The 72,089-nt window shown below is 41.5% G+C and overlaps 1 long non-coding RNA gene across 1 annotated transcript; it reads right to left on the bottom strand.

Annotated features, from left to right (window-relative positions):
- Positions 1–19,372: 19,372 nt before the first annotated feature.
- Positions 19,373–60,328, bottom strand: LOC119567250. Its single transcript, XR_005227187.1, has 3 exons — positions 60,217–60,328; positions 33,133–33,211; positions 19,373–24,921 (listed from the first exon to the last, which is right to left on the bottom strand). It is a non-coding gene; the product is annotated as an uncharacterized LOC119567250 (long non-coding RNA).
- Between the last annotated feature and the right edge of the window lie 11,761 nt (positions 60,329–72,089).

Here is a 72,089-nt window from a genome sequence, read left to right as displayed (position 1 = left end):
AATGCTCTTTGAGTATGTATCTTTGTGGGTCCCACTGAAGGTGTGCACATGTCTTATGTGCATTAGATCAGACTCTTCTTTTGAACAGCAGCGTCTCTCTGCGCTGTGCATGCACCCTGTGCTGCCTCATGCTCCCATACAAGGACTTAACAGGCAGGGGGGCCAGGACCCTCACTCCGTTCTCTTGCCAACTGTGACAGTGAGATAGAACTTGTCAAGTGTCCAACCCAATAGTTCTTAGCTACGGTTAAATCTCTCAGAACTCAAGTCTTCAGAATTCTTTTGATCTACACTTGCTGTGAGCATCCTTTACCTGTCTGAACTGAATGTTACACAGTCAGACCTCCCTGTATGTGGCTTCTCAACATGGTGGATTCAAAACCAGCAGGCTTCAAGCTGTGCTCATCCTGTGATGGGCTCTTTCTGTTCCCTCTAAGATGTGCATGTGTGCGTGCGCACACAGATCCTAAACCCTTCACACACGGCAAAACACTGCACGCACAAAATTTGCACAGAAGCAATTTTTTGCGCACACGGCCTGTCAAAAATTAGGGGAACATTGCATAGCAGGTGCCTCTTCTGCTTAGAAGAGGCCTGTATACAGAGTAGATGTTGGGTATGCATATATTTCTCTGCAAGAACAAGTCAGTCATGTGACACCTGGTTGAAGAGTCTTCTTTTGGAGCAATCTATGAATGTTCCTTCAAATCCTGAGGAGACAAGCACCAGACAGACAGACGGACTTCATCCAAAGCCCTGTCTAGCAGGCAAGCAACCCCAAAGACCATCCTGGAGAAGACGGCACCAAGAAAGGACCTGGCATTAACACCATTGCCGAAGCCGAAGCCAAATCCATTCGCATTACAAACGCTGATCCTTCCAGTACCAAAATAGGACACTGAGGGGCCACTCCGGACAGACGCAGAAACTCCAGGCAAAGTTTAGGCCCAAATTTTAAATCCCATAGACTGTTGATGGGGCTTTAATGCTTAAATCCATTTTGAAAATGAGACTTAGGCATTGTGATGCTGAGCACAGCAAAGCCTAATTACCTTTAAAAATCAGTCCTTAGTGTCTTCCCACAAGGACAAACTATGTAAAGCTTCTGGAGGCAAATGTACCAAGTCCTGCACATTGCCAAGGGCTGGAGATAAGGAGAAACATAATACACTTGGGTGGACTTTTCCAACACTGAGCCTAGATCTGGCAGTGCCCCCTTCAATATCAGGGCCTATTGCAGATGATTCACCTCAGAAAACTGAGACAGCCATTGGCACCAAAGCACCTGCTGGTACCAATACAGATCCTGGTACTGAGAGCTGTAGTCCTTAGCTCTGCCCATACAAGTGGTTTATCCCTCCTCTCCATTATCGGGTATATGTTCTTGCTGTCCTTGAACAGAAAACCCTCTCCTCTATGATTGATGTCATGAAGAGGCCTCCTTACTCTTCCTACAGGACCCAACCATCATCTCAATAGGAATGGCATTGGACTTACTATATCAGACAAGCCAGACATGGCCTTACTGCATCCACCATCTCAGACCTCTTGGAGCCGGTCTCTACATTCAAGACCACTTTCCCCTTAGGTTTTCTGGCCAGATCAACTGTGCCAGGCAGAGGGCCACCAAGAAAACCGGATTTGGGGGCTGAACAACACCAGCATCCGGCTTCACCACCAAAAGACCTCTCATCATCACCATCTGATGAAATGGTGTTGGTACCAGATGATTTCAATTCATTCCAGGAGCTCCTTATCAGAATTGCAGAAATGCTAGAGATAGAAATATTGGAAAATTCTCAAAGTGTTGGATATTTTGACAACTGCCAGCCAGAATCACCCCTTCCTATAAATGAGGGACAACAAGAACTCACTGACCACAACATTGCAAAGAACCAGAGTTACTATTGGGTAAGTATTTGTAATTTCACTGAATACAAATATTTATGCAAACCCTACATTTAATTTAGTGTGAATGATTCTAGTACAAATTTTGGATAAACAAAGTGTGCTATTCATTATTTTCCATCTTTCAGTTTTAAAAATATTTCTATCAATTAATAGTGGAATCAGTACTATGTGATTTAAGTAACCAATCAGACACCAGGAATTATGAACAAAGATAAAGTTCATGAGCAAGCTGTAGGCTGAAATTTGTGTGCAAGAACTATTCAGAAGACACTTATGAATAACCAATATATTAGTAGAAATCAGGATTGGTATGGAAATGCTTTATGAAAAGAAGCCAAAGCTATATTAATTGTAAAATTTATTTGCAATGAATAATTAGAGCAGGCCTAATTGAGATCATGGCTGAAAAGTGAAGCCCTGAGTTTTTATGCGAGTTAAATATGTGAAAGGGAGCTGGCCCCCCATTAAGGTATTTTAAATCTGTGTATTATATTGCACATATTATATAGAATATATAATATATTGCAATTTATTGACATAATCTGTATGTCTATGGCTTGATCCTGCATGATTTTTGCTGCAGTCTAAAATTGACTAACCTAATTATACTGCTCCCATAGGGTTCTTCCTCCTCTCACACATTTAAAAGATATGATTTCATACTGTAAACTTTGAAGCTAATGACTGGGAGAAGTCTATATATTGGCATAAACAGGCAGTGGATCAACACTTTTTGGTAGGTTTTTAGGAGTTAGACTGCAGCTAGGACTAAGGATTCTCTCTGGGAATGCAAAACCTCTTTACTGCTGCTGAGTTGTTCAGATGTTAGGCAACAGTAAAGTTACAAAACATATATTGCAGGTTTACAGATATGAATCTCACAGCAGGACCATAATGCTCCCAGCTAGCAATGGCCCAAGAATGAAAAGCATTACATCAAAATCCTTCTGAAGAACTGGGCTGCCTGACTCCCCTCCTGCAACAATCCTTCCTCCTATTCTCTTGCCCAGAAAAGCACGCAGGTTAGACATTGAACAGCCAAGGAACTTACCCAGAAACCACTTAGGAGTGAACCAAGTAAGCATCATCAATAGAACATGAAGGAGGAAAAATATTTAAAAAAAAAACATGAATAGCAAAGAAGGGGAGATAAAGGGAGAGTGCAGAACAATATGTCCTTTTTAACTGAGTCTGTGAAGGAAGAACAGAAAGCTTCACAGCTTTGGGTTCAAGGAATGTTTCAGGCATGTCATCCAGTCTCATATGGAATATTCTTGCTAATAATCAGGAAATCATGTAAGCAGTGCTAGAAGGCACCCTTTTTATTGTACCATTCCTAGCTCTGTTATGTGCGTTCTCTCTAATAGCTTTCCTTTGTGTTATACACTGAGTAACTACCATGTGCCACATACTGCAGATAGAGCAGGAGTAGTTTACATATTGATGCCAGCTTTCAATTGTTTACCAGAATGTCAGCCAGCATATTGCAGGGTGCATGCAAATGGTCATCAGCACATTTTCATGGATTCATAGATTCCAAAGCCAGAAGGGACTATTGTGGTCATCTTGTCTGACCTCCTCTATAACAGGCCAGAGAACATCCCCAAAATAATTCTTAGAGTGAATCTTTTAGAAAAAGGATCCAGTCTTGACTTAAAAATGGCCAGTGGTGGAGAATCCACCAAGCTTTTTGGTAACTTGTTCCAGTGGTTAATCACCCTCCCTGTTAAAAAAAATAAATAAAAATAAAAAATTAAGCCTTATTTCTGGTCTGAATTTGTCTGGCTTCAGCTTCCAGCCATTGGATCACGTCATATGGTTCACTGCTAGATTGGAGAGCCCATTATCAAATATTTGTTCCCCATGTAGGTATTTATGGACTGTAATCAAGTTGCCTCTTAACCTTCTTTGTTAAGCTAAATAGATTGAACTCCTTGAGTCTGAAATTGTAAGACTAGTTTTGTTTAATGATTCTCATGGGTCTTCTCCGAATCCTCTCCAAATTACCAACATCCTTCTTGAATTGTTGATGTTAGAACTGTACAAGGTATTCAAACAGCAGTCGTACCAGTGCCAAATACAGAGATAAAATAACTTCCATGAGATTCCCCTGTTTATGCATCGAAGGATTGCAATAGCCCCTTTGACCACAGCCTTGTCTGGAGAGCTCATGTTTGTCTGATTATCCACCACAACCCCCAAATCCTCCATCCGTAAGTAGGGCCTATGTTCTTTGTTCATAGATGTATATACTTACATTTAGCCATAATAAAACACATATTGTTTGCTTGTGCCCACCTTACCAAGTGATCCACATCACTCTATCTGTATCTACCCTCTTCATTGTTTACCCTTTCCCCAATTTTTGTGTCATTGTCAAACTTTATCAGTGATGATTATATTTTTTCTTCCAGGTGATGGATTAAAAATGTTAAATATAGCAGATCCAAAAACTGATCGCTGTGGGACCCTAATTGGAACACACCTGCTTAATGACGACTCCACATTTACAGTTACATTTGGAGACTTATCAGCTAGCCAGCTTTTAATCCATTTAATATGCACCATATTAATGTTATATCATTCTAGTTTTTTTTAATCAAAATATCATCTGGTGCCAAGTCAAATGCCTTACAGAAGTCCAAATATGTTACATCAACACTATTCTATTTATCATCCAAACTTCTGATCTCATCAAGAAAAAAAGATAAGTTAGTTTGACAGGATCTATTTCCCATAAGCCCATTTTGAGTGGCATTAATTGTATTGCTCTCCTTTAATTCTTTATTGGGTCCTGTATTACCTGCTCCATTATCTTGCCCAGAACTGATGTTGGACTGACAGATATATAATTACCTGGGTCATTACATGTACTCTTTTTAAATCCTGGTACAACATTAGCTTTCTCCCAGTCTTCTGGAGCTTCCCTGGTGTCCCATGGCTTATTGAAAATCAACATTAATGGTCCAGTGAACTCCTTAGCCTCCTGTTTTAAAACTCTTGGATGCAGGTTAGCTGGACCTGCTGATTTAAATAGGCTAACTTTACTAGTTCCTGCTTAACATCCTCTTGAAATACTAGTGGAATGGAAAGTGTGTTATTAGTATATTATATGACTACATCTGTTTATTTACCAAATGCAGAATAGAAATATGTATTGAACAGGTCTACCTTTTCTGCATTCTTGAAAAGTCTGCCATTTGCATCTAATAATGGACCAATACTACAGTGAGGATTATTTTTGTTCTTAATATACCTAAAAAACTTTATTGTCCTTAACTCACTGGACATTTCTGTGTCTCATTACTTCCCTTATCAATTGTTTACAATTCCTAGCTTCTGTTTTATATTAATTGCTATCAGCTTCCCCTTTCTTCCTTTTGTTATATATAAATTTTATAGCTGCTTTCACTTCCCCTCTAAACCAGGGCTTTTTCTTTAACCAGTATGGCCTTCTTCCTTGATTGTGCATCTAGTAAGGTGTTCTTAAACAGTTTCCAATTATCATTCACATTTTTGTGATAAATTTCTCCCAGCTAATTGGGCTCAATTGTCTTCAGCTTTGTGATTTCCCCCCACCCTGATTCTTCCAGTTTTAGATTCAGGTACTGGGATATCACCTAAAGTTTCAGAGGCAGGATTTTTCCACTACATGCATCCGATGAAGTGGGTATTCACCAACGAAAGCTTATGCTCCGATACGTCTGTTAGTCTATAAGGTGCCACAGGACTCTTTGCTGCTTTTACAGATCCAGACTAACATGGCTACCCTTCTGATACTTGACAATTAATCTGGATAGTTGTGTTTTTTAGTTGACATCCATAACATGCATCTTTCTCTGTTCTCAAAGAGCCTAAACTTTCAAATCAACAAAAACAAAGCAAATCTCTCTACAGTTTTTTATATTGAGACTTCCGTCTTTGTGGAATTACTCCATCAAGTTGTGAATGATTAATAGAATAAAAAAATCCCTTCCCAGTGCACAGAGAATGCAAACAGTGCTGTGTCTAATTGCTTTTGGGCCACAAGGTTTGCCTTTTCTGTCAAATATTGGCCATTCAATATTCAGCTCAGAGAGTCAGGAAAACTCTGAAGTCTTAACACTTAATGACAGGTCAACATATTGGGCCAAATTACTTGGACAAATTAGATGTCTTTAAGTCACTAGGGCCTGATGAAATGCATCCTAGACTACTCAAGGCGCTGACTGAGGAGATATCTGAGCCATTAGCAATTATCTTTGAAAAGTCATGGAAGACGGGAGAGATTCCAGAAGACTAGAAAAGGGCAAATATAATGCCAATCTATAAAATAAGGACAACCCGGGGAATTACAGACCAGTCAGCTTAACTTCTGTACCTGGAAAGATAATGGAGCAAATAATTAAGCAATTTGCACATATCTAGATGATAATAAGGTGATAAGTAACAGTCAGCATGGATTTGTCAAAAACAAAATTGTGTCAAACCAACCTGATAGCTTTCTTTGACAGGGTAACAAGCCTTGCTGATGGGGAAAGCGGTAGACATGGTATATCTTGACTTTAGTAAAGCCTTTGATATGGTCTTGCATGACCTTCTTATAAACTAGGGAAATGCAACCTAGGTGAAGCTACTATAAGGTGGGTGCAAAACTGGTTGGAACACTGTTTGCAGAGTAGTTATCAGTGGTTCACAGTCATGCTGGCAGGACATAACGAGTGGGGTCCCACAGGGATCAGTTCTGGGTCTGGTTCTGTTCAATATCTTCATCAATGATTTAGATAACGGCATAGAGAGTACACAAAATTATAAAGTTTGCAGACGATACCAAGCTCAGAGGGGTTGCAAGTGCTTTGGAGGATAGGATTAAAATTCAAAATGATCTGGACAAACTGGAGAAATGGTCTGAAGTAAATAGGATGGAATTCAATAAGGACAAATGCAAAGTATTCAACTTAGGAAGGAACAATCAGTTGCACACATACAAATGGGAAATGACTGCCTAGGAAGGAGTACTGCGGAAAGGGATCTGGGAGTCATAGTGGACCACAAGCTAAATATGAGTCAGTGTAATACTGTTGTAAAAGAAGCTAACACCCTTCTGGGATGTATTAGCAGGAGAGTTGTAAGCAAGACATAAATAATTCATTCTACTCTGCGCAGATTAGGCCTCAACTGGAGTATTGTGTCCAATTCTGGGTGCCACATTTCAGGAAGGATGTGAACAAATTGGAGAGAGTCCAGAGAAGAGCAACAAAAATGATTAAAGGTTTAGAAAACATGACCTATGAGGGAAGATTGAAAAAAATTGGGTTTGTTTAGTCTGGAAAAGAGAAGAATGAGAAGGGACATAAGTTTTCAAGTATGTAAAAGGTTGTTACAAGGAGGAGGAAGAAAAATAGTTTTTCTTAACCTCAGAGGATAAGACAAGAAGCCATGGACTTAAATTGCAGCAAGGGAGGTTTAGATTGGACATTAGGGAAAACTTCCTAACTGTCAGGGTGGTTAAGCACTGATAAATTGCCTAGGGAGGTTGTGGAATCTCCATCATTGGAGATTTTTAAGAACAGTTTAGACAAACACCTGTCAGGAATGGTCTAGATAATACTTAGTCCTGCAATGAGTGCAGGGGACTGGACTAGATGATCTCTTGAGGTTCCTTCCAGTTCTATGAAATTCATCGTTTGTATAACTCCACTGAAGTAAAATATTCTGCAAAACAGATGAATTTTGCTATTTTTGTTAGCCTTTGTACATTTATTTTTCTTTAACCCCATGGCTGATACTTGGACTTACTTTAGGGCAATGTGTACTGGTTCATCAAGCTGTGCCTGAGAATGGAGACTAGAGATGGGTGAACCATAGAAGCGTCCTTGTCCCAGTCTTCCTCCCTGGCTCCTCATCTAATCTCAGTCTCCTCCTACTCTGTTTCCTAGTCTCCTGTACTGTTTCCCTGTTCCTGGATCCTTGTCCCAAGCAACTCCCTCCAGTTCAGCTCTTGTTCTGTCTTTGTTTGAGTCAGGCATCTTTCTTCTCTATGCTACCTGGGTCCTCCTGAGTGAAAGCAAAGGGGAGGTGGATTTCCTGCTCTTAGTTTTGATGCCCAGCCCACAGCAGCCGACAGCTCCAGTTGTAGGGAAGGTTGTGCTCAGCCCTGGGTTAGAGGATGGCCAATACAGATGGACTCGGGGGAATTAAACTGCAGAGTTCTAGCAAATTTCTACTGGGCATATGTGAATTGTGATTTTTCAGAACCTTTATAACTTGGCCAAATTGGTGAGGACTTTTACAGGAACAGCAACAGGCATATCCTTGACCCTGATGCAAAGGCCACACCCTGCCAAATTGCAAGTCCCTGTACCAAAGCATGGGAGCATCTCAAAAGGCTATATTTTTCTCTAGCCTTGTTCTTGGGAACAGCTGTACTGTTGTAGCTTGGGAAAAAGATCAGTTTGAGGCAAACACATGACATGGAAAATATTAACACAAATGGTTAAAGTTTGGCAAAGTTATAAGCAACTGAGAACAGGATCTTGTAATGGGAAGTATCAAGCAACCTTAATAGGCAGGGCTGGTAGCACCTATAACAAGCTTTGATCAATCCAAATGTTGAAATATAGATCATAGAGAAGTAGTGGGGGCATGGTAGAGAGAGGAGATAAGTCAAAGAGCATTTGGGGGGTAGTTATGGGGGGGAACAGGACTCTTCTGGGTATAACTAATTGACTTGTGTATCAAATGCTATGCAAAAATGATACATACATATTAATTATGACACTTAAAAATACACTTTACCAATTTCTCCTGCTACTTTATGCCTTTGTTTTAAAAAACAAGCTCCATGTCTTTTTCTTCTTGCCTTTTGTAATCATTTTATGACTTTTCCTGAAGCATCAAAATAGTCTGCAAATTCACAGCCACTCCAATTTTTAGTGTGAAGGTGTACAGAAAACCAGCAGAGTCTTTATGATTAGCATTCTAGAGTCTGCCATTTTAATATCCAGCTATAAATTAAAGGAAATAGAAAATAAATAATACAGGTTGAAAATATGTCACACATTTACAATTTTATAAGGATGCTCTGTATCCTAATCCAGATGGCATAAACCCATCCAACATATCCTGTCTAGGGAAATGGTAATTGGATTGGTTAAAATAATGGCTGCTCCTTCCACTCAGAACCTTTACCCTCTAGATTTGAGCTGAATCCCAACTTTTCTTCTGGTTTGGGAAACTCCAGGTGAGGATCCCACCTCTTCCTCTCCCCACTGGGAGGTTCTAACTTGGCACCTTGTGACAGTGCAAGACTCACCCCTGCAGCGCCTCCTGCTGGTCATCTAGGGATTTAGTTTTTCCAGCCTCCAGAGCACCCACTGCAGGCCAGTGTCCCGCTTGCTGCTGGCCCCTGTTTCCCTCCTAGACTCCAGCATCCCTCTCCCTGGCGTGCTGCCCCCTAGCAGTGCCCCCACAGTCTCTGGATCTTCCCCCTCCCAGGGGAACCCCCAACCCCCTATCTTCACCTTGCCTCAGTATATGGTTACTGTCCAGTCACTATCTAGTCCCCATTCACTGGGGCAGACTACAGTATATAAGCCACTCATCACAGGCAAGGGGGGTTTGGACCTGCTGCCTCTGCCTACCCATGGGCTGCCCCCTGCAATCCCAGTACCCTTTTTGGCCTTACACTAGGCCTGCAGCCTGGGGGGTTTCCAGGCCAGAGCTCCCCAAGCCTTCCCCCAGCCCTGCTCCACTTTAAGTACCCAGGCACACACCCCAGCAACCAAGCCCTTCTCCCTCTCAAGGCAGAGAGAGAGTGTCTTCCTGGCTTCTGGCCCACTGCCCTCTTATAAGGGCCAGCTGGGCCTTTATTAAGCTGGCCACAGCTGTGGTCAGCTACTCACTCAGCTTCCCCAGCTGTTCTTAATCCCCTTATTTCCAGCCACAGCCTTCTCCAGGGCTGCTTTAACCCCTTCAGGGCCAGAGTGGGGTGACCACCCCGCTATACTCCTACGCTCACTCACCTTTGTTATCTCCAGGAGTGCAAGTAGGGTGCTACGCTCCAGTATGCAGTACTGGCAAGAGATTTTTAGCGAGTACTGGATACTGGAAAGACTTGAGGAGGCTAGCACCCTCCCCCGCCTCTCCCCAGAGGAGGGGTGGAGCTGCACTCTGCTCATTCTTTATATGGGTTTAACAGGCTTTGTTTAAGTTTGTTAGCATATGTATTGTGCTGTTAAGTTGGTCAGGAGCCCTGAAGAGGGGAGGGTGGAGGGGACAGAAGGTGTTGAAGCAGTCTTTTTGATTCATGCTCCAGCCTCTGGACTATGAACATATACTGATGGGAACATTCTAACCAAGGGACTGAGGACTGTAATGTAATCTGGAGTCTTCATATTTCCTGGATCCTTTGCAGATGGATTTATGAGTTGGATATGGTACAAAGACTATTCTAGCCTCATTGATCGCTGGTTTCTCCCTTGTAATGGACAAAGATCAGATGTCTGCTGACTTTTCAGGAGTCAGCAGCCTTTGATACCCATGGTATAAACCCTTGCTTGAGTGGTTTTGTACTTTCCTCTCCAGATGTCAAAGCCTGTTCCCATTGAACACAATAGCAAAACTTCTTTTGATTTCAATGGGAATAGGATTTGACCCCAAGAGATCAGAGAATATGATTTTGATCAGTTGCTTCTCTGTCCAGAGACAGTTCTCATGCGTGTTCTGCAAACTTAAACAAAGCCTGTTAAACCCATATAAAGAATGAGCAGAGTACAGCTCCGCATCCGCCCCCCGGGGGGGGGTTGGGGAGGCTAGCTTCCCCATGTCTTTCCGGTACCCTGTACCCACTAAAAATCTTTTGCCGGTACTACGTACTGGAGAGTACCACCCTACTTGCACTCCTGGTCTTATACTATACCTCAAAGCTATGTAAAAATTTGTGGAAGCATGATGATGATTCTTCAGTGTGCTTATGACTGGATTGTAACTTTTAGCAATTTCTGCCATCTGTTTGGATGGGTTTATGCTTTCTCAGGTTTGATCACTGCTGGGTTCCCCAAATGAACTTCGTTTAGAGTCAGTGTATGAGCCATTGTCCTATTTTTAAAAATAGCACATATATTTTCACAGATTTTTTTTGTAATTAAAAGCTGTGCCAATCTTACATTGGTCATCTATTGAATACATCTACTTATGTCTCTCTTGGGCTGCTACGGTAACAAGAAGTTTTTGTAGCATCAAAATAATGGATTTGAAGTTGCTGTAAAATGCTTTCAAGATATACCTGCTGTGAGGTTCCACATTCGGAAAGAAATTGACTCATGAAGTAGATCCCACTTTTGTGCTGGGTTTTCTTGATATTTTTTAAATCAAGGGTGCCATGTGGAAGCTGATAGCCTCTATACATCTCTTACTAAAACTGACCATTTCCTGGGGTCTGGTTGTATTAACAAAAAGGGTTGTTCCAAAATATCATGTAAAACCCTGCCTAAGCTTTCACCACAGGCTTGGCTGCTGCTGGGATTCCCTTCCCCAGCCTAAACATTTGCTCTTTCCCTCAGGACCTGTCTGTTTCTTCCCTGAGGACCTGTCTGTCCTGCGCTCTAGCTTCCTCTGCCAGAGGTCTATTCCCATCTTCTGAATAATAAGTGTGCAGTGTAATGAGCCACACATGTCCCAACAAGTCAGAAGTTAACTTGCAGTTCTCTGCAGCATTCCAACATTTCTGCCATCTGGGCAGTTTATACCTACTTGGAACCATGCATTGCTTTGGGAGATGAGTTAATGAAAGGGATATCTGACTATGTCCAACTTTAGCCATAGTAGACAGAGGCAGATCACTAATATTTGGCTGGAGTACTCTAAAGCAGAAAAACCTGTGCAGCTGTTGTAAACCTCTGCTGGATTCTAAACTGAAAAGCTGATAAAATCGTGATAAAACTTGCTCCCAAATCATGAAAATTATGACCTTCAAAATCTCAGTACTTATTTTCATCCATCATTCTTGCTTCTGTAGCTTATATGAGCTGCTAACTCAGTGCAAAGACTGCACAGATGTACTCAGTCTCTTTTATCCCTTTAACAAAAAATTGACATTTATGGTAAACTACATTTGACCTCTGTCTGCATTTAAAGTGAAATGCAGCAGTAACAGAAAGTACAGTGTCCATCACAGTTATGGATGGACTCCTGTCTTCCCATTAGTGCCAGGGGAATGAAGAGAAGTGATGGTTCATGAGATACTTTATTTCAAAAATTGCCATTTTTGTGGAGAGAAACACACGTAAAGCTGTTTTGCAGGCTGTGGCAGGACTAGGACAGAATTTTAGGCAGGGCACTGTAGCTTGCTTTATGTGCTCATTATGGAGCTACTCCTATCTTCTACTCCATGGTTGTGCTCCCTTAGCAGTAAAACTAACACATTCCATTACACAAGTAGAGGATGGGTTTTGGGGAGTTTGGCATGGAAACTGCCACAGAACGGCATTCTTTCATGCCAGCGTGCAGGAGGTGGTTGGTAGCAGGGCAACGACAGGCTAGGGCAGAGGGAGAAGTGAGGCTGTGGGATCTGTTGCTCTGTGAATCCTCCTTTCCTTGTCCCCTGGGTAGGAGATGGCGGCTATGGCAGTTTCAGAGAGAGAGAGTGACGGACAGAAAGCATCTCCACAGAAGAAGAATTCCTTTCCCACTTCTCTAATTTCCTGTTCAGGCTGGGTGCAGGCGCTAATCCTCAGGTGAAAGTCCTGTGTTACGGTTGATGGGCTGCTCAATGAAGTCCTGTTGCTTTGGAATTTGCTACAGGAATGTATGCTGTCCCATCTGAGGCCCCAGAGTTGCTCTTCCCTGTCAGATCTTTCATCTGTGAAAAGCTATTCCTTTAAATTAATACCCACGAATGGTCTGTAAAGTTGAGGTGGCAGTAAGTTTGTGACTCTGATATTTTGTTTGTATATTGTTTTGAATGGAGCAGTGTTACATGTGCGCCCCAGTGGTAGGACTTTCTTAGGAGCCGTTTCTGGGGCTCTTCTGCCAAATATATTTTTGATTAGTGAATCCATCTTCCTGCTAACTTTGAGCCATACCCCTGGGTTAAACTTGTGCAGGGGGCCAGCACAAGGCCCATGCACCTCTTAAGCCTTCAAAATAGGCTTTGTGCTGGCTCTCTGCACAGGGGAAAATTTATCCATGGGGAACATCTTCAGACAAACCTTTAAAGCACTCACAAGTAATTTTATAGGGAGCTACTTTTACAGTCTTTATTTAAATAAAATAAAATTGTTTTCCACTTCTCTCTGCCAGGAAATTTTCATGCCAAGAAAATGACTAAGCAACATTATTTTTTTTAATGTCTACTTCATTTTAATCATTATATCATTATTTATGAGATCACTTAGCCACTTCATCATTTTAGCCATTAAGACCCAATAATGGACAACAAGAGTGATGTAGAACATGTATTAATTTTTAAGAAAAGATATTTCATTTCAATTCAGTTTGGTGCCTTCATCAATTCTCAATTAATAGAAGAATGTATTGTGTTACGTCACTGTAAATCTTTTACAAATATCTTTTAGTCACAAACTGTGTTGTATGAAAATTGTTACCAATGTATTATATTTAAAAGGACACTGCCTGTGTTTTCTGTAGGTTTTTTACTTACCATTTCTTATAAGTAAAATCTTCACTAGTTTCTTTTCCATATGAATTTCCAGTTAACATTTTTTTTAAATGTTTGTAATGGATTTGAAACTGCCATGTCCTCTCCAGAAGTCATAGACCTTGAGCTGTTTTGCTGTCAGCTCTCAAAACCTTAGCAAGTCCTGCATAGTTCAGTGCTTGGATGGGAGAATATTCAGGTAGTACCAAACGTGATTCAGTAGGTGGCATTTTTCCTTTGAATTGGTACCAGACCAATGCCCAGCACAACTTTAATGGGTGTGGCACTCTTGCTAGAGTTGCTATCTTCCAAGTAAAATCTAAAATTGAAGTTCTGGCTATTTATGACTATAATGCATTCTAGCTTTCTTCTGCAATAATAGAACTGTTATGGCCAAACCCTTGGCCATATCCTTAATTACTTCCTGCCTACCTAAGTTCCAACAGGTTCAGTTGAAAATGATATTTTCATTTTCTTTCCGCCAGTAAAATTGTGGTGTGCAGTGTTGCTATCCTCCATTGAACAGCTGATGTGTTCTGCCCCAGAAATGGCTCCATGTTAGTGCTGTGTGAATTGATTCCTATATAATAAAATTAAATAATAATATTCACTATATAGCATTTTTACAAAAAAAATAGTGAATGCTAACATCATTTTGCATTTGGAGAAGCGGAGGAAGAGAGAGGTTAATTTACTTGCCCCATGTAATGCACTGGAAAGTCCAATCTCTGTTCATGTTGTAAGGGAGGACTTTTCCTCATCACATTTTTTTTCCTGAGAGAGGGAATCTTTGCAAGAAATTACTGCAGAACCATCAGGGGGCGCTCAAAGTTATATACTGCTCTATACATTGACATTTCTCCTGCAAATATTAAGCACATTTTTAATTTCACTTCTGTTTAATTGTTTGCAGGATTGGGACATCTGTGTGCTGGAGGAATTAATAATGGTTAGACTATGGTTGACATCTCCTGCCACTTTAAAAAAGTTTCATGGTAAATCACATATGGGACCTAAACTACTGTGCAGTAGTCATTTTAAGGTTCATATAAAATATTGAAGATATTCCAAACACTTTATGCATCTGGTTGAGAATAAACTTCTGTCTGCTAGTCCCATTGCTGTGGTGGCTAAGTACCATGATGGTTCAATATATTTAATGTCAAGTATAGTTTAAAGTTTTTCAGGACTTTATTTACACTTTTTTTGTACTAAAAAGAATCACAGCAGCACTGTTTAGAAAATAATACACCAGATTTGCAGGATTTTCTTTTTTTTTTTAAACAGTGCCACACTTACTGTGCACATCTTTCTTAAATTTCCTTGGATGACGGCAGAATGCTATAGCTGAGACAAAAAGAGATGCTGGATACAGCAACACTTTCCTAATTGTATGAAAAGAAATAAAAACATTTACATTTTTCAGAAATGAAGGTGTATTGTTATTCCTTGTGAGCTGCATATTGCATTTTTAGTAATTATATTACTCCTGAGGGAATTCTGCGCCAAAAAAATGAAGAATTATGCACACAAAATTTTACAATTCTGCAAATTTTGTCAAATAACACAACATAATCACACATTTTTTAATTATTTGCTGACAAGTATTTTGAAATACATTACCAAAATAATTGAAAATGGTGTGATTATATTGTGATTGTGTTAGTGTTATTTTGACAAATAAAATATGCAGTAACTCCCTGCAGTAGCTTATGTCTCCCCCGGCTGCTTAAACAGACACAGCCACGCTGCTGAAGAGGGGTGAGTGAGCACTGGGGCAGCTGCTCTTTGCTTCCCCACAGAAACTATTTTTCTGTGGGAAGCAAAGAGAATCTGAGGGGAGGGGCATGTTTCTGCACACGCGCAGTGGTGCAAAATTCCCCCAGGAATAGTTATATAGTATGTGTGTGCCTCTTATGCTTAGAGCTATCCCTTTCCATTATATATATATATCCAGGGTTTATTAAAATGAAGCCCCTTAATTTGGAGGGTGGAAATGAAAGGATTACTCACCAATAATCCTTTTGTTTCATTCTTCTCTCTTCCTAGCCTACCTGGCAACAGACTTGATGATTAGCTTTGACCCACAGATCAGGAAGTAGGCGATAAAAAAAAATCAAGTGTGGTACTTAATCTCCAGTCTGCGCCAATTCTTCCAGTTAAAGAGGTTTCCAAAGCAAGACTTGGAGATAAGAAAGTTAGGACAAGAAAGATACTGCTCCAAGCTATACTTGGGTGGCATAAAGGTTGGAAGAAGAAAGGACAAACAGGATCACTAGTGAGTAATCTCTTGTTATCTGTGCCTCTTCTCCCATTCTATCCTACAGGAGCTTTAATCAGTCCATGTAACAGGCAGTAGAACCTAGAAGAGTCTGATATAGAAACACAAAAGCATACTGTTCTTCAGCCTTGTCTGTCTCTCATGCACAGACCACCTAGGATCCTGACAGGAACTGCTCATCCCTCTTCTGAAGAGGTTTATGGTTCTTCTTTGGACTCCAAAAGGGAAGAATCTGTTTCTCTTTTCAGGTCTTTCAGCTCACCCTACAAGTCTTCCAATACCAGAACTAAAGACTAGGACCAGGTTACCTACAGGGAAGCTACATCTTGGGGTCCTCCACCCTGGATAACTCAGTCTGTGCTATTGTTTCTCAGATCCACTGGTGGATTTTTTTGCGGCCATGACAGCCTTCAAAGCATGGGCAGAGATTAGGGAGAGCAAAGCCCCTACCTGCAGCACCCAGCTCTTGCTCCTGAATAGCTGTTACCAAGGGCAGCAAGATCCACTGTCTTGTTGTCTGTGCTGGTGCCGCCAGCAGGGATTGGTGCCCTGCACCACACAGCTCCTCGGTGTCTTCAGACAGCGACTCTGGAGACACATGGAGCCGTGTGCACAGTGCTGGAGGCAGCTCTTCTCAGTGGAGATGGTCACCGGGACACTCCCCTGGGAAGCTCCCTAGCTCCCGCTTGGCTGGGGCATGGGGAGGTTGGGACTCTGCAGGCAGGCAGTGAGTTCCTGACCCACCTTCCCTGGGGCAGGTTCTTGATGAAGGGCTGTGGGAGGAAGGGACAGAGAGATAGGTTTGTTAGAGTGACCACCAGCAAGAGTTAGTGGCCGCACTCAGAGGCCACCAAAATTTTTGTTGTGAGAACCCCTGGTCTATGCCATACCCTCTGTGTCCTTATTGGACTTGAGCTGCCCTGAGAGACACTAGGCTTCTGTCTCATTCACTTTCTAGGTGGAAGTCTCCTCTTTCTTTAGCACAGTGGTCATCTCCTCAGCATCTTGCTACCATTCCTCAACCTGCTTTGCTGGACCTTATGCAGGAGGGAGAATTATTGGAGGAGTCACTAGACGTTCCTTCCCACATTTCTTCATTTTCACCTGATAAAGTGTTTCTTCCGGAGTCAACATCCCCCACTCCTGAAAGGACTTCAAAGTTTTCCAGGACCTCATGAGGTATGTGGCTACATCTTTAGGGGTCCAGACAGAGATTGTACAGGAGAATCTGCACATCCTTCTGGAACTTTTATGCACTCTTGCTCCAGAAAGCATTGCATTTCCTATCCATGGAGCCTTGTTAGACCCACCAAAAGATTCTCTGGCAGACCCTGGCTTTTATACCTCCTACAGCTAAGTGAGTGGACAAACAATACCAAGTGCCTCAAGAAGACTGTCTTTTTAGTTACCCACCAAGTTCCTGATTTCTGGGTGGTCACAACTGCTAATAAGCAGTCTGATCAATACCCATCTAAGGCCACTCCCAAAGATAAGGAATTAAGAGATTAGATTTATATTGTTGTAAGGTTTATTCCACTGCCATACTTCAAATGAGAGCTGCCAATTATCAGGCTCTTTTGCCTACATACAATTTTATTAATTTCTCTGCCATTTCTAAGTTTGCTGATAAGTTGCCAGTGGAATATAGGAACCAGTTTCTAGCTTAGGTTTCTGAGGGTCATTTTACAGCTTGTATATCTGTTCACATAGCAATAGCTGCTACTCATAGAATGATAGAATATCAGGGTTGGAAGGGACCTCAGCAGGTCATCTAGTCCAACCCCCTGCTCAAAGCAGGACCAATCCCCAACTAAATCATCCCAGCCAGGGACAACTGACACTTCACATTCAATGGCCACTGAACTCTCCATGTTAATGGCTCCTCCACTGGGTTCAGTCCACTTCATCAGCTTTTCTGAGCAATATTCCAATAGCTTGTATCTGCAAGGCAGCGATGTCATCGTCCGTGCATACCTTTTCCACTCATTATGTCATCGCTCAAGCTTCTTGTGAGGATGCCAGATTTGGCAAGTCGGTGTTGCAGTCTCTTTTCAGATGATCTGAAGTCCCTCCACTCAAAAAGCAACTGCACTGGAATGTATATGTGCACAATCACTTGGAGGAGGAAAAATCAGTTACTTATCTGTACTGTAACTGTTGTTCTTTGAGATGTGTTGTGCACATATACATTTCCTGACCCTCCCACATTCCCCACTATTTCGGATATCATATAAAGCAGTGCAAAAGAAAGGGAGATGGTGGCCACATTCCTTTTACGCCCTCACCTGAGAGCACATGCAGAGCAGAAGCACGTGTGCTGCCTGGTGGTACTGCTGACAAAAGTCTCTGACTTGAGTGCACTGGGCACACACATACCTACAGTGGAATGTACATGTGCACAACATATCTCAAAGAATTACACTTACTCTGCAGGTAATTAAGGTTGGTTTTTATTTAATCACTTCCATTTTACAGAGGGGAAACTGAAACACAGAGATTAAGTGACTTGCCCAGTGTTACACAGAAGTATGGGCTGGATGGATGCACTACAAGGTGGGTAGAAAGTTGACTCGATTGTCGGGCTCAACAGGTAGTGATCAATGGCTCCATGTCTAGTTGGCAGCCGGTATCTAGCGGAGTGCCCCAAGGGTCGGTCCTGGGGCCGGTTTTGTTCAATATCTTCATTAATGATCTGGAGGATGGTGTGGATTGCACCCTCAGCAAGTTTGCGGATGACACTAAACTGGGAGGAGTGGTAGATATGCTGGAGGATAGGGATAGGATACAGAGAGACCTAGACAAATTGGAGGATTGGGCCAAAAGAAATCTGATGAGGTTCAACAAGGACAAGTGCAGAGTCCTGCACTTAGGACGGAAGAATCCAATGCACCGCTACAGACTAGGGACCGAATGGCTAGGCAGCAGTTCTGCAGAGAAGGACCCAGGGGTGACAGTGGACGAGAAGCTGGATATGAGTCGACAGTGTGCCCTTGTTGCCAAGAAGGCCAATGGCATTGGGGTGTATAAGTAGGGGCATTGCCAGCAGATTGAGGGATGTGATCGTTCCCCTCTATTCGACATTAGTGAGGCCTCATCTGGAGTACTGTGTCCAGTTTTGGTTTCTGAGGGCCACACACTACAAGAAGGATATGGAAAAATTGGAGAGAGTCCAGCGAAGGGCAACAAAAATTATTAGGGGACTGGAACACATGAGTTATGAGGAGAGGCTGAGGGAACTGGGATTGTTTAGTCTACGGAAGAGAAGAATGAGGGGGGATTTGATAGCTGCTTTTAACTACCTGAAAGGTGGATCCAAAGAGGATGGATCTAGACTATTCTCAGTGATAGCTGATGACAAGACAAGGAGTAATGGTCTCAAGTTGCAGTGGGGGAGGTTTAGGTTGGATATTAGGAAAAACTTTTTCACTAGGAGGGTGGTGAAACACTGGAATGTGTTACCTAGGGAGGTGGTGGAATCCCCTTCCTTACAAGTTTTTAAGGTCAGGCTTGACGAAGCCCTGGCTGGGATGATTTAGTTGGGATTGGTCCTGCTCTGGGCAGGGGGTTGGACTAGATGGCCTCCAGAGGTCCCTTCCAACTCTGTTATTCTGTGATTCTATGATTGATTCTATGATACACAGGGAGTTTGTGGCAGAGCTATATTTGGCAATTCTGCTTCAAAAATGTTGTCATGTTACAGAGAACAGTCTTGCGCTCAGTTTGAAAAATTTGTTAAACCACAGTAATTTATCCAGTAGTTAGTGACATATATCAGGCAGTTACTGTATGTCAGCATAAATATGGAAATAGTGTACTCCAGAGATATGTTAATATGATACCATTACTGTTTATCATAAAGGTACCCCTTCTCCCCCACGCAAAAAGAGTAAGGGGAATTTCTTTCTTATTGTCACAGATGAGATTTGAGTACCCTCATCAGAATGGTGACAGGACATTTTAAATATTAAAACTACATTATTTCATTTTCACTTATATTAGAAAATGGTAGTGTGGATGGAATAAAAGGAAACTGTTTGGAAGTCTAAACAAGGTATTGTTTCTTGATGTAAACATTCCCTGCTTCATGCACCTTTTTACCTTTCCATTGGTTCTAATGTTACATTTTAACTTAGTTATAATTACAATTCTACCTTTCCACATATGTAAAGGAATTCAAAGCTGCATAACCTGCATAAGAGGGACAGGTATTTTCCTCCTACTCACATTGATGTTATAGTTTCATTTCTGTGCCAGGGGCTCACTTGTACATTTCTCATCACTAATGGGTGGTATGCGTGTAATTTCTCATTCACTGAGATGACAAAGTACCTTTTTTGCTGGCAAGTGTCCAGCATATATTGTACAAACCTCTTTCTCTTACCAACTGGAGAGTTAAGGCAAAATTAATCTAGAATTATGTAATCAGATTTTGGTGTGAAATTTTAATTATTTCACTCACAGGTTTAAAGTTAAGAAAAAGGTCTTTGAATAGACATGACAAAAAATAAGTGGAGGTTTATAAAATTTCCAGTCTTTTAAAGGCAATGATGTAAAACAATGATTCCAATCGACTAACAATCCAGTTCAGAATTTGAGTCCATCCCAATGCATTATAAAGTCCAGTTCAGGATATCATTAGTGTTGATAGGCAGAATGTAAGAGGAGAGAGGGTACACATTGTATTATTAATGTTCATTGTGCTGCAGTACCTGAAAGTGCATTGTCTGTGACCCAAAGAGTTTTATAATTAAAATTTAGACATGAATTAAGCCAACAAGCAGTAGGGGAGGGGATGTGGTGAGGAAGGACAAAGGCTAAGTAGCAACTCCAACAGAGACTGGCAGGAAGGTTTGAACCTTGGACTTTCAGGCCTGCAGCACAAACACTACCACTTGAGCTAACAGACTAACTCTGGCACTGTTAGCAGGTGGCTATCCCTCTGTGGATCAGTCACAGATGACAAGGGAGGGAAGGAGGGCCATGTAACCCTCTGAACAGTGGGTCAGTTATAGTAATAAGATCCCATAAGCATCTTGATGGCTGAATTAAATGAAGACCACCCTTCAGTTGTGATGCACTTGCTTCTTTACATAATAAGACTTGAATAAGGCTCGCACTGGTTTCTGGTGGCTTCAAGGACATTCTGAAACCATTGGGGCTCCGGGAGGATGCTGGATCAAGGACTGCATTTTGAGTTAAATGTCTCTTCCTACCTGCAAAGGGACACTTCACAGAGTTTGATTTGCAAAAATAAGACTATACATTTTTTAAGTAGGGGGTCTATGAAATGACTGTATCTGGTAAATAATGCCATATTATTCTGCTGAGAATGCATTTTAATTATATTAATGGGATGATGTTCATAAAAAGCACAGTACAATGCTGCTTAAATATTCTTCCAGTGTGATAATGGAAGTGGGTAGTGTACAAATGTTAGTAGAGAACACATACAATTTATTTTAAATCTCAAAGATAGCAGAATAATCTCAAAGTGGTTTAAGTGATGGTGGCTGATAAGAAGCTTAGACACATCTTAAAATACTTCTTTAGAATGTTAAACAGACAGATTGGTTAAAATCCAGAATTCTAGCTGCTGGAGTTGAACTGTTAGTAATGCTGATAACCGCTAGCACAATAAATACAATTTTATGCAAATTATGATACTTTGTACATCAGTAGATGCTTGTAACGAATTTGTAGTAACTTTTTTTTTTTTTAAACAGGTTTTCTGGAAAGCAGCTGGCTGCTCTCTGGCAAACTCACAAAGGCAGCTGTCATCAGTACAGTCCCTGCTTGGGCTGCCGCAAAGGATTGCATGGAATTTAGGGAAACTTAGAAGGAAACTTTAAATTTGCATACACTTTTACTCTATGTTAAGTGTGTGATCTCTGCTATTTTCCTCTTGATCATGCATGAAACTACCTTGTTGCTGGCTGACTTAAATAGCAAATACAAGCACTGAGCACTTAAATCAGTTGTCTAGAACTGTTCATTCACCAACAGAATATACCCTGCAATTTGCCTGACTTGATGGTAGTTCAGAGAAGGATCCTTTAGAGGAAAAAGGAAGCTCCAGAGACACAATGGCCATTCACCAGTCAGTTTTCACAGTCTCTTTCCATATTGTTTTGTACTGTATTGACCCATTTATTCCTTTTGGATTCCTGGAATGGCATGGCTTATGCACCACTCCTTGCTCAGGGCAGTGCATAGAGGCTTTATCTAGCTCAAAACTTGTTGTAGTCCTGAATGTTTAATGTCAGATATTTAAGTATGGCCAGAAAATGCCTGATCTACCTCTTTTCAGAAAATAGTTAGATCTTCTCTACTTACCGTATATTTTGGTTATAAAGGGAGGCTGCTTCTTTCAGTAGTCTCATCTCAACTTGAAGAGAAGAGAGAATTTTCACCCTTATGTTGATCAGTACTTTACCCTATGAAAGCCACATTGATTTCAGTGGAACTATTTGCAAAGTAAGGTACTATTCAATGTGCATAACGCTGGCAGAATCTGCCCCTTGTATAGGAGTGACTCTCCAAAGTTTTAATTTAGTACCTTTCTTTACACCTTCCTGATTTTTCTCTCAGGACGGTTTGTTCTGTGGGAAGTCACGGCTTGTGAGATCTGGGTTCTAGTTTCAACCTTGCCACAGACTCACTGTGGGTATATCTTCACTGCAGGGTTCACTTGCGCTTACTTATGTGTTGCCCTTACCTGCCCTCCTGTCCCCCTCCCCGCACAATCATCTTACCCAGGTTTAGTGGTATTTTCAGCCCATGCAAGCTGATTTGTCTGAGGCTGTAGGCTAAAGTTCAGATGCCGGGCTGGTGACCTGCTGCCTTGCAGTGAGGACACAGGCTAAATCAATCGAGTACCAGTAGTCTACCATTGTCTTGTCACAATTTCCCACTCGTGGCCAGAAGGTTTTCCCACAATTCACTGGCAAAGAATCCTAGAGCAGTTTAGTTTACTGCAGCACAAAAGAATCCCATGGCATTTGTCCCCAGAAGTCTTAGTGACACATACAGGGGAATGCAGCACCAATAAGGACTCAGTAACTCAGACATATCTTTGCAGTGTGGTTGCTCACACTTGAGCTAGGCTAACAAGGGTGTTCAGTCTGGATGCGGATGACCCGAGTTAACTCTGCAGTGAAGACAAACCCTGTGTGATCATGGGCCAATCTCTTAACATTTTCCTGCTCCATTTTCTTATCTAAAATGGGGACAATACTACTTCCTTATCTCAAGGGATGTTCACTGACGTTTGTAAAGCTCTTTGTGAGCCTCTGATGGATGGAATTACACTGTTCCCTTGATAAGAGGAAAGTTTGAGTAGTTAGTTAAAATTCTGAGTTTCCCTACTATCAAAGACAGCCAAACCTAGCACAGCTCCACACAGAGAATCCTCTTACTTAAACCAAGTATTAAAACACTTTTCATTGTTATGCTTAGTGAATCTCAATTTTGTTTTATGCTTCTTTCTGCTCGTGCACTGGCATAATTTGAAGAAGCAGCTACTTTAATGGGATTAAACCTATTGAGCAAAATAATATCTGTGGTGTTCATGGTAACAGCGTGTCATTGCTCTTTTGTTCCTGTTCTTCTCTTCTTCTTCTTCAGAATCTGACCTATAATCAGTTTTCTTTTCATGCTTATCTACAGTATTATTACTTTATGCAAAGTCACATCATCCCTTTTCAGAGAGAAAATGTATAGTGTGAAGAATTACAAGAAAAGAGAATAATATGTGCTTCTCTTGACATAGCTACTCTCCCCTCAGTCTCCACCCATGTTGATGATAATGACATTCCTAACCACCTTTTTTGTGGTCTCACTTTCCTGGATGCAATAATGTTTTTAAAATAAGTTGGTTCCTTCCAACCTGCAAAATGCCCTGAGTTCTGCCGTGGGATCTACTAATGTTAACTTGTGAAACCCTTCAGAGTCCCATTGACTTGAATTAGATTCCATAGGGGCCCAGGCTGCAATGTACCCATTGAAGGGGCGAGCTTATTGTGGAAATGCCTACTCATTGTTTGCTTTTACTAACTTATTTAAGAGAGGAAAAAGAGCATTGGAGGGGTTATCTTTCTATGTATGGTGGCCTGGGACCCATAATTTCCTGATAGGACAGACAGAGCCCATGCATCTTTGAACATGTGTGTGGAGGGTTTTTACTCCTGCCCAGTCATCTCATGTGGTGGTTTAATGTCTCATAGTACTCCATAGCCTTATAGCACTATGTCTTCCTTCCTTAGGACTCAGACTCCCTCATAAGGTCTCAACCAGCATTTTTCATTCCTAGATACACATTGCAAAGCAGAACTCTTTGCATCATCAGCCACCAGTATCTTATGTGAGGAAATCCCTGTGAATTTCCAGAGCACTGTTTCCTTGCCCCGCCATATCTTATGGAAAAGTCCTAGAATGTAATGTAGAGAATGCTGAGCTTTCTATAGCAGGGATATGTTCTTTGCTAAATACTACAGGTTTTTAAACTAGAGGCTTCATCCTTAATACATTTTGTAGGACTTCTCCCATAAGGAGATCCTCTCTGAAACAGCAGTGAAGGCTTTTTCAGTGGTGAAAGGAGGCTGACTTGACTTCTTAATAGCATAGCCTGCTATGCTGGATGGAGCTCATATGATGTAATGATAGTCTACTGATTTTCAGCCACCCCAGCTGTTATTCATGTGAGCAAAGATGAATACAAGTGAAATCCAAATAATCTACATTAGTAGAACTTATTTTCATGATTTTCATCTGCTAACATAAAGATGTCTCTGAATTGTATATTCTACTATTACCTGGATTTATTTCTCTGTCTCAGATATGCAGTTTTTATCTGGGGAGGGTGGGAGGAAGGGAGGGAGAGAATCTTTACAACAGCAGAGAATTCGGAAGGGAAAAATAAGGAGGGGTAGGGAGAAATCAGTGCAGATGTAACTTGTTTCAATTATTCAGCATTCCCAGAGCTGTTTATTCTCTCGTTCCCAAGATGCTGTTTGTCTTCTGAACTCTGGGGAATCAGCTGATTTTAGTCTTGCCTTAGGTAAATGAAGGCTGGAGTCTAAGAGCAGCAACTACACTGGAAAACAGGAAGTAACAAAACATAACTTGTTCCAGAATAATTATGTAAAATGTAAAATGTCTGCAACATTAGAAGCTAGTTTTTAATGGGGAGAAAATCCTGCTTATCTGTGAACATTAGCACTGATGTAAGATTGGCAGTTTGCATTAGTAAATGCCCTGTCACAAGGGTTAGTCCATTCTGATCGCAACATTTTCTCCATTTCTTTACCCTAGGGCAAACTTTAATTTAATCTGGTAGCACTCCAGGGGGGAAATAACTAGTGTTGTCGAACTTCCCACTGCTCTTCCTCTGGTGACTGATGCCATGGTGCTCAACTATTAATACTAAGTAGGTCACTAAAACAGAAGACTGTATAATCTGGCACTTAAAAAAAGCAAAATTGTTATTTTGTAAGAATTAGGAAAGCATATACAAAATAAACTGGTTGATATGTAGTTTTTATCATCAGTATAATGAGGATATTATGAAAAGCAGAGCTAAAGTCTGAAATCCTTACTCATGGCCATATTTTGCCTTTCATTTTCAAGCAGAACTACTACATGTGCTGGTGTATTAGTGTTTGCAGGATCAGGGCCTAAGAAATGACTCTCAGGGATTCAGGATTTGTTCCTGTGTATGTTAGATTTCAGAAAGTCAGGAATCACTTTTCAGGCTAGTGTCTGTCATGGTGGCAGGGCATGCCAACGAGGAAAAAGTTAGATTACACAGGTCTTTGTGAAAAGGTGTTTTATAATGACATTTTCATTATCCCCTTACACTCAACCCTTATTCTGTAACCCATACTCAGTTTGAATTCTGCAGTACTTACTCGTAGGAATTGTCCTCCTGAAGTGTAAGTGAAGGTTACAGATCAGTGTCCACTGTGAGCAATCACTTACAACTAAATGATGAGCCCAAACTTTGGATCTGATCACAATCTGAAGTTCAGAATCAGTTCTGAATTTCCCAACTCAGTCCAACATTTCCTTGCAACACACACAGACTGCATAATGTTACTACTTATTTCATCGTTTTTACAGCTACTATTAATTTTGGTCACTCTCTATAGCACTATATACTGAAAAAGATGTTGCTTAACTCTGCTACTGTACCATAAAAGTTGGAGAAGTGAGGGAAGTAATCTAAGTCTGTTTTGGTTACAAGAACTCACACTAACTGTAACAGACAGGTTTCCAGTTCAGGTTTGGAGGTTGTGGGAGAGATAAGTGAAAGTTCAAGCCTTTTTACCTAAACCAGTTTATCCATTCCTATTTTTCAAGTGGAAATCCTTTGAGAAACTGCAACATGCTCTTGTTCTTCCACTGAGGCTGGTTCATCTTATTTGGAACCAATTTGTTTTCAGTGGAACCCTCTTCCTATCCTGATCAAATTTTCCACTGTGTTGATCTATGGAGTTGAAATGCTGATTTGATCAAATGTTATGAAAAAGTAATTTATCTCCCTGAAATAAAGGTCAAGTTCCTGCCAAATTTCATGAAAACAACTGTTCTTTAGCTAAAGAAAAAGCAGAAAAGGAAAATCTGAAACTAGTAAAAATATTTAACCTTTTCTGAAACACCTGGTCTAACTAGTTTGATTAAATGTGTCAGCCTTCCTTCTCGGATGGTGTGGTCATTCTCAACTTGTGAGTGTATGCTAATTTCAAAGGTTTTGTTCTTTTGGTGGTTATTATTTTATTCATATACTGCCAAGAAAGGAAATAAAAGTTCCTATAAACCTAGTTTCTAGCCTGGAAAATTTAAATACAGTATATATAAAATATTTTTCACAGTTTTAAAACTTTGAAAATAAAGTTTCATACTAGGGTTATCAATTAATCACAGTTAACTCATGCGATTAACTCAAAAAAATTAATTGTGGTTAAAAAATTACAAGTAATCACAGTTTTAATCACACTGTTAAACAATAGAATATCAATTAAAATTTATTAAATATTTTGGATGTTTTTCTACATTTTCATATATATTGTATTCTGTGTTGTAATTGAAATCAAAGTGTATATTATTTTTGATTACAAATATTTGCACTGTAAAAATGATAAAATAGTATTTTTCAATTCACCTCAGACAAGTACAATAATGCAATGTCTTTGTCATAAAAATGTAGATTTTTGTGTTACACAACTGCACTCAAAAACAAAACAATGTAAAACTTCAGAGCCCACAAGTCAACTCAGTCCTACTTCTTGTTCAGCCAATCGCTAAGACAAATAAGTTTGTTTACATCTACATCTACAGGAGATAATGCTGCCCTCTTCTTATTTACCATGTCACCAGCCAGCGAGAAGAGGCGTTTGCATGGCACTTTTGTAGCCGGCATTGCAAGGTATTTACGTTCCAGCTATGCTAAACATTCATATGCCCCTTCATGCTTGGGCCACCATTCCAGAGGACATGCTTCCATGCTGATGACACTTGTTAAAAAAATAATGTGTTAATTAAATTTGTGACTGAACTCCTTGGGGGAGAATTGTATGTCCCCTGCTGTTTTACCTGCATTCTGCCACATATTTCATGTTATAGTAGTCTCGGATGATGACCCAGCACATGTTCATTTTAAGAACACTTTCACTGCAGCTTTGACAAAACGCAAAGAAGGTACAAATGTGAGATTTCTAAAGATAGCTACAGCACTCAACGCAAGGTTTAAGACTCTGAAGTGCCTTCCAAAATCTGAGAGGGATGAGGTGTAGAGCATGCTTTCAGAAGTTTTAAAAGAGCAACACTCCGATGCGGAAACTACAGAACCTGAACCACCAAGAAAAAAAAATCAACTTTCTGCTGGTGGCATCTGACTCAGATAATGAAAATGAACATGCATCGGTCTGCACTGCTTTGGATTGTTATGAAGAAGCACCCGTCATCAGCATGGACGCATGTCCTCTGGAATGGTGGTTGAAGCATGAAGGGACATATGAATCTTTAGCTCATGTAAATACCTTGTGACTCTGGCTACAACAGTGCCATGAGAATGCTGTAAACAAGAAGTGGGTAGCATTATCTCTTGCAAATTAATCAAACTCATTTGAGCAATTGGCTGAACAAGAAGTAGGACTGAGTAGAGTTGCAGGTGCTAAAATTTTACATTGTTTTAATTTTGAATGCAATTTTTTTTTATACATAATTCTACATTTGCAAGTTCAACTTTCATGCCAAAGAGATTGCACTACAGTACTTGTATTAGGGGAATTGAAAAATACTATTTCTTTTATTTTTTTACAGTGCAAATGTTTGTAATCAAAAATAAATATAAAGTGAATGCTGTACACTTTGTATTCTGTGTTGTAATTGAAATCAAATGTATTTGAAAATGTAGAAAACATCCAAAAATATTTTAAAAATGGTATTCTATTAACAGTGTGATTAATCACAATTTTTTTATTGTGCAATTAATTGCGATTAATTTTTTTAATTGCTCAACAGCCCTAGAATGTACTGATTACTCTTTTAGACCCCGTAATGCTCACATAGAATGTGACAAATAGCTATTGTACCACAGATGATGAAATCATATCTGCCGCCCCGACCGGGAAAACCGAGAAGTCTGTTGCCTGCTAGGAGCTAGGATTCACGATGTGACGGAGAAACTGCTGAGACTCATCAAGCCCTCGGATCGCTACCCCTTCCTGCTTCTCCACGTGGGCATCAATGATACTGCCAAGAATGACCTCGAGCGGATCACTGCAGACTACATAACTCTGCGAAGAAGGATAAAGGAGTTTGAGGTGCAAGTGGTGTTCTCGTCCATCCTCCCCGTGGAAGGAAAAGGCCTGGGTAGAGACCATCGAACCGTGGAAGTCAACGAATGGCTACACAGGTGGTGTTGGAGAGAAGGCTTTGGATTCTTTGACCATGGGATGGTGTTCCAAGAAGGAGGAGTGCTAGGCAGAGATGGGCTCCACCTAACGAAGAGAGGGAAGAGCATCTTCGCAAGCAGGCTGCTAACCTAGTGAGGAGGGCTTTAAACTAGGTTCACCGAGGGAAGGAGACCAAATCCCTGAGGTAAGTGGGGAAGTGAGATACCGGGAGGAAGCACGAGCTGGAGTGCGCAAGAGGTGAGGGCTCCTGTCTCATACTGAGAAAGAGGGATGATCAGTGATTTATCTCTAGTGCCTCTACACAAATGCAAGAAGCCTGGGAAAAAAGCAGGGAGAACTGGAAGTCCTGGCACAGTCAAGGAATTATGATGTGATTGGAATAACAGAGACTTGGTGGGATAACTCACATGACTGGAGTACAGTCATGGATGGATATAAACTGTTTTGGATCTAGACTATTCTCAGTGGTAGCAGATGACAGGACAAGGAGTAATGGTCTCAAGTTGCAGTGCGGGAGATTTAGGTTGGATATTAGGAAAAACTTTTTCACTAGGAGGGTGGTGAAACACTGGAATGCGTTACCTAGGGAGGTGGTGGAATCTTCTTCCTTAGAAGTTTTTAAGGTCAGGCTTGACGAAGCCCTGGCTGGGATGATTTAATTGGGGATCGGTCCTGCTTTGAGCAGGGGGTTGGACTAGATGACCTCCTGAGGTCCCTTCCAACCCTGATATTCTATGATTCTGGAAGGACAGGCAGGGCAGAAAAGGTGGGGGAGTTGCATTGTATGTAAGGGAGCAGTATGACTGCTCGGAGCTCAAGTATGAAATTGCAGAAAAACCTGAGAGTCTCTGGATTAAGTTTAGAAGTGTGAGCAACAAGGATGATGTCATGCTGGGAGTCTGCTATAGATTACCGGACCAGGGGGATGAGGTCGATGAGGCTTCCTTCCGGTAACTCACGGAAGTTACTAGATCGCAGGCCCTGGTTCTCATGGGAGACTTCAATCACCCTGATATGTGCTGGGAGAGCAATACAGCGGTGCACAGACAATCCAGGAAGTTTTTGGAAAGGGTAGGGGACAATTTCCTGGTGCGAGTGCTGGAGGAACCAACTAGGGGCAGAGCTCTTCTTGACCTGCTGCTCACAAACCGGGAAGAATTAGTAGGGGAAGCAAAAGTGGATGGGAACCTGGGAGGGAGTGACCATGAGATGGTCGAGTTCAGGATCCTGACACGGGAAGAAAGGAAAGGAGAGCAGCAGAATACGGACCCAGGACTTCAGAAAAGCAGATTTTCACAACCGCAGGGAACTGATGGGCAGGATCCCCTGGGAGAACAACATGAGGGGGGGAAATGGAGTCCAGGAGAGCTGGCTGTATTTTAAAGAATCCTTATTGAGGTTACAGGGACAAACCATCCCAATGTGTAGAAAGAATAGTAAATATGGCAGGCGACCAGCTTGGCTTAACAGTGAAATCCTTGCTGATCTTAAACACAAAAAAGAAGCTTACAAGAAGTGGGAGATGGGACAAATGACCAGGGAAGAGTATAAAAATATTGCTCAGGCAAGCAGGAGTGAAATCAGGAAGGCCAAATCACACCTGGAGGTGCAGTTAGCAAGGGATGTTAAGAGTAACAAGAAGGGTTTCTTCAGGTATGTTAGCAACAAGAAGACAGACAATGAAAGTGTGGGCCCCTTACTGAATGAGGGAGGCAACCTAGTGACAGAGGATGTGGAAAAAGCTAATGTACTCAATGCTTTTTGCCTCTGTCTTCACGAACAAGGTCAGCTCCCAGACTACTGCACTGGACAGCACAGCATGGGGAGGTGACCAGCCCTCTGTGGAGAAAGAAGTGGTTCGGGACTATTTAGAAAAGCTAGATGAGCACAAGTCCATGGGGCCGGATGCACTGCATCTGAGAGTGCTAAAGGAGTTGGCAGATGTGATTGCAGAGCCATTGGCCGTTATCTTTGAAAACTCATGGTGATTGGGGGAGGTCCCGGACGACTGGAGAAAGGCTAATGTAGTGCTCATCTTTAAAAAAGGGAAGAAGGAGGATCCTGGGAACTACAGGCCAGTCAGCCTCACCTCAGTCCCTGGAAAAATCATGGAGCAGGTCCTCAAGGAATCAATTCTGAAGCACTTAGGGGAGAGGAAAGTGATCAGGAACAGTCAGCATGGATTCACCAAGGGCAAGTCATGTCTGACTAATCTAATTGCCTTCTATGATGAGATAACTGGCTCTGTGGATGAGGGGAGAGCAGTGGACGTGTTGTTCCTTGACTTTAGCAAAGCTTTTGACACGGTCTCCCACAGTACTCTTGCCAGAAAGTTAAAGAAGAATGGGCTGGATGAATGGACTATAAGGTGGATAGAAAGTTGGCTCGATTGTCGGGCTCAGCGGGTAGTGATCAATGGCTCCATATCTAGTTGGCAGCCGGTATCAAGTGGAGTGCCCCAAGGGTCGGTCCTGGGGCCGGTTTTGTTCATATCTTCATAAATGATCTGGAGGATGGTGTGGATTGCACCCTCAGCAAGTTTGCAGAGGACACTAAACTGGGAGGAGAGGTAGATATGCTGGAGGGTAGGGATAGGATACAGAGGGATCTAGACAAATTAGAGGATTGGGCCAAAAGAAATCTGATGAAGTTCAACAAGGACAAGTGCAGAGTCCTGCACTTAGGGTGGAAGAATCGCATGCACCACTACAGACTAGGGACCGAATGGCTAGGCAGCAGTTCTGCAGAAAAGGACCTAGGGGTTACAGTGGACGAGAAGCTGGATATGAGTCAACAGTGTGCCCTTGTTGCCAAGAAGGCCAATGGCATTTTGGGATGTATAAGTAGGGGCATTGCCAGAAGATCGAGGGACGTGATCGTTCCCCTCTATTCGACATTGGTGAGGCCTCATCTGGAGTACTGTGTCCAGTTTTGGGCCACACACTACAAGAAGGATGTGGAAAAATTGGAAAACGTCCAGCGGACGGCAACAAAAATTGTTAGGGGACTGGAACACATGACTTATGAGGAGAGGCTGAGGGAACTGGGATTGTTTAGTCTGCAGAAGAGAAGAATGGGGGGGATTTGATAGCTGCTTTCAACTACCTGAAAGGGGGTTCCAAAGAGGATGGATCTAGACTGTTCTCAGTGGTAGCAGATGACAGAACAAGGAGTAATGGTCTCAAGTTGCAGCAGGGGAGGTTTAGGTTGGATATTAGGAAAAACTTTTTCACTAGGAGGGTGGTGAAACACTGGAATGCGTTACCTAGGGAGGTGGTGGAATCTCCTTCCTTAGAAGTTTTTAAGGTCAGGCTTGACGAAGCCCTGGCTGGGATGATTTAGTTGGGATTGGTCCTGCTCTGGGCAGGGGGTTGGACTAGATGCCATCCTGAGGTCCCTTCCAACCCTGATATTCTATGATTCTGTGATTCTATATACTGTAGACTATACTGTCAGTAGATATACTGTCAATTTAACATGCTTATGAGGGCAGGCAAGCAGATTTTCTACATTCAGGGAAATACAAAAATGACATGGAGTAAGTGATGAGTTAATTTTGTTCCAATAATAATATCATGTATACTTTCCTATCAGAACCTGTAAAGGGGGAAGAGTAATGGTTGGGGCTACTTTAACCATCTTGATTTGTGTAATATTCACAATGATACTGGAATTTCAGGAAGATGGAGGAGAATGAAATCAACTTGTATCCAGTTGTGTAGAAGTTACATGGAACGTTCCTCTGAGACTACACTGAAACTTTGCTAGTAACAGCGAAAAGCTCAGTCATCACTGATGACAGTGGAAAAACTTTCATTAATAACAGTGAGAAAAGGAACTGGGTCTCTCATGCATTCCTTATGTTCTTATGTTCCTTGCATAACCTAAACTCCTGCACATGCCAGTGGTAGGCTTGGCTATGTAAGGAATGTAGGATCAAGTCACAGGTCCAGTCCTGACAACTTCTCTGTGTATGCTAGTGTACAAATAAATACAAATGCATTCGTTGCACTTACATTGCTTCTTTCATGTAAGTTTCTCAAAGTGCTATATAAACAATATTCTATTCCGTATTCTACACATCGGAAACTGAATCAGTGGGTTAGGTGACTTTCCTAACATCACACAGAATGCCAGTGACAGACAAGTATAGCTATTATGTAGCAACTGGTTCCATTATTGTGTGAAAAACTTCCTCTCCTTTCACATAATTTAAGATAAAATACTGATCATACCATATGGTGTGTTTCATTCACTTTCTATAGAGCATTACATTGCATTAGTAATACAGGAGAATTTACTTTAGGAAAGGAAAGACTGCTTATGGGTACTCCTAAATATCATCTTCTCTTCTAGAGGAAGGCCTTGGCCTTAAAGTGTGCTTTTACCTTCGAGAGTGGCTTTTTCAGATGAATTTGCTGGATTCCACATTCACTGAGCCTTGTGGGTTCACATCTCAGATTTGCTCTGTGAACAGATAAACATGTGTTTGGGTTTTGTTTTTGTTGTTCTTCCCAGTTGTAAAACCCCCACACTCATCCTGATCTCTGACAGTTAAACTGGCTTCTTTTCACCAACAATGATTACGGTTATTCCCAAATGAGGGTTTCAGCCACTTCCAGGCATATAAAGGATCTGTTAATAGACTCTACCCATTCAGCTGAGTAATACCAGCATAGGTATGATGCATGCATAGACTATTCCATTATACTAGCACTAGTACTGCAGAAGCCATCATATGTGCTGAGAACAGCTATATTAGCTCTGAGTGCTAGTAGAACAGGGATTTCAGTCAGTTCTTAGAGCATGAAGATTACCCTTACTGAGGTTCAGCCATAATGATGAGTAGGTGGAAGCTGATCAGTGCTTTAATGCTAATTGTGATCAGTGAATCCTGAATAAGATTGATCATGCTCATTAACCTTGTGTGTCCCCTTGAGAAAAGCTGGATGGATGCTACACTGGGTATGTGTTTGTTTCACTTTGTCATTAACTTGCATTATACCAGGATGATGCTTAATTGAACTAAATTCTCCTGGTCACCAGAATTTTAATACTGAAAAACAATGTATTTACCCCTAGCCTCATTTTCGGAAATGGCTGAAATATTTTGGCTGACATTTTCCAAAAAACCTCAGCCCAAGGCAGACATCCACCATGGAAAATGTCAGCCGAAATGATTGAAGTCTAGCAAAGTTATAATCAACTGAAAATAGGGTCTTATAACAGGAAAAGTCAGGCAACCTTAATAATATGGAGTGCTACCAATTCTGCTGAGAGAGAGAGAGAGAGTATGTGTATGTAATTGCCTGGAATATAAAAGAATTGTCCTCCTGAGTAGTAGAGATACAACAACTTATGGTGGCTGGTAAGAGGCCTTTAAAGCAGAGATTCTCAAACTGTGGTCCATGGACCATCAGTGGTCCGCAATTCCATTCAGGTGGTCTGTGAATAGTTCCCTATAAGGTGCACACCTGGGTGGCTGCACACAAGAGAATGAAGGGCCACCCACCTAATCAGTGGAACTGCGCGGGCCTGGCTCCACTAATTAGGTCCCTGGAGAAGATGCACATGTAAGGTGCGGTGGTGGCCTTGGGGAGAATAGGGAGTAGTTGGGAGGCAGCAGTGGGGTGAGGAGGTGGTTGGGGGAATTTGGGATGTGCAGGGAGGGCTGTGACGGCCAGAGAAAGAGGTGACTTTCCCCAGCTCCAGGGCTGCAGCTGCCGAGGAGAGACCCCCCTCCTTCCCAGCGCCAGCTCAGAGGCTGCTGCAGTGTGGGAGAGAGGGAGAGACTCCTCTCCTTCTCAGCCCCAGCTTAGGGGCTGCCATGGCAGGAGAAAGAGGGCACATCCATCGCATTAGAAAGGTAAGACTACTGATATTAAAATGTGAGTTGTGTGCTTTTATTTGTAGAACAAAAAAATGTTAATTTAAGTGTTTTTATATATAGCATTTTTATCCAAAGTGTTTTACAATAGGTAGCTCACGGTACAAACAACATTTAGAAAGATCATTAAGTGGTCCACCAAGACCCTCAGCAATTTTCAAGTGGTCCGCAAAAAAAAACAAAAACAAAAAACTTTGAGAACCACTGCTCTGAAGGAAACAACCAGGGCAGATTTGCCAGTAGCGAACTGAAAGTTGGGGATTTTTTTTGTCCATTCTTGACCCCCTTTCAGGATTTAGAGTAATGGGAGCTCCCTCTCATTCGGGTAAGAAATGCCCCTTCACAGCAACTCTTTCTGCTTAGCTGGGGTGGTGAGGGCTCCCCTTCCTGTTTCAGACTGCTTTTAATCACTGGTCACTTTGTAAGCTTTGTAGGACAGTCCCTGCCCTAAAGAGTGTAAATATAAATAAACAGGACAAAGGATAGAGATTGTTTCCTGTTTCCCATTTTACAGATAGGGACCAGAGATACAGAGAGGTTAATTGACTTGCCCCACATCACAAAGAAAAGCTGTAGGAGAGCTGGGAACTGAACCCAGATCTCCAGAGTCCCAGTTTATTGCTGTAACCACAAGATCAGCCTTCCTCATACATAACTATAGCCTATCACTGAACCCTTGAACAGTAGCTGTGTTGCCCCCTGGAACTAACAGCGCATGCATTTTTTCAAAAGTTGATATATTTGTGCTGATTAATCTTTCTATGCTTATATAAAATATATTTTTACAATCTCAATTTGGGGCCAAATGGAGTTGATTTGAATAATTTATTACATTTTACTGATAAACACAGGGAAACAACTATACATAATAGAGATTCCCATATAAAAGGAATATGTATGGTTCACTTGGCAAAACATTAGGATTTTTTTTCACAACTTTGCATATAGAATACAAAATTGGGAAACCTGCCAGAATTAATGTTATTGTTTAACTTTAGGAGAAGTTTGAATTGTCTGCAGTAGCTGCAGTGCAGCTTCCAAAACCCAACAAGCACAAATGTCATGTGTTATTTTTTGTTTCATGTAGCAACAGATAATTTTTTCTTAGCATTTAAGTGGTGTGTGGTTAATAAGTTGGGCTTTGGTGTGTGTGATAAGTGCATTCACAAAGATGTTACAGCACTAAGCATAAGCATGCAAGGCAAAGGTCATGCTAGTCAACACAGACAGCTATTAACACTTAAAAGACCTAACGGTAGAATAATAGCAAACAAGTACTTGCCAAGTGATGGATTAGCGTCTTAGTGATAAACATGAAGGAAAATCATTATGGCACAAGCAGTTTTGTCAGTGTTGGAGAAGCTACATTTGATGGATAGAGCCTTCAGTGAAGAACCTATAAGGAATTGATTACTGCCCTGAATGAACCTAGTGTAAGTTCATCATTAAGCAACTCCAGTCACCATTAATGGTCAGCAATTTGTCTCCCTTTTTTTTTTTTTTGACCTTAACTGCAAAATGATTTTGACTCTGAATAACTTAAAACAATTTGGATTGATTATACAGCAGCCAAATTAATTACCCAGTAATCACAGCTTTGAGTAGTGGGCCAATTTTTTTGTCCTGGGAACATTCTGTACAATTTAAGTGTGACAGTATGAAGAAGGAAAACAAAAACATCTGGAAGCAGATAAAGAACAAGCTAAGTAGTGAAAATAAGGATTATAACTGTGTTGTGGAATCTCTCTCAAATGGTCAAAGATCCATTTGAGAGCGATTCACTAGCCATGCTGACTTTTGCCACTGAGAAGTGGCATTTACAGCAGGTGGATCCTCCCTGGTGTGACAGATATTGGAGAGTTACATTTTTGTATTTCCCAGTTAGTCAGCAAGAAATACATTTTGCAAGTGGGGGGGGGGGGGCGTGGAAGGAGGGAGTTGTTCAGTGCTGGAGAAAGAGACATTAATTTTCTTCCATGGACTCTAGCCAAGTCACTCTTCTCATTCTCTAGGTATGTATACACTACCCGCCGGATCGGTGGGCAGTGATCAATCAAAGTGGGGGGTCAATTTATCGCATCTAGTCTAGATATGATAAATCAACCCCTGAGCGCTCTCCCGTCAGCTCCTGTACTCCACCACCGCGAGAGGCGCAGGCGGAGTCGATGGGGGAGTGGCAGCAGTTGACTCACCAGGGTGAAGACACCACGGTAAGTTGATCAAAGTACGTCGACTTCAGCTACGCTATTCACTTCAGACTCAACATTAGGACATCTGTTCACAACTGATTTAGAGATTGTTTTGGTTGAAGTCAAACAATCCCAGAAAACATGTCTGCCACTTCTATCTGTACTAGCTGTTAAAAGGTTCTTGTAAGCTTAGCAACTGCTTTTGGTTTTCTGTTTTCTACTGTTCACTGTTGCACTGACCCCTATTGTCTTGTTGCAAAACTAAATGCAGTTATCCTAGAAGTAGACATTACTCTGGTGACCTGGAGAGAAAATCAACAGCAAGTAAAGGCCTGGCTCCTGTTCCCATTGAAGTCAATGTCAAACCTCTGGTTGCCTTCAATAAGAGGAAGCTTGGCACCAAAGGTAGTGACTTTGTATCCATTTAAGTGATATTTCAGAACCAGAAGAGTAGAAACCCAAAGTTTCTTGATTGAGGAGACTCTGAAAGATTATTTTGATTTTGGGGTTTCAGCTGGTCTGTCCTGCGATTTACCAAAGGTGCTTGAGTATAATTTTGCATCTGGAAATAGGAAAGCCACAAATAAAAGCTTCAGTGCTTGCTTTTCAGGTGATGTGAAATCTGACTTTATTTGGAGGTCAGGCCAAATTTGAAACTTTGCCGAAACTTTACTAGGTTCACCCTCCCCTAACAATCATCTAGCAGCCACCAGGTTTAGAAACAAAATCTACGTAAAATAACAGTATCTGAAATTCATCTTTGGATAAGCATAAATAATATTGGTTGGTGTCTCTAAAGTCACTGCCAATTGTTAAGTTGCTCTCATGTACAGAAGGGTATTGAGTAGAGTGAGTTGAAAAGGGGAAGAGTTGTGAGCACATTTTTTAAAAAAATATTAAAATTTTTTCCAAAATGTTTTAGTTTTGAAATAAGAAAAAGCAGCTATCATGAAGCCACATGCTTTGGTGTTCCACCAATAATGAATATCACCTTTAGATTTCAGTGTTACTCTAAATATACACCAAGATCAAAATCAAGGACATAATTGGCAAGCAAGTAAAAATGCAGTTCCTTCTTAAGAAATGTACAGTGTTTCATCATTAATGGATGTCACTCTTATCTGCTAGTATAGTGTGTTGCTTAGGAAAAGCTTTGATATTTCTTCTTGTCAGTTTGGAGGGGAACAATCTTTGAATGTTTGAAGCACCAGATATTACTTTTTCATTTTAATTTACTTGCAACTCTTTTCTTTATTTCTGCTTAAATGGGCACATCTTTAGAGTGGCTCATGGAGCATTAGGACTCAGGTTTATGTGCCCAATTCTGTGTGCATTGTGCTAAAAATGCTTCCAAAAGCTATTTGCAGAGTGGACATTTTTCATTACATCACCTGCTCACCATTTGCTAAAATGAAAAGGCATTGCACATCCACAAAAGCATAGTTCAACATTAAACACTTGTCAGACTCTGTACTTTTTTAGATTATGAATTAAATTATATACATTGATTTGCAAACAAAGTGTAATTGACAAAATTGAATATTCTGTTGAGTTTTGAGTAAGCTGCTAGACAAACAAAGGTCCATGAGAGATGATTTATATTGCACACTGTTAGTGATAAATATCTAAGTGGCAGATAATGTAGGAGGCAAGTTGGAATATAAAATAAGACACATAGGACCTGATTCTGCTCTCACTTACACTTGTGTGTAAATCTGAAGTAGCTCCACTGAAGACCAGAGAATTACGCTAGTGTAAAGGACGGTTGAATATATCTAATCTGGATTTATGATGATTGTTTGTATCTATGGTACATATAAAGCATCAGTCACCATAACAACTAGTTTTGTCCTTTTATATGCCAAATACACCTTGGTATGTTCATCTGTCACTCGCCTTCATCCCTAAGGATTATAATTATGCAACAAGTAGTCTCCTCTTCCATTTGGTACCACAATCTCATCTTTTACATAATCCAGAAAAGGAGTTTTACTGCGACACTCAAAAAAAATTTCCAGTTACTACTTATGACAGCTCTTCTGCATTGTTCCAGTAAGGGCAATGAAAAGAATCAATACATCCTTCAGGAGGAGTTTTATTATATATTATCTGTCTTCATTTGTGTTTCTGTATTTTTAATGCAAATTATGTGCATCAGCAAGTTTTATAATTTGGTTTATAAATTCCTTGTCTTCATGAGTCAGTTCTGTTCAATTTAATGGGAGAGGTACATGTGTAACAGCTACTATCATAGGCCACCAGGGATCTCCAGTGCTGAAAGCATGTTTCTCTGCCTTTTGAGCTAAAGTAATAACTCTCTAGATGGTTGCTGTAGTAGATTCATATCCTGTAGCCATTTGAAAGGGACATGTAACACAGTGTATTAGTGTGTTGCATGCGCTGATCTGGGAGAGAGCATAATGCTGCCATTTCATGTCAGATAAATGGAGTGTTCAAATAAAGGTTATGTTTCTGATTTTCTGAATTCAAAAGTTGTGGGCCATTTAGATCTCCCAAAGGAATATAGGTTTAATTGTCAACAGTGTAAGGCAGAAGATAATGGCTGCTGATAAGTATCAGACAAAGAAGGTTAAAAGCAGAGTAATCTATGCAGATAATGGTGTGGTGCCTACAATACCTTGTCATCAATTACCTGTTCTTGTCAGCTCAGTCAATACAGTTCTTGGTATGCTCATGTGCCAGAATGACAGTCACCAGTGCATTGGCATTATAGACTAGGTCTGAAAACACCAGTGTAGTTAGATATATTTTAAGACAAGTCTGTCTCTTCTAGACAAGATGACCCCAATTCTGAATTATGCCTGATGCACAAGCTATGCCCATGGAACAGTTCAGGTGTGTATGTGGGGGGTGTGTGTGGGGGTGGCAAAGGTCACTGTATGCCATCTTTGTGGGTCCCTGATTCTGGAGGTAACTAGGGACCAGCCTCATCCCTGCCATAATGCAGAGCACTCTCAAAGCTGTTCTAACTTGAACCTGGCTTCCCATGCCCCCAAGGTTGTTCTGGAAGTCAGGAATTTTAGAAGTGCAGTCATTACTGCCAGAACCCTGTCCACCCACCCATGTACTCACCGATAGCTACGAGTTGAGTTGTGATTGAGACACCAGACTCATCTACACCACCCAAAGATTCCCCTTATAATAGCGGAATTCCCATTTAATTTTTTATTAATCATGTTAATTACCGTAGTGCCTATGGACAACCAAGAATGGGGCCCCATTGTGCTAGGCACAAACAGAGTTTGGACAGTCTCTGCCCCTAAGAGCTTATGATCTAAACAGACAAGAGAGACACTGGATGGGGGAAAAGGGTAGAATGCGCAACAGAATGAACAATGTGCTGGCAGCAAACATGTTCATTCTGCAGATTTTTTTGGTAGGGTTAGTTAGGATGGTATGTGCTAAATAATCAGAAAAATGAAGGGAGAGAGGCCATTAAAAGGGAAGGGAAGTGAGGGAGACAAGGCAGGGGATAAGAGGGTAAAGAGGGGCATGTATGGAGTGAAACTGAGGTGAAGAGACTGTGAGAGAGAAAGAGGGCTGGAGCAAACAGCCAGTCAGCACAGGGCAGAGAATGTTCTGTCAAAACTGTAGAAATTTCCAGAATGTCCAAAGGTTCCTGCTTTGTCTGCTCTTGCCCTTGCCAGTTGGTTCCTCTCTGCAGTTTTTCCTCATAGCCATAAGGCAGGAGGGATGAGCGGAACCCCCAGAGTTCTGGTGCCCCAATAACGTATGCATGTGTGTGTATGTGTGTCACGGGGACGTCTTCTGAATCTGGCGGAGCACTAGAGAGGGCCCCATTTACCTTCTCACTCTCAGTGTAGCAGTCCCTGCTTTGGCTGCTTCCGAATCTGCACCTATTGGCTGGAGTCTTTGCAGAAGCAGTCAAAGCAGGGAGTACTGCAGTGTTAACATTGCATAGTTAATCAGATCAGCGGACTTTCACTGCTGAAGCAGTGAAAAAGCAGCTGGGGCCAGGATCCAGAATCTAATCTATATGGAGTGTAGGTTCTCACATCAGAGATCCTGGGACTCTGAAATCCATAGTTCCTGCTGTCTCTCTCTCTCTCTCCCTTTCCAGGTGCCTGATCCACCCTTATGTGTTTTTTAAAAAAAGTATTAAAGGGAAAGAAGAGTTTAGGGGACCTTTTGCCCCTGGAGAAGTCCATCCCTGCTCAGCTTTTGTGGTTCCAGGGAGCTGCCTCAACGGGGCTCAGTTATGCTTTAATACGCTCCTGTAGTTTTACACAAGAAGTGATCGAAATCCTCTTTCAGATGAGATTTGGTTTTCCTAGTCAATTGAGAGTGTAGAACAAAAGTGTTTTTACAGCATATGTTTTTGATTTAGTGACAACACAGTAATTGAATCAGTCAGGATTTGGAAATAGTTGCAGTGTATTGAAAAGAACCTAGGTAGTTTATAAGTGGAAACCGAGAAGTAAATTCAATACACAAAGTTGTAAGTGAACTTTAACCACAATGTTTTTTCCCCTAATCTAAAAATATTTTATTTATAATCTTGTTAAACTAAAATCTCAGGGCATAGATTTTCCTAGGAAGCTCACTGCAGTATACAGCTACAGTAAGTTACATAATGAAAGAAAGAAACTCAAATTCCTGCAAATTGCAGACCTAATATGTTTCCCTAGTGGGGATGAGAAACACATCAATACCATTGTAATGTGTCTACTAATCCTAACAATGAATAGCCAAGAGTGTATGTACCTCTATATAATGAATGAGAATAAAGTCCCTGAAGATTCAATTTGAACTGAAACTGTTTAATGTTGAACTAAGATTGTAGAGTTGTGAATGTCTCATTGATTTAAGCATTGAACAGGTGATGCAATAAAAAACCTGCATGTTAGCATCCCCTAAAGGGGTAAGAAACAAAGAAAACTTATATTGCATGCTAAAATGAGGACTAGTATATACAGCTAACAGCAGCATGTGGGAATTTTCTGTTGTTCTGGAACTTAAACCCACTGGAAAGATTAGGCTCTTGATAGATTAAAACAAACCTGAATGTTTAAACAAATATAACAAACTAGGGAAATGTGTTCTAGATGCAATTACTGTAAGGTGGGTATATAACTGATTGAAAGACCATACTCAATGGTTTGCTATCAAAAATGGGGTGATGTATCTAGTGGAGTCCCACAGGGTTCTGCCCTGGGTCTGGTGCTATTCAATATTTCCATTAACAATTTTGATAATGGAGGGGAGAGTATGCTTATAAAATTGGCAGATGACAGCAAGCTGGAAGGGGTTGCTAGCACTTTGGAGGACAGGGTTAGAATTCATCATAACCTTGACAAATTGAAGAATTGGTCTGAAATCAATAAGATGAAATTCAATAAAGACAAGTGCAAAGTACAACACTAAGCAAGAAAAATTAAATACACAAATGCGAAATGGAGAATAACTGGGGAGTTGGTAATACTGCTGAAAAGGATCTGGGGGTTATAGTGGATCACAATGATGCAGTGGTGAAAAAGATGAATATCGTTCTGGGGTGTATTAACAGGAGTGTTGTATATAAGACACAGGAGGTAATTGTCCTCCTACTTGGCACTGGTGTACTCAGCTGGAGTACTGTGTCTAGTTTTGAGTGCCACACTTTAAGAAAGATGGACAAATTGGAGAGTCCAAAGGAGGGCAACAAAAATGATAAAAGGTTTAGAAAACCTGACCTATGAAGAAAGGTTAAACACACTGGGCATGTTTAGTCTTGAGAAAAGAAGTCTGAGGGGGGAACTTGATAACAGTTTTCAAATATGTTAAGGGCTGTTATCAAGAGGAAAGTGTTCAATTGTCCTCCTTGTCCACTGAAGGCAGGAAAAGAAGTAATGGGCTTAATCTGCAGCAAGGGAGGTTTAGGTTAGATATAAGAAAAAAAACTTTCTAATTGTAAGGATAGTTAACTACTAGAATAGGCTCCCAAGGGAGGTTGTGGAATTCCCATTATTGGAGGTTTTTAAGAACAGGTTGGACAAACTCCTGTCAGCGATGGTCTAGGTTTACTTGGTCCTGCCTAAGCTCATAGGGCTTGACTTGTTGACTTCTTGAAGTCCCATCCAAGCCTACATCTGCCTCTTAGGAAAGATTGCGCTCTGGAGGTTTCAAACTAGGTGGAATTTTCATCACTTTTGATCTTTCTCAGCACATGCTTGTAAACAGAGTTAAGATTATGATGCTAAATTGAAAATGGCCCTGGTGTACCATAAGGAATAATACTATTCAGCTATTCTCTTCCACCTAATAAATTCCAGAGATAATAACTAGGAACTTAAAGTAAATTAGAAGGCTTTGTAACATTAGGACTAATAGTATTGTTGTTACCCATTTTTCAGAGCTTTCATCTTTTAGTTGGTTTCAAAACATGACTTATTTGAATTAATATTTCAGAAACGGAAGCATGTGGCAAGAGGAGAAACTAGGGAAATGGCTGGAATACTGGTGTATGCTGTCACTGATCAGGGATTTTCTGAAATCCTCCCCGTACTATTCTAATCATCACTATGTTCAACCTGTTTTATCTTCCTTTCTCTCCTCTCTTTTAAACCGACACTTTCAATTCTTGGATTTCAATGGAAGTTGTCTATTTTGGGAAAATTGTCCTTGTGCTTTACTGAGTTAGATGATATAGATGATGGTGGCTTTAGGACACAAGACTTCAGTTGTGGAGAGGTGCAAGGAGGGTGAAATTAGGACACCAAAAATATCTCAGACGCCAAAATTGTCAGTTTGAGAAAAGACAGGTGAACATAACATCCGTCATTAAAGTATTATTTCTCCCATTGTGGCTACTTTTTCAAGGAGAATTGGGTTATTCCCATTTTTTTCTGAAAAATCTTGAGGAAATTTGTATATATTCACGAATAATTAGCTTCTCTATTAACTGGGCAAATAATTAAAATATTAGCCAAATTATGTATTTTATCTTGAAATCCATGAAATTATTCAATTTTTATCTGAGTTGCTGTAATCATGATCTTAAAAACACTAGTTTCAGTCATGCAAATTGGAAGATAGATACCTCAAAATATTGTTCTCTTTGTCTCTCACTCGTCCTCTGCCAGACAAACAAAAATCCTCCATTTAATGCTGTTACAGTGCACAACATGTCTGACATATTGCTCAGTATGTAGAGAAAAACTAATTTCGTATTTGGTCAACGGGCATCAGTCAATCAATAGCAACTGGGTTAACTTGCATTTTTTCCAGAGTATATTAGCATTCATATGTCTTTGAAACTTCAAAAATTGCCCATCATTCAGGACCGTTAAATGTCCTGACTTAAATGAAAGAAGACCGAACAAACCTATTCTACAGCCCTAAGCATAGGGTCTGATTCTGCCACTCTTATTTATGTTAAGTAAATAACCTTTACTTATTGCCCAAGAAGTGCTTTTGACTATAAGGAACAAGGTATTATTCAATAAAAGAGTGGTAAAAATTGCCATTTTGTGCATTAGTATTGCAGATAGAGGCCTGTGAACTATTTAATACAAAACTGAAATATAGTTACCATCAGGTTTAAACATACAAAGACAGACAAATTTGGCTTAAAACATTTTTGGGCTCTCTGCATGGTCACAGTTTTTTCTGAGAGACTGTTTTGTAGCATGGCTGTGGTTTAGTTTTGTGATGAAACTTGTGAAACTAGTCAAATGGTAGGTCATCTGGGACCTCAGCGGTGCTTACTGATTTATGCTGCTGACGGTATGGAAGTAAAACTTGCTGAGGCCTGCAAACCTTGAAGAGCTCTGAATAGGGCACCCACATCCCCTCAGTGTGGTTCTCAAGAAGAGGCAGAGAAGTGTTGCTGCTGGGTCAAGACAATAGTAGGAAATGGATGGCAGTTCCCCTCTCATAGGGTGAGGAAAAGGTATGTGAAATCTCCACCTGAGCAGCCAGTGAGATGTTTGTGTGCACACTAAACGTTAAATTTTCAAATTGAAATGATCTCTCACACACACACACACACACACACCCACCCAGAGGGGAGTTAAAGACCAAAAGGAAAAAACCCTATGATTTGATTTAAAAAAAACAAACCTCATGATTTTTGAGGGTCTAACCCATGATTTTTAATCTCTTGAGGTTGGCAATACTGGGAAATGAATCCGTCAAATGTTAGGAAACTTCACAGCAGATTGACAACTAGGCTGCTGACAGTCAGTCTCTGCAGGTTGTCCTCCCAGACTGTTGCTTCTCAGCAATACTATCTGAATTGAATTCATTTGGCACTACCATTGGACATATATGGCTTCCAGAGAGACTTGCGGTATTGCCTGATATGGCTAGAAGGATACTGAAGTCTATTCTTGGAGTAAGAAACCATTTGAGATTAAATTCCATTAGTGCCAAGCCATGGATGCTGGCAATATATCCCTATCTTTTTTTTTTTTTTTTTTTTTTTTTAAGAGATTTAGTTTCCTGCTGAAAGTGTCCTTAAAATGAATTCTGTTTCTCAGACCATCCATTATTGAATCCTGGAAATTTCTTCATTTTAACTGGGATATAAAATAAATGTATTACCTGTATCATATTAGATCCCTGAAATAATGTGAACTCATTTGCTGTTTTGCTTCATTTTAAGGACAAATTTTATAGTAAATTTCAGTTTGACATTACAACATTTCTTTACAACTTTAAAACTTCTTACATTAAAGGGAATAAACTAACTCCAGCAAAATATGCGTTATGCATGTGTGTACTACATAAAGATGTCAAAAGTGCTATAATTATATTTTATTAGGTGTAACTTAACATTTTAATAAATAGTGTCTAGGGCTGATATGAAGAGGCATTTTCATATTGTGAAATAATGCTCAAAATAAGAAAACACACCACTTAGAAAGTTAATGAATCATTTCTATAAGACAAGTGCTTTCTAGAAGTGCAATAGGAGAATTTTATACAGAAGGGGTTCTATCATCTTCTGAAGTGCTCTAATGTTTTAGTGTTCATTCCTTTACTTTGATTTCATAGATTGGTGTGTGTGTGGGTGGAATCTGTATTCTTTGCTTTTTAAACTATGGTTGAAAAAAAGAAGGGCCAGATGTTAAAAGTACATACATTTGTAGGTTGAATCAGTGTGAATACTTCAATGTAATTCACTGCATTCCACTGAAATTATCCAACCATTTTATAATCTTTCAAGTGTATCAAAGTCAATCACTTTTTCTGACAAGTTCTGATAATGTAGGAATGGGCCTAAGCTTTATATTACAATAAAGATTTGTTGAATGTTCACTAACAGTGGTGATACATTTAATTTCTCAGATTGTCTCACTAATAGCCATTTTTATAAGGCAATACAGAATTACTTGCATTAAATCAAGAATTTGACTGGAAGCACAACATACAGCTTATTCAAGCTTGCACACCCAGAAAAGACATTTGTTTATGATTTTATATGAGGTAGCATCTGTTTCTGCCATAAATCATGACAAATATTTTTTCTTTGGGGGTGGGGTGTTTGCAGCAGAAGCAATCAAAGAAGGCAGGTTCACCAATTATTAAATTGATAGAGAGCTTCATCTTTGCATGTGATGGCCATATTCATACATTGACTTCTGTGACAGCGTCGGGCCAGATGGCTATAGGAGAGTAATAGAAGGCAGATATATTAGCCCCAGGCTAAGTATGTCCCTTTTCCCTGGGTGAAGTAACAGGGAAGGTTCTAGAACAATCAGGAACCTTCTGGAGACAATTAAGACAGGCTGATTAGAACACCTGCAGCCAATCAAGAAGCTGCTAGAATCAATTAAGGCAGGCTAATCAGGGCACCTGGGTTTTAAAAAGGAGCTCACTTCAGTTTGTGGTGTGCGTGTGAGGAGGTGGGAGCAAGAGGCACTAGGAGCTGAAAGTGAGAATGCGGACTGTTGGAGGACTGAGGTGTACAAGCATTATCAGACACCAGGAGGAAGGTCCTATGGTGAGGATAAAGAAGGTGTTGGGAGGAGGCCATGGGGAAGTAGCCCAGGGAGATGTAGCTGTTGCACAGATGTTCCAGAAGACATTCTAGACAGCTGCATTCCACAGGGCCCTGGGCTGGAACCCGGAGTAGAGAGCGGGCCAGGGTTCCCCCCAAATCCTCCCAACTCCTGGTCAGACACAGGAGGAGTTGACCTGGACTGTGAATTCAGAAAATGCCAAGCTGAGGGCTACCATGAAGCTCCAAGGCAAGCAAATCCGCCAATAAGCGCAAGGCCTACCAAGGTAGAGCAGGAACTTTGTCACACTTCATTGAGATTAATATGGTTTAAGTATGTCCAAAATATTCAGGTTTTAAATATATACTTCTCACTTTTTTTTTTAAAGCTACACAATTGGTATGATCACTTGGTGTTAGTATGCAATATTAAATGACATTCACCCCTGTACTAAAGGCTTAAGTGATGCATAAGGCCTGTGCTGGCCCTCTTCACTAGAGGTGAATTTCGTTGGCCTAAGATTATTACTCAGCTTTTATTCTGTTGCATGGATCTAGTACAGGGGTGGACAAACTGCAGCCCAGGGGCCACATCTGGCCCTCGAACTCCCGCCAGGGAGCCCTGCAGAGCAGGGCTCCTAGAAGCAGCGGCATGTCCCCCCTCTGGCTCCTATGTCTAAGGGCAAGGAGGGGGCTCCAAATGCAGCCCCCGTTCCAAGTGCCACTCCCGCAGCTCCCACTGGCAGGAACCGTGGCCAATGGGAGCTACAGGGGCGGCGCCTGTGGATGGGGCAGCATGTGGTGCCACCTGATCATGCTTCTGCACAGAAGCCGGAGAGGGGACATGCCGCTGCTTCTGGGAGCTGCTTGAGGTAAGCTCTGCCTGGAGCCTGCACCCCTGACTTCCTCCTGCACCTCAACCCCCTGCCCTAGCCCTGATACCCCTCCTGCCCTGTGATCCCCTCGGTCCCAGCCTAGAGTACCCTCCTGCACCCCCAACCCCTATCCCTAGCCCCACTCCAGAGCCCTCACCCGCACCCCAACCTCCTGCCTCAGTCCGGAGCCTCCTCCCACACCCTGCACTACTCATTTCTGGCCCCACTCCAGAGCCCTCACCCCCTCCCACACCCCAGACCCCAATTTCATGAGCATTCAAGGCCTGCCATACAATTTGCATACCCAGATGAGGCCCTGGGGCCAAAAAGTTTGCCCACCCTGATCTAGTATACCAAATACAAAAAACTGTGATTACAAATTGAGTATGTTGGAAATTAATAAGCTATTACATTCATTGTAAATGCCTACCCCACGCCATGCTTCCTAGGCAGGATGAGTCTTCCTCCTTTTTCTGCCCTCTCTTTTTGGAGTGGCTTTGATTGCATAAGTTAACTTCCCTTTTACTTCTAACTGGTTTATTGAATTAATAAATTTGTGTCCTTAATATAGCCACATACCTGGTTATTCCTGGCATTTTAGGTCATTGTCCAAACTCTCCTAAAGCTTAATGACATTAAACCCGAAGAAGCCTTGAACACCGTAGCATGTCAATGGTAAAGCTTCCTCCTCTTTTTAAGAGTATACTCACAAATACATTCAACTAATGGGGAAAAGCCTGACTAGAATCTACAAAAAAAAAAGCTGAAACTCAAAGATAAGACACAAAATGAGACACACACAACTTCCACAGAAACCAGTAATCAATGGGAGTAGCACACATTTAATAGGAGGGAGAATATTCTAGATACTAGGTTATGACTGGTCCATGCAGAGGTGTGTTGGAGTGTGCAAAAAGCCTTGCCCTCATCTCCGCTCCAGCATGGAATTTAGAACAATCACAATCCTTGCACTTCCTGAATGCTATACCCGTTCAAAGTCAGTGCTGAACACAAGCATTCACCTCCCTAATGGGATATGGGTAGGACTGAGACCATGGCTCTACCCTCTCCCCTGCGTATCAACTAGTGTGTTACTCTTGTGAGAGGGAGCACATGATTAACTTTACCAGTGTGTTTCAGGGGTCACTCTACCTAACCTTCCTGGAGGTATTGTGCCTGGTCCAGTGAGTTGCTGAGTATCTCCTGCAAAGTGTTGAGTATGTTGAACTCCCATTGAAGACAAAGACCCTGATCTCTGGGGCTGTGGTAATGATGACATTAGAGTGTCTTAAAATGTTCTGTAAGTCTGATGTGGCCATTCCAATGGAGGAGAATCATCTGGTGTTACAGGGCTAACAAAGTGGCTCTATAGCAACTCCCCTCCCTGCCAGCTCTAGAACTATTCACAGATGGAGTAATTTACAGCAGCCTGGCTCATTTGTTGTGTGGGGGAATTGGACTTGCACACCCTTAACACATTTATGCTTTCCTGATTCTAGGCTATGAGTTGTTCTGTATGGTCCTCGGGCCTGTTGAGACGACATAAATTATGTCGTCTCAAGGAGCACTTGCACCGCTACACACCTTATGGGTTTGGCTTTATAGCCACCAACTAGCATTAAATACCACAAAAGCTGGTAGCAGTGCAGAACTTTATGCTGTATAGTTGTCTGTTTCTGCAAAGTCCCGAGACTGGGAAACTGCATGCTGCAGTGCCTACTACAGTACAACAGGGTGCATCAGAGACATAGTTTTCAGTTTTAAGCCTGCATTCTCTTTACTTTGCTCATTTAACTTACAGCTTTATTATATATGTATGTTCTAAAATGCAAGGGGCCCTTCCTGTTTGTCCATTGTTTTTGGTGATTTAATTACCTGTCTAGATTGAAGGTGTGACACAGTTTTAGTTTTGTTCTATAGCTAACAGCACACATTCCCATAAAGTAATAAGTAGATGTGAAGGCTAGAGACTGGTCTTTGGATGTCTCCCAAAAGGTAGCCTATATAATCGTGTGTTGCAACCAGCAAATGCTAGAGAGTATGGGATTCTAGCCAGAACAACTACTTTCCATTCCAATACAGATATACTTGCCCAGGCAGTTCTATTTAGGGCTGTTTCTCCTCAAAGAGCAAATTACTTATAAATATTTATGTGCTAGAGATAAAATATTTTACTCCAAATTTATCTTAATTCTACTATCTCAAAGACAAGACAGCAATTCTAGCAAGGAAAAGATACAATATGTTTTAAAATGTGTGACTTACTAAAATGAATCTATTACCTGAATCTTTGAAGTAAGCCTTTCAGTAGCTCAGAATGAGATGGTATGTTCTTGGAATCATGGGGCTGAACAGCTTAATGTCAACTTTTCAGTTCATTAGGACTTATGGAGTGGTTGCAAACTTCTCATCTGGATCTGAAGCATAGTCACACAGAAGCAAGTGACAAAGGTCCTACAGGATTTGGCCCTTGTGCTCAAAGTCTCCCAATTGTGAGCCATGTCACAATGGACATAATCTTGCTGTCTTTATAGAGACAAATCCTCCTGTTCTAGTCACTGCAAGTTTTGTTTCTATCAAGAATCCAGTGTAAGATTCCACGAGAAAGTTACACAAAGGTGCATGGCCTCTGCTATTCAGGGGGCCTGATTGTGTAAAGTGCTGAAGTCAATGGGAATTCAGGACACACAGTATCTACCCATGTCAGGTGCAAGACGACATGAGATGGTTATATTCCTTGTTTTTTGGAATGCTTGTTATGTCATTTTAAACATGGTCTGCCCAAAGTGTGAAAAACTTTTTGAAGATTTTTTCAATGCATGTTGGTAAGTGACTAAATCTGCTTTGTATCACTGTAGGTGAATATTTCATAATGCATATGGTGAATTCCTTCCTTACCAATTCCTACCTTGGACAAAGGACAAGCATTGCAATGACTAAACATTGATGTGTACAGAAACTACTTATTTAAGTAGATTTCAGTGATTGCAAAGAGGTATTTGTTAAGTATGCATAGTTAGCTAGGAAGCAGAAAAAGAAAGTGTTATTGATGTAAGTTGCCTTCAAATTTCGTCATTGCTATTGATCAGGAAAATGTAAAGTAGACTTGTAGAAACACACTGATGCTCTGAAAATATTAATAGGACACAAACAAGAAAAGATGCCTTGAGTAGTCAAACAAATAGAATCATTAAAAAAAAAGATGGAAAAAATTTATTAGGGCATCTAGCCAATGTCTCTGCCAATACAGGTGTTTTCCAGACTTTAGTCTCCAGTGCTTAATGCAGTCCAGGTTTAAATGACCTGGTGATAGTTACTGGGCAGACCAGTAGACCCGCTAAATCAACCGCAGTGTCGATCCTCTGGTAAGTGTAAACAAGCCCTTAGATCTGCTTTAGAACTTAATTTTTTCATTGGGTCATAACTCAGTGGCTGGGGTATTGGGAATTAGATCATTTCCCACCTATCTGAGTTGGGGTTAGGTATGGGGTGATAAACACATTTAATTGTTCAATGTCAGTGTATTACTAGGCACTGACTCCATAGAGAAGTGTCACAGTACAGTGATGAACAGAGGTTTAGCAGCCAAATGCCCATGTTTCTTCTGCCCTTCAGTGTTAGCCTTTAGCTGTTTTGTCCTTTATAGCATAAGAATGATAAATAAAAACACAGCAGCTGCACTTTTACTCAGCAAATGAGTAAAAAATAAATAAATAAAAAACTCAACTATCTACAGGCAAGTAAATCAAATTCTGCTATGGTAAAACTTTAAATATTCACTGAATTCTGAATTTACTTTGGATATATTGGACTATAAAGTCATGTCTTCGGTTATATCTCTGGGTAGTGCTCATTCTAAAGTTTCAGTGCTGCTGTCAAATATTGAATCCTTTGATTTTTAATTAAAAATGTTCATCTTGAGAGACTGTAAGACTCCTTGCTTGAAGATAAATTTCAGTACTTTATGTCTTTGAAGTATGTATTTTCTAGCAATAATAGGTGCTATACTCCGTAATGTTGTCAGTGCCCCGTCCATTTCTTCTGAAATGCTTTCCCAGAATGATAAAGTGGGGGGGGGCCTTGATGTTTCTGCATTACTTTAAATGCTCAATAGAATGTTCAAATGCCTTTGGTTGCCATGCCGTGAAATTCACTATAAATTGTTGTTCATGATGCAGCACACAGTCCTTCAGAGATAGTAGTAAACCTGTTAATAAGTGTAAAATGAAAACTGGATATGAGAGAGGGCACTGGGTACTTTGCTGTTATCACTAGAAGCAATTCTATCATGTAAATTTTTTTAAAAAATTGAATTTAATGCCAGTGAAAGCCGCTTTGAAGAGTAATGTCTCCTCTCCACAGAAGCCAAAACAAGGGCATCATCAACACAGTTCCCCAGAAATGCCCATCAGTGAGTATCCTCATCCACTGCCCTGTAAGAGGTTAGTTCACCTGGTCTATTTAGTCCTTGTCCTCGTGCCTGAGATTACAATAACTGGCATCCTTGTTGGCAAAGACAGGGCTGTTTTGTTATATAGACACCTGTCTACTAAGAACAAGACTGAGATCACCAAACTGCTACCAGCTAGCCACTGATTTCAGCCACTTCTGCTGTAGAACCTGATCTGCATTTGTTGGCACAGAGAATGTTAAATTGCACAGGCTATTGTAGCCTTCTTTGCTGCATCCCCCATTGAAATACACCCAGAAGGCGAGGAGCCTGCAGTAGATTGAGAAGCCATTTTTCTCCTGGTTTCTTTGTGATACTGAAAGTTCAGGGATGTTGTGTGAGACTGTTCTTGAGGCATATGCATCTTAGACTGCAAACAAATTGCTAGGAATCTTCAGAAAAAGACTGTTCTGTGGACATTTTCAGGATAGTTTTTCAGGACTAGAGAAATTTGATAAATTTTGAATAAATTTATGAACTTTTTGGATATTTTTATGAACTTATCCTGATCTCTGAACCTTCCGAGATTGACTCATCCTTAAAGATGAGCTGCAGTTTGTTGGCTCTAGGGCTCTGAGCCTCAGTATTTGGTAAGATTTTGCAGGCAGATTATTGAAGACCTTGTAAATCATTGGCAGTATGTTTATCTGTGTATAGTTTCAGTTCTTAAAAAAAGTTAATTTCTCTCACCCTGTTTTGACATTTCATTATCACTGTCAACATGTCTAAGGCTTCAAGACTCCGAATGGAGAAAGTAAACATCAGATGTGATGAAGAATTGTGTTGGAGAAACTATTTGATTATTTTCATTTAACAGTACCATATTTCTTCACAGATGAAAGAACCAAAGTCACATGGACAGTATCTATGCCAAAATAAGATATAACTGGGTGAAAACCCAAGCTTAATACTGATTATTAGCCCTTCATCTATACTTCTGCTTGCTTGGAACTAAATGTAAACAAGTGGCATTATATTTTAGTACTGAAAATCCATTTTTGGGGATAAATACAACTCCCATCATATTATAAAAACAGACAGCGTCTAGATCCATCCTCTTTGGAACTTCCTTTCAGGTAGTTGAAAGCAGCTATCAAATCCCTCCTCATTCTTCTCTTCTGCAGACTAAATAATTCCAGTTCCCTCAACCTCTCCTCATAAATCATGTGCTCCAGCCCCCTAATCATTTTTGCCCTCCGCTGGACTCCTTCCAGTTTTTCCACATTCCTCTTGTAGTGTGGGGCTCAAAACTGGACACAGTACTCCAGATGAGGCCTCACCAATGCCGAATAGAGGGGAATGATCATGTTCCTTGATCTGCTGTACACAACATTGCACATCTATTGTAAAGGGATAACAAAGTAGCTCATTAAAACTTTAGCACTGTTATTGAATTTGGAGCCTTCATTTGTCATGCATGCATACAGAAATTATGCATTCTAGCTAGACAATATAAGACAGATTATTTATGATTTCTAATGAAAGACATCTGCAATGTACTAATAGAATTAATCCTACTGTAGGTGTTCATTTGAGTTGTTAACTAGCTGGAAAAAATTACAGGCCTCATATGTATGGATTAAAAGTGTTCAGCAGGGCAATTTTTGTTTGAAACCTTCTTTGTCATTATAAAGCACATCAGTTGTCTTAAATGTTTTATCTTTCACTTGTCTTTACAAATTTAAGAATTGTTATGGGAAAGCTTGGTACTAGATCTGACCTTGTCGAGATTATATTTATTCTTATAATTGTTTTGGATTTCTGTACATTCATCCCTTTGTGTCTAAGGAAGAATGGGCAGGACTTCCTTTAAAGCAGTGGTCCCCAACCGGCAGATCGTGATCGACTGGTCAATCCTGGAGACTCTCCCAGTCGATTGTGATCTCTGTCTGCTAAAAGTCCAGCGGTGTAGCGGGGCTGCTGCTAAGGCAGGCTCGCTGCCTGTTCTGGCCCCACACCGCTCCCAGAAGCGGCCATCACACCCCTGTGGCTTGTGGGGGGTTGTTAGGGGTCTCCACGCGCAGCTCCTGCCTGCAAACACCATGTTCACAGCTCCCATGACCCAGGAACGGGGAACTGCGGCCAATGGAAGCAGTGGGGGCAGTGCGTGCAGAGAGGGGCATCACATGGAGCCATGTGCTACCCCAGAGGCTGCAGGGGGTGCGTTGGCCCCTTCCGGAGCAGCATGGGGCTGGGGCAGGCAGGAAGCCTGCCTTAGCCCCACCGTGCAACCGCCCGAGATAAGTGCCGCACGGCAGGAGCCTGCACCCCCCAACCCCCAGTCCTGAGCTCCCTCCTGGAGCTAGTATCCCGTACCCCCTCCTGCACCCCAACACTCTGCCCCAGCCCTGAGCCCCCTTCTGCACCCAAACTCCCTCCCAGAGTTTGTACCCCTCACACCCTCCTGCCCCAGGCTCAGCCCAGAGCCCCCTCCCACACCCCAAATCCCTTGGCCCCAGCCCAGAGCCCGCACCCCCTCCCAAATCCCAACCTCCTGCCTCAGCCTGGTGAAAGTGAGTGAGGGTAGGGGAGAGTATACGACAGAGAGAGGGGGGATGGAGTGGGGTGGGGCTTGGCTTCGGGGAAGGGTTGTGGTAGATCCTGGGTTGCACTTAAATTCAAAAAAAGTGATCTTGTGCATAAAAAGATTGGAGACCACTGCTTTAGAGTTTGGTATAGCCAGTCCCCAGTTGGCCAGAGGGGTGTCTCTAACGTGCTATGAGCTATTCCTTCCCCCACGGCAATAGTACAGTGCCCCTAATATTACATCACAGTGGATCAGTACTGAGTGAAAGGAAAGTCGCATACAGGTTCCCCAACTCTTCAGGGTCCTACATTTTCCTGGGATGTCTTCCATCCAAGTTCAGACTAGATTTAACCCATCTTAGTTTATGTGATGGTATAGCTACAAGTTCACAGTTCAAGATTTGCAGGCATATTATTCAACATCTATATGAAAGTGTTGGGAGAACTGATGAAACGGGACGAAGTGCCAACAGTACGCACTCTACGCATCATTTATCTCAAACATAAACGCCACCAAAAGCAGCTTTTTCAATACCCAAAATCAGTATATGCATGAAAGAGAATAGGGGAAAGACTGGGGTGTTGCTGGTAGAAGAGGAAAATGCTTAGAACAGTTTGCTTTCAAACTCTTTAACATCCTCTTCTGTCAAAGGGCATCTGTTCTCAGTAGAGCTGGTTGAAACTTGGAATTCCTGTTTTGCAGGAAATTTCAACATCTCAGAATTAGATTTTATTCTGAACTGAATAAAAATATTTTTGAAATTTCCTGTGAAAGGGAAATTAAAAAAACTGTTTTGAAAATTGCTTCAGAAAAAAAATCAATTTTGTTTCAAAAGGAAATTTGTTTAGAATTTTCTCATTTTACATTTATTATTTTTACATTACTTTGACAGTAGTATGTAATGACATGTAATATCATATCAAGTCATGTAATGTATAATATGATGTGCTTTGTCATTTTATGGCATAATAGTTTATGAAGGTATTCTGAGTATGCTTTTTCACTGCAGTTTTTAAAACATGTTATAGGTTATTTTAAAATCATATTTTTATGACTTCATTGATGAACTTTTAAAAATAGACCCCCAGGGAGCACATTTAGAAACATAAAAGACTTAAGGGTAATTTGATATGTACGTCAAAAGTTGACAGTCTTTCTCCAGCATGTCTTTTTTAAGCTTTATTTGACAGTCGTTTTTATATAGCATCTGACATTCAGTCTGTCGCTTTTTATATCTCTGAAATCATTTCAGTCTGTTTTTAAACTACATGTACAAATATTTTATCAATTCATAATGTCTTTTCCTAGCCACACAAAATTAATGTTACCTTATTTGAATATTCTAAACAGCTATCATCCATTTAGGTTTGTCTTGACTTTTATTTTTGTCTCAGGGTGTCTCTTCTGGCTGGTTGGAAATCCAAGTTTCTGCTCTGTGGGAAATTCCAACAATTTGAAATTTGTTTTGTTCTGAATTGGAATGAATAGGTGGAATTGGGTCTACACAGCAACTTAGTGCACCGCAGGATAGTATGCTATAGATTTATAACCTGACTTGTCATGCACTAATTCTCTGTATAGACAAGCCCTTAAATATTAACAGAATTTTGGCTATTGCAGGCCCAAATCTCTTTATCAATACTATATTCTTATTAAAATAACTCAGTTACTCCAAGTAAGAACTCAATAAGGACCTCAAGATTAGGCCCATAAAGAATAACTTTACTATACTAACAAATATGCCAAGCAAACATAGGAATAGGTAGTACAATCAATCTCAACAATAGCCATAGATCAAAATTGATTACTTTCAGTCCCTGATAGGCATGAAATACAAAATCATGTTGTTGTAAATCATAAGGGTCTGTGTATCCAATCCATGCACACAATTCCTGCTGCCATCAAGGACTTTACTGAATATGGTCTTTAGGGGATAAGAGAAATAGATATGAAGAATAACTGGTTTGGGACTAAGTTTGAACAGTTTATGCTAAGAGTTTGAAAAATGTAACATTTAGTACACATCTATATTTGGTATTGGTCTAGGAATAGACAGAAGTAGGAGCAAAGCAGTAAAGGAATGTCTGATTACATTTAGCGTAGAGAAGAGAAAGGGAAAGTTAACTCTGTTACCACTAAACATAAGAATGATTATTGTGACTTACATTTATAGACTGGAATCCTTAGGGTTGAAAGCCAAAGTATATTATAAACAGACTCACATGCTATCTATATAGTAAGAATTGCTTCACACCCCTTTGGGGTGATATCTAACAACTGCTTTTAATAACACTACACAACAGTTGACAAGAAGTGAAAAGTACTTGACTCAATGGCAACCACAGAGCTAATCTTAGGTAAACAGAATATAATTACTTGAGTTACAATTTGAGCAGGACACAACAGTTAACTGCTACCATTGTGAACTATGCTATGGGATCTTTAATAATGACAAATGGCAAAAATCTCAGTGAAAAGCCATAAATTATGTCCTTTTAGCTTGTTATATGGATGACAATGACCAAAAATGCGGTGTATTTATTTCATCCGTCTTGGTTTGGTTGACATGTATCAGTGATATTGAAGGTTGAAAGTTCATCAGTTGTTTGAAACTGAAATGCTTTTAGCTATGTGCCAGGGTAAAATGAGTAGCTCTGCCTCAGAAGGTCAATACCAGAATTATTCATCTTTCTTCTGTTAGCAAAGTCAGGCATCACAAATGATTATCAACTCCCCCCTGTTTCTTCTCCATAGTTATCAAATTAGCCTTCTGCAGTTAGAGAGAAACATCACTGTTTACATGTTGCTGCCTGGAGTGTACCTTAATTGACGCTTTGTAGATTATATTGTTGTATTTGATTCCTGGAAAGCACTTTTCAGAATGTACAGCTTCCTCTGAAGTGCTACTGATGGGCACTAAAATCCATATGCACTTCATGTCTGTCCTTAAGCCACTTTATTGGTTGTTTGTGGAACTCCAAATTTATATCAGAATTTGATCAAAGCGGTTCAAGAATTAGAACCATTGTAGCTGTCTGGCATCAGCTTTCATGAGTGTGTATATACTTTACGATCTGCAGGTACCACATAGTTAAACACCCAAATATGATATACTCTAATTGTAGAGACCAGGGGTCTTAGACCCTGCTAGCATCACATATTAATCCACTCCTAAACAATCTTTGAGCATTTCAAACAAATTTGAGACATTATTTCAATTTGGCTTTGTTCTGCTTTTCCTAGTCCAGTTGAATACACACATTTAACTTATTTTCTCTCAAATGTTCTCCAGGATGCACTGTGGAAAAGATGCTCCTTTTTGTGCATCTGATGACTGACTGGTGAGGTTTTTTTTTTAAACCTTGCATTTATACAGGATGAAAGGCAAGCTCTGTGATATATGCAGATAATGAAGAATGAAATACTATCATTAAAATAAAAATACACACTTTGGGACTTCGTATTGCATTTTAAGAGAAACATTTTTAGATGAACTGGCAACTCCATTAATGACAGTTTTTTGGTATCAGAAGAAAAATGTTAAATAGTTCTAATCTGGCATTGAGGAGGGATAAGAAGATGGGACATCAGCATGACTAGTGATTTTCAGTGCCTTGATTTTTTTGGTGCCCAACTTGAGACATTTGAGTGCCCACCCTCTGAAAAATGGGTCCTTCAAGCATCATAGGTGGAACACTGTAAAGGGGCGCAGACTCACCCAGCAGCACCTCCTGCTGGTCATCCAGGAATTAGCTCTTTCACCAGCTCCGGAGCACCTTCTGCTGGTGTCGCGCCATCACTGGCCCCCGTGTCGCTCCTGGTGCCCTTTTACCTGGGGTGTTGTCCCCTTGCAATACTCCCACACGCTTCCTGGGTCTCCCCTCCCTGGGGAACTCCCACCCTCTATCCCCCCCTTGCCTCAGTCTATGGACTACTGCCAGTCACCATCTAGCCCCCAGTTTCACTGGGGTCAACTGCAGTCTGTACAAGCCAGTCATCACAGGCAAGGGAAGTTTGGACCTGCTGCCTTTCCCTGCAACCCAGTACTTCCCCAGCCCTGCTCCACTGATAGGCACCCTGCTCAGCTCCCAGCAGTCAGGCCCCTCCTCTCAACATCTAGAGAGAGACTGTCCTCCTGGCCCACTGCCCTCTTATAAAGGCCAGCTGGGCCGTGATTGGGGTGTGGCCACAGCTGAAGCTGCTTGGCCAATCAGCTTTTCCCCAGCAGCAGCCCTCTCCCGGGCTGCTTTTAACCCTTTTCTCCAGGAGTGGGGCAATTGCCCCACTCCAGGCACCAAAATCATGAGTCACCTTTGGAAATCCTGGCTGGAGGGTTGCTGTTATTTTATTTTATTGACAGTGCTCAAAAGTGTGTTAGTTGCTTTGCAGAACAAACAGAAAGGCATGTTCCGAACCTAAGTAGGTTACAATCTAACTTTAGAATTGATATAAACAGTGAGAGTGAAAATAATAGAGAACATGGTTGAGGAAGGACTGTGGATACAGCAATAAAATCACATGGTTACTCAGTTATGGCTTGTATACATCATGATGATACCATTAAAGTGAATTGTTTTGTGTTATTGTTCCTCTCTTTTTGTTCCATTTTATTCATGCAGTGCCAAAGTCCTCACACCGCTCAGTTTTTACGCAGGCCTTACTCAACCAGGCCATTGGAAATTTTGTCTGAATAGAGACTGAGGAAAAATTGAGCAAAAAATTTTGAATTTGTCCTGCAGAAAGAAATAGTATTGGTGAAATTCACCCTTGTGGAGAGTGCCAGCACAGGCGGAATCAAATCCATTTAAGCCCTCAGAGTATGGGAAGATTGTGTATTCAAGTTCAAAAAGTTTGTACAATTTAAATTCAGCCAGAACATTTCTGGGTGGGACTTTAATGACTCCTATGCCTTGTGCTGCACAGAGATGAATTTCACCTGAAAAGAGCACTTCTGCTTTTTCATTACAAAAATTATAACACGTGAATGATGAGAGCACACTGACTGGTATGTGTGTGGTGGGGTGAGGGCCAGTTCTCAAGTCCCTGTTTGATTTCTATTCACAATGACATATGTTCTTCCTTCACCTTAGACCACATATCCATCTGCTTTTGCACAAGCCTTCAGTTCTAATCCCCAAAATACAGGCAGAATGTTTAATTCACTGTTCTGTTAATGAATCAGGTTCCCCAATCCTTCCTTTGCTTGGGAATACATTTGCTTAATAGATTTTGCTCATTGAAATGTATAAAGATTTATTGTGCAGGGCTCTGAATTACCTTTTGGACACGCACTGGTAGGACAGGGTGTTTGGCTATCAGGATAGATAAGAGGTATAGTTCTAATGCCGCTACCACAGGAGAAGAGGAACTAGGGTGACCAGATGTCCTGATTTTATAGGGACAGTCTGGGTTTTTGGGTCTTTTTCTTATATAGGCTTCTATTACCCCCCACCCCCTGTCCCGATTTTTCACATTTGCTGTCTGGTCACCCTAAGAGGAACCCAGATGTGTTTAGAACTAGAATTTATACTTCCTTCTGACTTTTTCTCAGGAAAAAGAGAAAAATAAATCATATGTTACCTTCTTTAAACCCCAGTGGTGTTTTCTGTCCTCCTCTGCCTTAGGTCCTTCCTTGCCACTCTCCCTTTCAGCTTACTGAGTTGTTTATCCTCTTGCCTGGTCTGTTTTCTGGTCATATCTGTTTGCAACAACCCACGTGAATAGAGCAGATGGTTAGAAAAGGAAACTACTAAGCAGTGTGAGTAGTATAAGGGGAAGTGGGAAAACACAGGAGAGTGGAAAGAGAAAGGAGAAATAATTATCTAATAATATTGCTTGTGCAGAATCCAAAGGGAATGCTATAATTCAGTGAAGTCTTGCAAGAAGAAGCAGATGTTATAGAGAGGAAAGCTATGAATAAAAAAGGGTAACAGGAGCTAAGAGGGAGGCTCTGAGAGGTTTATAAGAGTTGAAGGAGGATTTTAAGCAGCCAGGGGAGCTGAGAGAGAATAGCTGACAATAGGAGAGGGGAACTAAGGGTATGTCTACACTGCAAAAAAAACAGCAGCAGCAGCAGCGAGTCTCAGAGCCTGGGTCAACCAACTTAAGCACTCCCTTGCCGGGTTTCAGAGCCCGAGCTCCAGCCCATGTGGGAATGACGAGACCTGAGGCAGGAGCATCTACACTGCTATTTTTAGCCCCAGAGCAAGTTGCCAAGTCAGTTAACCTGGGCTCAAAGACTTGTTGCTGTGGGTTTTTTTTGTTTTTGCAGTGTTGATGTACCCAGGGCCGGATTAACCTTTTGTGTGCCCAGCACCAAACATATTTGTGGGCCCCCATGTGGTTGTGATGGCCCCCTTCCAAGTGTGGGCCCGGCGTGACAGCACCATTGATGCCATAGTAAATGTCGTATTGCTGGGATGGGGATGAAAACATTTATTCAAAAACAAAATAAGATATTTGAAGCCACATTTGATTGAGACCTCCACTCAGCCCATAGAGAACAAACTGAGCTAACATCAGTGTACCCAGAGTACCACTGAATTTGTTTTGTGTGGAAAGGGGTTGTTTGTTAGTTTTGTCTTTTTTGTTTAAACACTCAGGGCCTGGTTGGGACTTTGAACACAAGTTCTTAATTAACACACTTATGAGCCATATTAAGCCTGGATGTAGCAGTCAGGGGTGTCGCACCTGCATCTCCCCAGCACCACCTCCTCCACCCAAAATTATGTTTCGTAAATACATTTTTTGAAAGCTGCATTTTCTACTTTGGTACAATAATGTTTCCAAAACTTTGGGGCAGAGTGTGGGGAGTAAAATTGCTGGTGCTCATCTTTTGCAGGGAGAAAATGACACTGAGAGACACACACACACTTTACCACAAAGGCTACCACAATCCAGCCTCAAGCTCCTACCCCAACCTTCACACCTGGGCTCTCCCCCTCCCCCCATCCCTCCTACTGTCCCCACCCCACACAACTAACCCCCTAAGAAAGGCTTTCCTCAATCTCCCTGCTACTGCCCCCACCCCACTTTCACCCCAGGACTGTCACCTCCCTCCCTTCTGCTGCCCCTCCACACTGAGCCAACCGCCACCTTCAACCCAGACTCTCTCGTCCCTCCCTCTGCCCCCTGCCACACCAACTCCCACCTTAACACCCTGCTTCTCCTACAGCCCCCACACAGAGTCACTGCCAGCTCCTCCATTGCACCCAGACTTTCCCCACAACTGTCCCTTTTCCCCCAAACCGCACTGTGTCCCCTCCCCTCTCCGGATTGCAGGGGGGCAGTTTCTGGGCATTCCCACTGGCAGGGGGTGCAGCAGCTAGCACCGACAAGCCCCACTGTCACCACCACCCTGCTCCCAGGGACCACAGACAACCACCCCCCACCCTGAAGTGCAGGGTCGAGACAGTGCCCAGGTGTCTCTGGGCATCACGGTCACTGGGGGGCTGTCCACAGCTCCCCACTGCCCCAGGAGAGTGAGGGAGACTCAGGGTGGGGGGAGCCAGGAGCTCCAAGGGGGAGGGAGCGAGGGCGCAGCAGGATTAGCGCCGGGAACCCTCTCCCTGCACCAGACCATTTCCTTGCTTGGGGTTTCTTTTTGGTCCGCTCTGATCACTTCAGCTGGGGCAGCTGGTAGCATGGCGCGGGGCATTCTGGGACTAGTAGTGCAGCAGACAGCACAGGGTCCAGGGCCCCAGCGGAACACAGCGACCTGCAAACTACAACTCCTAGCACACCCTGCAACACCCAGTCCCTTTTGCACCTGCGCACTGCGCTCCCCAGGCTGCTGAGTGTTTCAGCTGGCCCTGGGAAGTTGCTGACTCTTCACATTGCTGGGCTATGGCCCAGGCTGGATTAACCTTTTGTGGGCCCCTTACAAGTGTAGGCCTGGCACCATGGTGTTACTGGAGCCATTGTGAACCTGGTACTGGATGTACCCTGAGAGGAGATTGGGAGCAGGGGCAGATTGGGTTAAGGAGTCTGGTGGTGGAGATTGGGTCTTGAGGCTGGCAGAAGAATGGAGACTGGGACTGGGAGTTGGGGGGCAGACACTGGGACTGGCTGGGCAAGGAGACTAGGTCAGGCAGCCAGGGCAAGAAGTGTGTCTGTGTAGGAGAGAAAGAAAGAGTGGGTTGGGGGAAGGACTGTGATTGGATGAGGAGCTATAAGGGGCAGAACTGGAACTGGCAGAGTAAAGAGAGTGAAACTGATAACCAGTGGGGTGGAGGAAAGAAGGCAGAAGAAGGGGAAACAGATCTGACAAGGAGCGGGTGTAGGGAACTAATAGGGACTGAGTGGGAAAAAGTACCAGGACAAAGAGCCTGGGTAGGAAGATGAGATTGGAAGAGAAGCCAAGGGTGGGATACTGGGACTGGGAGCCAGTGGGTGAGGGTGGGATGACTGGAGGCTTTGTGGTAGGGAGAGAGGTAGATTGGGGAATGGAGGAGGGAACTAGGACTGGCTGGGCAAACAGACGAGGGACAAAAAGCTGGGGGTGGATGGGGAGGACTGGGAATGGCTAAGCAAGGAGACTGGAAGGGAGGGAGTGGGACTGAGAGTGGGTAAACTGGGATGGAGAGTTCAAGGCATGAAAATAGGACTTACTGGGCAAGGAGCCTGGGAGTAGGATCAGAAGCCTGAGGAGTCGGGTTATCACATTTAAACATTCAAAAAAGAGGACACTCCACCGGGGGGGGGGGAGGTATTTGCTCGTGCCCCACCACCCCTGCCCTGTGTCAACTCTACCCCTTCCCCGCCCCTTCCCTGTCCCCATTCCAACCCCTTCCCCAAAGTCCCCGCCCCAACTCCACCCCCTCCCTGCCCCATTGGACCCCTTCCCCAAATCCCCACCCTGGCTCTGCCTCCTCCCCTGAGCGCCCCGCGTCCCCCCACCTCCCCCCTCCCAGCCGCGCGAAAAAGCTGTTTTGCGGCGCAAGCGCTGGGAGCTGGGGGAAAAAGTGGGCACGCTCTCGAGTGATCAGCATTCACTCTCTTTCTCGAGTGATCGACATTCACTCTCTTTCTCAAATGATCGACTCTTCTTTGGGGAAAAATAATAATGGCAAAATCTCGGACGTTTTTAGATAGTTAAAAATTCCTCCTGGATGGTGATTTAAGAACCAAAAAGCCAGACATGTCTGGGAAAATACAGGCGTATGGTAACCCTACTGAGGAGTGGAGACTGGAACTGAGTAGGTTAGGCGAACGGGACTGGGATGAGGATGCAGTGGAGGGAGTGGGAGGGTTAGAGACTGTATGGAGTCAGGGAAAATGGGGTCAGGCATGGGGGGTGGCGGGAAGGCAGAAGAGTCTTTGCCCACTAGGTAACGCTTCCCACTAGGCCTGGGAAAGGAGTTCAAGATCCCCGAGTCTCACCATTCCTCTCCTGTCACCAAATATCTGTGAAATCTACTGGCAAAGTGTCTCATTTCCCTCTAGCCCATGTCCTCGTAGAGGTTAAAATCCTATACTGGTATGAGTTACTCCAGTAAATCAAGTGGCAGAGGTCTGTACAATGGACCTAAATGTTCCACCCCCAATGACAACCATGTGTGTGTCAATATGATGCTGCATGATCAGTTTGGAACTTACACAAGAAATTACGTTAAAAGAACGTTAATATTGCAAAGTCAAGCACTCAACAATTAGGAAAATTCAAGGAATAAGGTTGCTGATGCAACTTTAATTCAGCTCCCCTCTGTGTTTGCATTATGATATAGTCTTTAATTACATGATCATTTGCTATTTTTTTCCATCCTGCTCTGGGATGAATCAGGGTTGTGTACTGAACAAGGCTGTTGTGTGTAAGATCCCTGATTCCTTTGTTGCAGAAAATGGAAGGTGTTTTTCTGAATAAGGCAGGGGATTGCAGGAAGAGAGAGGGCAGTCTCATAGTTAAGGCAAATGAATGCCACCCTGGAGAACTGGATTCTATTTTTCCTTCTGCTACAGAGTTCCTGTGCAATGATAGGCAAGTCACTTAAACACAACTTTTCACATGTGTTTTGTGTTTAAAATGTGTTTTGATGCATGAGTGAGCTTGAGAATCACACTGAAGAAAGTGAATTATAATTTCAATTTACAGATTCATTTAGACAGAATCACCTGCCTAAGTGATTACTAGAGAGAAGCTGGGTGTTGGACCATTTTCATTCCTGGTATAACTCCAGTGAAATTAATGGACTGAATTAGCCCAGTGTGTTACCTCTGACAAATTCAACAACATAGTGCCAATTAGCCATATATGATATATGCATGCTCTCTGCTGGACTAGGACATTATCTCCAGAAGCATTTCATCAGAAGGTAATTTCATGAATGGCAATAATTCAGTGAAGCCTTTCTGAAGTTGTCACTAGGACTGTGTGAGTCAGAAACCATGTACAACTTGCCTAGCTTTGTATTTTGCTGGGAACTCAAAGCCCCAGCCTTTGTTTGACAAGAATATCTGAAATCTTGGGCCAACTGTCAGGATTTCACCATCTTCAGAATACCCATCAGTTACCCACTTCCTACCAACAGGCCTTACTATTGCCCTGCAACTTTGTCTTTCGCGGGATTCATCTTGCAACCCCCTTTCCAATGCTGCTGCCTTGCAGAAGAGGGTCAGCAGGTCCTCTCTCCCAGGAATGCTCTGTTAACCACTCTACATATCTTTTATATTTACAAGGGTCACCTAGTTGGTCTACCTGTCCCTCCAATAATTGCAGGGTCTTTTAGGGACAGGAGTCCTGCTTTCTCTATACTGAGCCTGCAGCTTCTTGTACCACAAGCTCCCATCCACATGGAAAAAAAAAGAGACACTCTGGCCTAAGGGCAGTAGCTAGAGAAGTTGCTTTAAAACTAGTTAAAATATTATGAGGTATCTGGGTCAATGCAGACACTTTGATTGAATCATCACTGATTATTTTCTATGTTATTTTATTTCATACAGTAATCAAAAGGGCAAAGGCTAATTCTTTTAAATTGTGAGGTAAACTGGTTGAATTAAGGCTGCATAAAGAACCATTGACTATTTAGTCAGTGCCTGTATGAGTGAAGTAAACTCTTTCAAATTTGGTTGTTGCATCTTTCACGCTGAGCCCTGGGACTTTTGACTGAGGTGCATATGTGTCTTGACTTTTTATGGTACCGTAGTTTATTTGTCACTGCTGGATCTGTGACTTCCCTTGGGCTATGGCATTAACTGTGTACTTGTGAAATCTGAAGACATATTTGTTGAAGTGGGTGACTCCTTTGGATCCTTCTCTGAATATCTCATTAAGTACATAGGACAGACAGGATTTTCCATACTGAATCAGATTACTGTCCATCAAGATTAGCATCCTGCTGTGACAGTAGCCAGGGTTGCTTCAGAAGAAGGTTAGAGGAAAACTAACAGGTAATGATGTGCAGCGTGGTGGTGGTGGGGCAATTTCTCCCTCATCCCTTATGCGATAAAATTTGAGATTAGATTGCCCTGATTTTAGCATAAATAATTAGAAATGTCATTATTATTGTTAATATCATTCAGCCTTCTTTAAAAGGACCTTTTTGCTTTAATGGTACACTGCCTGCAGAATTTTCCTCACAGCAGTTAATTCTATAACCTCCTGAGGCCATGAATACCATAGGTTCTATGGAGAAGTATTCCCTTTTAGCTGCTGCAACTATACCTGAAAATGAGGTATACCTCAACTATACCTGAAAATTCCCCATTGAGAGAATCCCTCCTCTTTTGCTATAGAATGGCATCTCTTCCTGTCGTGACTTTTTTTTTTAAATCATGCATTCATGCAGGCTGAAACAATGCAGGAATGAGACATTTTATACATACAAATGTCATCCACAACCTTTGAGTTAAAACCAGATTGCAAAACACAGCTGTAAATCCAGTAACAAGTTTTTTGTTTTTTTTTTAAATAAGCATATAATAGTGAATCTTAATGACTATATTCAGTGTGGACCAATGAAATTTGAACCACATAGCATCCAGCAGGCACAAAAGATCCCAGCATGTAAAGGTTTCAGGCTGACTGAAGAAAACAGCTTCTTTCAAAGTACATAGGAGCAAATCCTTAGATACAAGTGCTTAGACCGTCCTCAAAGCAGATTCCTCATCTGCTAGCTCTAGTTGAGAGAGTAATAGAAATTGGTACCCCATGGATATTGTCACTAATTGCCCATTTAGCTGGCGCTGACTTCATTTAACACAGTAACTTTCCATTCTTGTAAAGGTGCACCTCTAATTCCTGGACAACAAAGGGAATGTACATTTAATATAATTAATAGGGATGGCCTAATTCATTTTGCCTAATTTAAAACCTACTTGAATTCTAATGTTACTGGTTTCATATTCTTCTTAGGAGATATGGTGGAAATGGAGCAGAGAGGGGGAAAAACTTAGTCAAAGAGTAAAGTGGAAAATGGAGCAGAGATCAAGCAGAGGGAATAATAAATATATTGAAATGGGACAAAAGAGTGTCTGAGAAGAAATATAATTTAAATTAAGTACACTAAGTCATATTCTCAGCTGGTGTAAATGCTGTTCAGTGGAGCTGATTTACACCAGCTAAGGATCTTGCCCAGTATATGCAATTTGTGTATATATGTGCTCTACACACCCCATGTACAAGCTATTCGCTTGTGCCAAGCAGGCTTCTGATGGTACTGGTGGGTTTTTTATATTCCTAATGATACCACAAGTTCCCTTTCACTAGAAAGACATTTTACATTTTTGTTGTTGTTGACAGAGAGTTGAATCGCATATGAAAAAAATGAATTTAAATTAAAAGGAAAAATGGTGTGGAAAGACAAAGCTCTGAACTTCATGACATGTGCCTATCCTAAGAAACAGGATACCTATATGTACACTAACAGGCAATCCCAACTCTTTAAAAATTCCTCTTGTCATTCAGAAAAGGAGTGTACGTTTTATATAAACTCAGTGTTAACTGAACTTACCCTACAGGGCAGGAAATCTTTTACAGGTACTGAGAAATGATAAAGGGCCAGGACTCCAAATATTATCAGATCTTTGGAATAAGCAGAGCTCTTGGAAATATTTGTGGCGGACTCCCCGATTATAAACAGCTATACAGCTTTCCCAAAGTTTGGTATAGTAACATGGGCTTTGTGCATAACATTTTAAACTTTATGTATTAATGCTTTACTGGGTGAATTAGACAGGGAAACTGGTAGGCTTGGTATACCCAAATGCAATCACTATGTCTGTTGGCAGGGTCAGCAGCAGGAAGTACTCCCAGAGTGTTTGGAAGGATCAGGAACTGCCACAATTATCCAGACCTAACTTATCTGGAACCATAAGGGGGACATGAATTTGATTCAGATAACAGGATTTGGATAAGTGAGATCTGGCCAATCTAGGCTGTATTGCAGACTCATTTTCCTGAGGAGGATTGCTGTAGTACTTTACATAGTGAGATGTTTTCACAGAGGTTATGTTTTTTTTGTGATGGCTCATATTATGCAAATAGAACGGAAGTGCTCCCCTGCCTTGTTTGGTTGCCAGGAAAAAAAAACTATTCTCACATCCTCAGTGGAATGCAAGAAAGTAACTGAACAAACAGAGATGCACAGTGGTCACAAAAGATCATTTTCCAAGTAGGTAAAAGGGAATGGAAAGTAATTGTTTACTGTTGCTAGCTGCTGCCTTAAAGCTAGGGCAAGGCCAGAGGCATTGAAAACAAATTGCAACAATAGTGCTCCAAGAATAGAGCAGCTCCCATGGAGTCTGGGACCTGGTGTAAACCATATTGATTTCATGCTACTGTCTTATAAGTTTTTAATTAAAGACGCTAACACTCTGTTAAAGAATGGCCACACAATGGTGGGTAGGCCTCCTAGTAGCTTTCAACATCAACACGTTTTGAATTTCAGAACAAAACTTCTACAGTCTTTATCATATTTTATTTTTATTCCGAATTAGTTAATGTCCCTCCCGACTATGTATGTATGAAACAAGTGAGAAGAAGGCAAAGCAGCTGGTGCTCAAGGCTCTGTCAACTGTCATTTATGAGCTGTCACAAAACAAAGTGTTGTTTTATTGTTAAATATCTGATAGTCACTGTGGAGAACATGAAAAATGTCTGTATTTCATAAAAATGGTGTGACTCAGTTTATACTCTCTCTAGCTTCTTGGTCTCAAGGAGTTCATTTTGTTCGAGAGATGCAACTTGTGCTACAGAGACAGGGAGGGGCACCTATTGTCTGCCTCTGAATGCGACAGTTGTTAAAGACTATCAGTAACTGAACAGGTCTGTCCATAAATAGTAGAACAATGGGGTAGCTGCAATTTAGCTAAGACCAGTTCTCCCCCACCTTGTCTGCAGGAGTAGGGTTCAAAGGAATGGAAAATTCCCAAAGAGGGAACAAAGGAAGCAAGGTGTTAATGCTAGCTTTTAAAAATTCAGAGGCTAAAGAGAGAAAGGAGCACAAAGGGGCATGCTTTCTGAGGGAGAGGGAACCTTTTCATGGGAGGACCAGCTGAAGCTCAAGGAACCTGGGCAGATGATGAGGAAAGAGACAGGGAATGGCATACATGTGATTCTTATTTGCCTAGATCTGTATATATCTTGTGCCATCTAAAGAAAAGAGTGTTTAGTTAAGAAATCCCTATGCAAAGTTAGTGTCTATTTGCTTCAACTATAATGCATCCCTGAAGGGTTAAAATGTAAATTGGAGTGCCCACTAGAGTGGAGCTCTAGGGATGATGTGCTTAAGCAACTGGTGACTCTAGGGGGAGGGGAGGGGGGTTTAACCCTGGTTTTAGGACCTAGGGCAGCTGGACCACAGTGTCTCCCTTCTGTTGAAAAGGGGTACCAGATAGATATTCTATGCCCAGAGAGTGAACCTAGAGGCCAAAGGAGGAAACAGTGCCTGGAACTTCCAGAGAACCATTTATATAAAAGGAAACAAAGCCATCAAACTAGCGAGTGGGGGAGATAGCCTCTTATCTTTCACAATGGGGAGGAAACTGCAAAAATTAACATGGCATCAGCTCCCTGGGGGACACAGCAAGCTGAGTCCCCAGGTGGGCTTCCTGCCTTCTGAAGCAAGGTCATTGAACTTTGGAAGATATAAGCAAGGACAGAAAGCCATTTTGGCATCCATCTCTTGAGGGAACAAAAAAACTAGCACTTTGATTCTGTAAGCGTGGAGCCTGTCTGGAACAGCCACTCATACTGGAGATGTTGCTGTAAGTAGGGAAACCATCTCGAAACTATGACCTTTTGTTTAATAAACTTGTTTTACTTTTACCATAATCAATTCAGTGCTTTGATTAAAAGACAGTGTTTGTTAACCCCAGTTAAGGTAATAAGTTGCTGAGTACTGTTTCTTTAAGGAAGCAGTGAACTTAATAACTTCAGTAAGTTTTCAGTGAGAGGGTTGGACACTACATGGCAGATGATTTTTGGGACATTCAGGACTGGGGATGTTGGGGTCACCCTGCAAAAAATAACTGGGTGGAGGAAGTCAGGGTGTGATCTGCATGCTTGTATGCTGGTTGTTGGTGTCAGGGCTGTGAGCCACAGCAGCATAGCATTCAAGGCACCCAGAGTTGCAGGGCAGGTGGTGTCTGACACAACCCCTAACAGGTCTGGGTTGAATCCCAAAGCATCACAGTCTCCACAGCCCAGTTAGTAGCTAAGATAAAGAGAAGGAGCAGTTCTAAAGTTTGGTCATAGGCTACATCCTAACAAGAGATCTACCAAACAGGGCACAGTGTACATACTATTTCTGGTCAGAAAATCTCAACAAGACATATTTCAATGAAAAATTAAAACGAACATTTTTTAGAAAAATCTTTCTAAATTGCCCCGTTTTCCAACCAGCTCAAATACATATAGTGGGTATTGAGTGCAGCATATGAATCCTTCTTTCCATTGCCTGTCCTTTTAAGTAGAGATGTCCCTATTCCTACAAAGATATTAATAACTTTATGCATCAGAGTAGTCTCATTGAGGTGACTTGAACTGCTCACTTGTGAAAGTGTTTACAAGATCATAGCTTGTATATACAGTAGTAAGATTATTAGTTAGTACTGTAGAAACCTTGGCAGTGTCTCTAGCAGGGTCTAACTTAGAGGCTAGGACAGTGAATGATGAGTAAACCCCCAAAAAGTGGCATACAGAGGTACGTTTCAATTCCTTATAAGGTACTTTTAATGATATGATAAAATTATATCTTGCTGGTGTGTTAGCATTTTTTGGTCTTTCCTGGGTTGTGACTTCAGTTCTACTATTGATACTTCGATACATTCTTGTCTTTTCTCTCCTTTATGTACCACGGCATTGCTTCTCTTTTGTCCTTATGTTTTATTGCCTAATATCGTCTGGTTGGTAAATTTAAATTCCCTTTCAGTATACCCCATTCATCTGTTCCACAACTACATAAAGCATCATTTCAGCTAACTTCCTCTGCTGCTGTGAATGCCAATCTGAAAGCAAAATTACAGATGAGACCCAACAACTGAGTAATAGAAACAAAAATGGTCTCTCAATACTTGTGAAAGGTCTCTTTTGATTTCCCGTCCCCTGCACGTGCTCCTCCTGCCCTTACTTATGGTGGTAGTTGATCAATACTGGTTGCAATAAATACTGACATTGGGCACAGCATTATACAAGATATTAAAAAGAAAAAAAATTGTGTTCTGAAGAACTACCATAATAGTAAGAATCAGTTTGAAACTGAGTGGTGCAACAAGTTAAATCCTTCCTTCTCCTGACTGTGACACCCTCATTCCAGTGTCACTACATGAAAAATGATTTCGCTCTATAAAGGCAGATTTTCAGTGTAAGCATAAGCTGCAAAAGATGATAATGTAAAACTAGCAATGTACATTACCTTAATGTAAAACCAGCCAAAAAGCCAAGTTGCCTGATTTTGTTTCGCTGTTCATTTCCATATGCCCTAGTTGACCGTAGCCTTTCCCACATCAAATGTACAAAGAAATACGCTAGCTTTTAACAAAGTACTTCACTTGACGGGAAAGGCTACCATTACCTCTCTGTAGGTTAAAAATGTGTTGCTTCTTTCATGCTTACACCCTATAGCCTTCCAAATGCTTTACCCTTTGAAATAGGTTTCTAAGGAGAAAATGTATATGGAAACATAATCCTGAGAACTCTCTTATAATATTTAAATCCGCACTGGCACCAAGGCAGACGGACCTAGCTAGCTTCTAGGGATCCAATATCATAGACTGAAGTCAGCAGTTCATTACTTTTGATCCTGTTGCTGACATGTTTTTTGTATAACTAGTAAAGGCTGGTAGGCAGAGAGAAAAAGACGTTTAAGAGGTTTTGGTTGACAACCTTAAGCATTAAATAGGTGTGTGTGGCTGATAGATCAGAGCAGTGAGGGATCTAGATTTTTTTCTCCCTTTTTCTTGCTAACAGAAACTGTGGTGGTAGAGTCCACACACAATTTTCCAAGAATGGCATAGAA

Source organism: Chelonia mydas, chromosome 10 (genome assembly GCF_015237465.2).
Source record: "Chelonia mydas isolate rCheMyd1 chromosome 10, rCheMyd1.pri.v2, whole genome shotgun sequence".
In the NCBI taxonomy this organism is placed as follows: domain Eukaryota; kingdom Metazoa; phylum Chordata; order Testudines; family Cheloniidae; genus Chelonia; species Chelonia mydas.
The sequence above is the reverse complement of the archived record's forward strand: the minus strand, read 5'-3'. Positions and strand labels throughout refer to the sequence as shown.